The sequence below is a fragment of the Cupressus sempervirens genome, chromosome 6, assembly GCF_028749045.1.
Source record: "Cupressus sempervirens isolate cs-2001-9-10 chromosome 6, ASM2874904v1, whole genome shotgun sequence".
Taxonomy (NCBI): domain Eukaryota; kingdom Viridiplantae; phylum Streptophyta; class Pinopsida; order Cupressales; family Cupressaceae; genus Cupressus; species Cupressus sempervirens.
This window is the reverse complement of record NC_143123.1, coordinates 308,739,500-308,811,588: the sequence shown is the minus strand read 5'-3', so window position 1 is coordinate 308,811,588 and position 72,089 is coordinate 308,739,500.

The window sequence follows — 72,089 nt, the reverse complement described above, 5'->3', positions numbered from 1 at the left end:
CATCCTCCATCTTGCTCAACTATGTACTTAACTCCTCAAATTTCTCTCTCAACTCTATGTTGTCCCTTTGGTAGCTTCTTCCTAATCTTTAAACCTCTTTGCCAGTTCATCATTAGTCACAATATTTTTATCTCCAATAGATTCACTATTTGACATAAATTAAAATCCCATTAACAAAGAAAACTCAGCTCTGATACCACAAATGATGTAGAGCCTTCATCTTGGAAAAATGAGGAGGAAGAAATCACTCAACTAAGTCTTCTTTAAGGGCTTGTACATCTTGATGATTGATATTTGTAGAAATTTCATCTTAACTTTGAAACTTAATGCTTAATACCCAACTAACATGCATGAATGTGATAGGAGACTACCCAACTTCCTCCAGAAAAACTTTACAATTTCTACAAAATCCTCAATTGACCCAATAATATTCCCCCCCTATATAATTTGAAACCTTTTAACATGTTTTACAAACCTCATATGCAAACCATAGACATGAAAAATCAAGAACCGGCCCATTCATAATGTCTTAACCAGATTTCTAGTACAAACCACAACCTTATATGCACAACATGAAATGATGTTATTGGCAAATATTCTACCAAAATATTTGACACCAACACTTGAAAAATTATGACAACTAATTATCAAAGAAAATAACACTCAAACCTTGAAAGGATATTGAGCTTGGTCACAACAATAGCTCTATGATAATTTACTTCCCTTTCCATATGAGTCATGGTGAACATGTGAGGATGTTCACCTAGCACATGATATTTCCTAGCATCACTGCATATTTAAGAAAACAAAAAATAGAAATTGTGAAACGCATTATTCTACTGTACTCTACTATGTACAATTCTAGGGATTTGATTCCATAGAATCAAGTTATTCCCATTAGAAGTATCAAGGACTCTCAAAAGAGATTTAAAATGGAGAGTCAATACCCATACAAATCAAATGATGCCTTTCTTGAGTTAGAGATTATGATTTCAGAATAGTAGAGAGAGAGCATGAAATACATGAAAATATCCTTCAAGACTGATAGGAAATCACAATACAAAAAATCCAATAAAATGCATAATAAAATCAGAAAACATGTCTTTCTATTCTTACTATCCCTTCATTCACTCCTCCTTCTGAAAAAAATCTGCTTTTACATCATTTTCTCTTCTCATTCTAGGGAATGAAACATCACCACTAGTAAAGAAAGAATAACCATTTCATAATCATGAAGGGATCAGCATAAAGCTAGATTCTTCCACCAACCTGACATCTTGTGAAACATTCTTGAGGTTATCAGTTACTTAGGCAATTCTATTATTCTAAGTACATGCAAATACTAAAAGAATAAACTAACTCAAAAGTAATAAAACTAACACTATCCTAAGTGGCTAGAATTAGAGAGCCTATAGGAACACTCTACTAATTATGCCACCACACCATAGAATTTATTAAAATATAAAAAATTTAATCCTACTAGCAATAGATTGAGACATGACTTTAAGTTCCTTCATATTTGTTTCATCCTCATGTAGCATCATCTTCAATGTGTCTTCTTGTAGCACTTTTATGATTTTTATTTTTTTTATTGTTTCTTCCTTAGCACATTTCTGATGGTTTGTTCATGTGGTATTTTTTCCATTTCCTGGTCATGTAGTACTATATGGTTGAGTATTGTAGATTGGAATTCATCATTTTGGTGTCATATCACAGCTTATTTTTTATATCATTGGCCCCCTCATCATTTGTGAAAAACATGATGCTATCTAGGGATAGATATGTGTGGGAGATATGGATACATAATGAATGGAGAAGAGATAGTTTTGAGTTGGATATTGAAAATGATCAAGTGGAAATATTTTGACTTTGTGCATTGATCAGCTTTTCACTTCATATGTTAGATGATCAATGGTTAGATGATTTTGTTGAGTGTTGAATAGATGTTTGATGAGTATTAATGAAGTATTTTGGTATTTATTTTTTTCCATTGATGCCAACATTTTATTTTTCATTATGGACATTGTATTGTGTAGTGCCCAACTTTGGCGATTTGGGTGATTCAATTAGTACAATAAAATCTATAAATATTATCCTTATTGAAGACTTGGAGATTTTTTTATTTGACTATTGTAAATTACAAGGTTTGCATGATTTGAAAATGATTTTTGATTAATTTTTATATTAATGGTTTTATAGTGTTCATATGTATAAGTTGACAATTTGTTTCCATATGAATTGGATTTGATGATTCATAAGTTGTGGTGCTCGTCTAATCATTGTGTCTAGAGTTGCAATTATTCATGATTTTGAATATAGAAAGCTAAATATTGATATTATATTTTCTACTAGAGGTTTTTTATGATATTAGATTGTGTGATGATTTTTATAGTGGTCTGCATTGATTGAAGAGATCAAAATTTTTATTTTGGTAGCATGTGTGTTATTTTTATTTAGGTCCTTACTATTATAATGAAGTAACAAATTAAAAAATATTATTTTTATATTGGAAGCGGTGTAGCATATATGTGGTTAAATATCGAGGTCCAATATAAGTCCTAATTGACTATATTTGGATTGCATTGGTGATTGAGCATATTTTTTAATATCTTTTCTTATGCTAGATCATCTATTACACCTAGTGGATATTTATTCTTTGTAATCAATATAAATGAGAGATCAATTTGTAATTGTGAGTGTGAGAAAAGAGTATGAGAGAGGTGTTGATGTCTGATTATGTGAGAATTATATGAGAAAAGATAATTATAATTTATTGGAATTATATAGGTATAGAAGATGATGTTTATGAGTTCCATTCACAATGGGTTTCTTGTCCATCTTGATGTAACTATAATAAAATTGGTGAACCAACTAAGGTCTAGATTTGGGATTGTAATTGAGTAGTGTGTTCTTAGTAGTAATCATTGTTAATTTAGGTGTAAGCCTTTGGGTGTATTTGCACCTTTTTTTTTATCTATTTCTATGCTCTTAATTGGGATGTACTTTTAAAAGAGTATATCATCTTGTGGGTTATATTCCCACTGAGGTTTTCCTTAATAATTATTCTCAAGATTAAAAGTGGTGTTCTCGAGTTATGTGTAGAGGGTCTTGAATTTATTATTTTTCATTTAGATATATTTAATTTTAATAATTTTTAAGCTAATAATTGATAAAATTGATTCCCTTCCTCACAATTTTCCTTGTGTTCTTTGGGCCTAACACCTTTTGGCCTATAACAGTGATATCTAAGTGGAATAAATTAAAGCAGTTATACACAAGAAGAAATAGAAAATACATTCTCAAACCCTATTGTCTTTCCAAATATGAATGTGTTATTACATGTGAACCCTAATAGATATTTCTTGCCTAAAATGGAGAAAATTTTCCATTAGATTTTGATACACAAGGCCCCAATATTCCTTTATCTATGTTACAAAAAAAAACTATACAATCCCCCAATCTACAATAGTGATAACAACAACAACAAAAAATTCCTACTTTTAAAAATATATCACTACCATTGGATACCAACATCACTACGCAAATTAGCACCATATCCAAAGCCATGTCATTAAATCAAAATCCTAGTAGTCAAAACTTCATATCTCAAGGCATGTCACCAAAACAAAACCCTCATTAAGAATATATGTAATCTACTATCCTTATACACAAGTCCATCTTGATATATATATATATATATTTTTAAAAAAAAGGTATGAAAAGTGTTCTCAAATTCTTCGTAAACCTTGTAAACCCATTTGAATTCAATGTCCTCCTTATTCATCTCATTGACTTCTTTTATGTCAATTTTCTCTACAACAATACTTCCTAAAGATTTGGGACCCTATTGCTTATAGAATCTTCTACTATTTTTCATTATCTTTTTTCTCCTTTATAGTAATTGTATAGGTCTAAAAAATTTCCACCCACTTGATAGGTCTTTGACTTAGCTTATCATGTGCATGTACAAAAAACAAATAACATCACTATCAATATATACAATGAATTCTTTTGGAATAAAGTAGTTTTTCCACTTTTTCAATGATTTTATTATTGAATACAATTCAAGGTCATAAGAGAGTTGATTCCTCTTATCATCATTTAGTTATTAACTAAATAAATATATTAGCCTTCCATCTTGGCTTAAAATTGCTCTTGTTGCCAGATTTCTTGCATCACATCCTATGGTAAATAGTTTCTTAATATTAGGAGGAACCAATCTAGATGTATTAGCTACCTTTTGTTTCAAGTATTAAATTCCCTATTTATTCTTCTCTATCCAAATAAATTTTCACTTACCTCCTCTCTTGATTGTGTCTAAAAATGAGGCACAACTATGACTGAAGTCCTTGATGAAATTTCTATTAAATTCAGCTAATCCATGGAAACTTATGACCTTTCCACCTATCCTAAGAGTGTGCTAATTTAGAATAGCCTCTACCTTTGAGGGATCCATTTTCAATTTTCCCTTGGAGATGAAAAACTCCAAATACACCAATTCTTGCTTCATAAATTCATACATTTCTAAACTTATCATTAGTTTCTCTTCATTTATTCTTATTAACACTATTTCCAAGTGATTCAAATGTTCTTCCTTGGATTTTATTCAAACAAAATTTCATCTAGATTAACTGCAATAAATTTACCTATAAATTCATGAAACATGTCATTTATAAGCCTCATAAAGGTGCTAGGAAAATTTGAGAGACCAAAAGATATTTAAAAAAATTCATACAACCCCTTATTTTTTTAAAGTTATTTTCCACTCATTCCCTTCTCTTATATGGATCTTATGATAGCTACTTTTTAGGTCTATCTTGGATAAATATGTTGGCCCCCCTCCCCCCATCGATAGACCATTAGGTATTCTATTCTTAGAATAGGAAAACTATATCTAATTGTAATCCTATTAATTTATTTGGTTTTAGTGCATAACTTCTATCTCCCATCCTCATTTGGGGCTAAAACTATCGAGACTACACAAAGACTAAGACTCTTTCTTATTAGTCATTTGTTTAATTAATAGATCTTGTACTTACTTAGGTATTTCCTCATTTTTAGTATATCAAATTACAAGCTTCCTTATTGTGTAGGGTATCCCCTATTACTAATTCATTTTTATGAATGATGTCTCTAATTGGTGTTAAATAATTAGGTCTATATTTTGCAATTGTGCCTTGATATTTACCTAATAAATTATGCACCTTCCTAGGAACCTCCTTCTCCTCACTATCCTTCACTCCCTCTTTGGATTTTAAGACCAGAGAAAAAATCACACTAGCTTCCTCTTTTATGAATTATAGGAAGTCATTTCTGTATAATTATAATACTAGGTCTTATTCTTTTATGACTATTCTCTTCAATGTGGGAGGTTAGGTTATAGGTGACCCATCCCTTTGGAAATAATATGAAATTTTTCCCCTGTTACAGTTGGCCTTTCTATAATTTTTTTGAGTAATTTCTAATAGAATATGGCATGCATCTATTACAAGTGTTTCACATAATATTTAATCTTTATTTGTTCCTATACCAAATTCTGCCCATGTCTACTTATTAAACATGATATATTCGAACATGTGTGGGGGACCCTTTCTAATTTTTTATGGAACCTGGATAAATAGTTGCATTATAAAACTTACCTTGGATGTTAAAGTTACTCTAGAATTATGCCCTTCTTTGAGATGGTTAATCCTTAGATAGAATTTTGATAAGGGTGCTTTATATTATCAAATTTTCTCCCACTTATAAGGAAAATCATATCTCTAGTGAAATCACACTTCCCACATCTTCTTAGATTAAGGACTCTCCCCCCATAACCTTCTCAAGTAGTGGCAATGGACCAGTGACCCTTACATTGTTCATGACATGGCTTAACTGCCTTTTATGTGTTATATAAGTCAAGTGATTCTATTAAGAATTAATATGTTGATGTTTTTGTGTAATGGTAAACCTAGTTTGTAGTGAGTGATATTAGATCTTGGTAATGGATTTGAAACTATGCGAACCATGACAAGTGACACTAGGAGTAGGATTTTGGATGTGGGCCAATATCCCTTGTAGGGTTGGTGACATTCCTTAACTACCTCCTACATCTTTAATATGTCTAGTGATTTTATCAAACATTAATAGGTTGATCTTTTGGTGCAATAAAAACTATATCTTGTAACATGAAGTATAATCCTTCTCTAGAAACCTATATATATGATGCCCAATCTAGTCACATTTGTAACATCTACTACTAAATGTAGATGACCCTCCACCTAGTCCACTAAACCTACCACTTGTATTAGGCCTCATTTTTATGTAGCATCTTCTACTACCAAAGTCCCCACTCTTCTCCACTTGGTTGGACTCTCCTTGAAACCTTCAATTCTAGTCCCTCCCTCCAAAAATGCATCCCCCTTTAAAGGATCTTCCTTCTCTAGATACCTCTTTTACTCTTATATCTCTTCACTCTAAATTTTTCTTTATCCCTTAGGGTTATTTGGAAGAATTCATCTACTATTCTAGGGGTCATCAAACTAAACTCATCCTATATTAAAAACTTCAACCTATTTAGATATCTTGCTACTTTTTTTTTTCATATTCATAGTGTCATGACCTCAGACTTAGCTTGTGAAATTTCACAGTTTATATGGTCACATCCATGTCCTTTTGTTTGATATTTTTTATTCTCTTATATACATGTGCCTCATAGTCTATAGGCATGAATTGGGATTATATTTTGTCCACCAACTTATCCTAGGATATAATCATACTTCTTCCAAATTCATCCTCGATGCTTGTGTATAGTTGTAATAGCTCTCCAACTCTAACTCGTTGAGGAGAAAGATTAGTGAGTAACTTGATGGGAAGTGATGTGGGTAAGTAAACCCTCCATATATTCTAACACTTATGATACACATCTATGTAGAATTTAAGAGAGTTAAATATTTTATACATGACACTAATATTTTTGTGGTGGATAAATATATGCATAATTTTGAGAACCATAATATTTTTTAAATCATAAATAATAATATATATAAATATCTATTTTAAATTATTTTGTCACAGGTCTTAATTTATTAACAAATAAATGACAATATCACAAGTAGTCTTATAATAGTAATAATGCTTAAATTATTGTTTTATTCTACATTAAAATGATATATTTTAACTAATCTAAATATTTCATAAGTAAAGTACTTGTTCTTAACATTTCTTTTAAAATATTTGAAAATAAGATATGGAAATCTTCCCATTTTTATGAAAAAGAATTTATGTTATAGTGAAGTACATGTTTCTTTTAGAAAATGAAAGCATTCAAATTAAGAATATAATAAATAAATTTTTTAAGTTTAGAAAGTAAATAATATAAAATATAGATGGTTTCCATGTACAAGGTTAAGCTCCACCTAATAATTGTGTCAGGAGGCATTCTATACAATGGAAGTACAAATTAAATCCAAGCATGTGAATATGCCAAAAAAGAATCATCATCAATAAAAAAGAAAATCAAGTAGTTAAAAACTATTTTAGTTAAAAAGGTATTTATAAATTCATTTTATTTTAGACTTGCCTTGTAGCAATTTATATTTAAATAATAAAATCAAATTTTATTCCTAAAATAATATGCCTCGAAATAATAGGGTGACACATGACCATTTTGAAATAATAGGGTGGCACGTGACCATATTGAAATAAAAGGGTCAAAATAATAGGACCCCCAACTAATTAAAAAAGTTAAAAATAATAAAGAATTAAAAATTAAATCAAAATAAACTATTCTTAATTGTTATAAACACTACATAAAAATAGTCAGTATAAAATAATATATCATTCAGTGATAGTATGTATAATAATATTTAATATGGAAATAAAACATAGTTTTACTATAATATTTAGAGAGTGATATTTTTATTTTTTTAATTATAAAATTTTAGAATGTTTTGTATGTAAAATATAAAACAGAATAGAAATATTCATAAAATACTTATCAAATATTTTTATTTTTTTAATTTTGTTTAATGAGGAAATGTTAATTAATTTACATCTAGTAGAAATGTGTAAATGATTAAAATAAAAAGATGTTATAAATATAAATTCTACTTTTAAATGAAGTACCAATTAATTTTAGAATAAGTTTAAAACTACTTCTACTAACCACTACAAAATATAAATTTATCTTAAATTAATAATTTATTAATAATACACTTTACATAAATAAGTTTAGTGTTTAAGCTAGGTAATTAATTATTAATGGTTAAGATCAAAGTTTATACGATTAGAATTAGGATTTGGTTATGATAATGATTATGTATAGAGTTATGTTAAATAATATTTGGTTAGAATTAAATTATGGTTATGGTTTGAATTAGTTAAGCATCAACTAAAGTTGGGGCTAAGATGCAACTGAGAAGTTTATAGTAAGAGTTAAATTAAAGTTATATTTACAAATATAAAGTTAGGATTATATTTAACATTAGGGCTTAATTTGGTATACAATTCTCATAGTTAATATTAAAATCTTTCTAAATTTAAAATAAGGGTTTAATTAGGGTTAGAATTATACACCATCATCCTCTAAACTTTAGAATGACTTTTATTACAAAAATAAATTTAGATTAATATTATGTAAATAATAAGATAAGGAGAATACTATTTTTAATTAAGTTATATATATATATATATATATATATATATATATATATACAAATATTCATTAATCAATTTTCAATGGATAGTTTTTTCATTTTTAATTTGAAAAAAACATAAAGTATAAATGTCTAGAATCTAGATATAAGTAGTTGTTGAGAATGATAAATAGATAAGTATTTAAAAATAAATAAGATATTTGTCTTAGGAAAGGGTGATATTTAAATTGATTAGTCTTTAAGTAACCTCAATATTAGGGTTTCCTAAGGAATAACTCTAAGGTTAGTGTTAAAATTAGGTAATGGTCTACTAAAAGTCAATATTAGAGTTCCAATAAATTAAAAGTAAGGTTTGAATATGATAATTACTATGGATAAAGTTTATTTATTATTAGGTTTAGGGTTTAATTATATTGATAAGAGATGTCTATAGTTAGAATTGAATCAATCGTCAGGGTTCAAATTAGTCTAGCTTCAAATTAAATTAAAGTTAGGATATGATTAGGGTAGGGTTTGATTAGGGATTTCATTAGGGTTTTATTTTGATTAAGGCCATAGGAAAATCTTTGAACTATGGGTAGCCTAGACCCTAGGTTGACATAAAGTGTAACCTACACCTAGAATCTTAATCATAATACTCACATTAGCAACACTCCAAAATATAACCCTGATAATTATTATATTTTAGTAGTAATAATAATATCAATCCTAATCCCAAACCCTAACCATAATCCCAACCATTATTCTATCTATAATCTTGACCCAGACTCCAATCAAACCCCTAAGATTGACCCTAAAGATTAGGGGGTGTATCTAGAGAGAAGAAAGGGAGAGAGATAGTGAGATATTTGGGGTGTATCTAGAGACCATTTATTAGGGGGTGTGACTAGAGGGGGGGGGGGGCGGAGAGAGAGAGAGAGAGAGAGAGAGAGAGAGAGAGATTAGGGGTGTATCTAGAGGTCAAGGAGGGTGGGAGGGAGATTATGGGACATATCTTGAGAGAGAGAAAGGTATCTAGAGAGTAGGTAGGAGGGATATAAATTATAGGGCATATCTAGAGATTCGAGAGAGATAGAGAGGGAGGGGGTGATTACAAGGAATCTTTAGAGAGATTGGAAAGTGATGGGAGAGGGAGGGATGGAGTGCATTATGAAAAAATTAATCATAGCTTTCACAATAGCACTAATTATAGGTGTTATAATAGAGTTACTTCATATAAAAATTAACCTAAAAATTACCCTAACACTAAATTTAAGTGTAATAATAACACTAATGTTATCCATAATAGGATTAATAACCCTAAAGATAATATTAACCATAATAATAACATAAACCCTAGAAAACTTCTTAAATAAAACCTAGTAGTTCCCCTAATAACACTGGTAGGCATAACAATAGAACTAACACTAACCATATGGGTCCTAATATCAGTATCCCACATAAAAGAGCTAATGTCAATCATAATTGGACAAATCACTCTAACAATAACTTTAACTATAACAATAACATGGATCCTAACAAACTTATTGAATGTAGCATAACACTTCCCCTAACACTAACCTTGGTTGTACAAATAACACTAACATCAACTATAGGTGTCACAATAACACTAACCCACATTAAAAAAAAAAAAAAAACCTAGCAGTTATACTAAGACTAACCTTATTTTAACAGTAGCACTAACATTAACTGTAAGAGGAGCGGTAACCTAGCAATAACCTTAACCATAATAATAGAATGATTTGTAACAAACTTCTTAAATATAACCTAATAGCTCTACTAAGACTAACCTTAGGTGTAACAATAGCACTAATACTAATTGTAGGTATCATAATATCATATTAAGTTTTATTATACCCCTAATTCTAATCCTAACAACTACCCTATCGTAAGTGGTCCCCTAACCATAACTCTATATCTAGCCCTAACTCAATGTGCAATCCTAGTACTAACCCTAATTTTATGTCTAACCCTTTATTTATCCTATGTCTTACCCTAATCCTAATCATAGTTGTAGTCCTAACCCTAATGCTAACCCTAACCCTAACTTTAACCCTAATCCTAATCATAATTCTAACTCTAACCCTAACCACTACTAATTATAAAAATATTTCTAATTTTAGTTCATAAACTTTAAATCTAACCCTAGCCCTAATCCTAACCCTACTCCTAATCATAAGTCCCACTCTAACCCTAACCCTACTACTAAATGTAAATCTTTCTACAATTTTAATTCTTAAGCCTTAAGTCTGTCTCTAACTAAATCATTATTTATTGATCCTAAACCTAATCTTATGTCTAACCCTTCACTTATCCTAAGTACAAAACCCTTACCCTAAGTCTACTCCTAAGCATAACATTAACTATAATTCTAATAGTTACTCTATCAATAATGTCCCCCTAAGTATAACTCTATAGCTAACCTAAGTTAATGAAAAATCATGCTCATAACCCTAATCCTATGTCTATCCCTTCACTTATCCTATGTATGATATGAATCCTATCCCTAACCCTAATCCTAATCATAAGTCTCACCCTAAGCCTAACCATACTCCCAAATGTAACACTTTCCTCAATTGTAATTCCTAAACCTAATTGTACTATTGAGTTTAAAACTTAATCATAAGCCTAATTCTAATCCTAATACTAAAACTAATCTTGATTGTAAGCCTAACCATATTCATAGTGTTGTGTCTAATTGTAACTATTTCTATAACCCTAAAAAAAATCTAATCCTAATAGTGAGCTTACTTATCACCTTAACAATCAATGTCTTGTATTTCTTACTCATAGCATAGCTCTACCCCTATCCCTAAACCTAAGTCTAACTATAATGCTAATCATATATATAATACTATGTCTAATTGTAACCCTTTCCATAGCTCTACTCCTAAATCTTACATTTTTTGTAACAATATCCTTAAAATAATAAATTTTAAAGTTATACAAATTAAATACTACATATAGAATATTAAAAAAAATGAGGAAAAATTTTATACTGACTTTAACAAATATACAACTATAATTAAAATCAATTAATAATTTGATACTAACCTTATTAAATTAAAAAATAAAAAATATTTTTCGTGTCACGTCATGACTACCACTTTCTTATATATACCTATATAATATACTGAGAGTAATTGTTCTTGAGATGCCTATTTTCATTTAATCCCAAGGTTACTTTTCTTAGTTAGGATTAATAAAAATAGACACCTAGAGAATTGTTGTGACAATGCTCCACCCATTTCACCTAGAAATGGGGACCCCCTACTTTATTTTTTGGCTTTCTAGATCCCTTGTCCAGGGTTTGAGTCTTTTTTAGGATTTTATTTAGTATTTTTGGTCAAATTTGGGTCCCATTTTGAAAACCCAAAATTTAAAAGTTAGAATTCTAAGAGGATAACTCATTTTGCAAAGAGAATGGTGCACCAATGCACCTCCCCAAGTGTGCTAAGTTGCAAAAGATTCAAGAAAAAAAAGCATCACCTTGGTCATCTGTAACACCAAGGGGTGCACTAGATCCCAGCTCTATAAAACTCGGGGACCCCACCCCCCCTCCTCACTTCATTTCTTCCTTTGAGGTCCAATCTTCTATAGCAACACAGCTCCTTATGTATGCATCTCTACCCTTTGCCTCTACCTACATAGATAAAAATAAATTTAAAATGACAAGTTGTGCACCTTCCTAGGTGCACAGCTACGCACCTTTTTTTGCAAAACCATTAATTTTTTTTTTTAAAATAAAAAAATAGGTTTACTAAATGCACACCCTTTGTGCTCAAAAGTTTGATAGGGTGCGGACCTGGTGCACCCCATCAGGTGCACCAAATGCACACCCTTAACTCACTTTTTGCATTCAAGCTAGGCACACCTTTGAGGTGCACCAAGTGCACTCTTCTTTTGCATATATGGGTTAAAATTTAGGTTTTTCAATGTTTTTGAACACAAAATTTCTAGGTTTTTTTGCTTTAGTATTAGGGTTGGTATTAATTTATTTTTCTTTGAATCTAGACTAATAGGCATTTCTTTTTTGTAGATTCAATGGCATCTTCATCATTCTCCCTTGCTACAAATATGGTTCGCAAACCCATGGTATTCAAGCTTCAAGGTGTTCTAGCAAAATCACATTTCCAAGACAATTATTCAGAGATCTAGTACACTGAACTCAGTCACAAAGACTTGAGCACATTCCTAGCATTGTGCAAAAAACCTACCAAAAGATCTCAATGATATCTACTCTAATTCGATTAGGACTTGTAAATACAACATCACATCCAATATCAGTGCAATCTTCAAAATTGATCATGGCACTGGTAGATAACTATGTTTTTGAAGAAAGGGTCATGAAGAGTGTAACTGGAGAGATCATCCTAGATCTATAACCTAAGAACATAGAGAAGGTGTTCCATCTTCCAAGAGTAGATTGATTCATCAGATTGACCTATCACAAAGCTAAAAGATGGTACAAGGAACATGTAGAGGAAGCTTTCAAAATCATCTAGTCCTTGTACCTCATTGAGAAGACTCCTCTAGGGCATAAAGCAGGCAAAGTGGATATGATGAGAGAATACATAAAGGAAGATATTGGATATTCTATCATACTCTTGACTAGATTTATGGGTTTTCCAATGTCAAGACACCTAAATATATGGATGGTACATTTTATTGAGACTATCAAGATAACAAAGATGCTAAATGATTGGGCTTTCATTCTTAGCGATAACTTGAATGAGCAGCTGGTGATGGTTAAGAACAACCACAAGTTTTACATGACATCATATTTGGTATACTTATTAGTTGTAAGGGTGACAAAGTATCCAAGATTACAAAAAGGGTAGCATGCAAGATGTAAATGCATGGCCCTATATAGTATATCCTCAACTAGTGAAGAAGAAGCTTCCAAAGCATAGCAAGAATATAAGATAGTGAATGATACATATATCTACAATAATCTAGTTTATTGAAGGAGATTATGCAATGAGAGTATCAAAGGAGGTAGTGGCTAAGATTTTAGAAGTTGGAGCCTACTACATTTAGTATTGAACATTCACCTATTTGAGGGTAGCAAGTAGCACTATCAACCCCAAGAAGCTCCCTAGGTATCCCAATGATAGACTTATTCTACTAGAGATCACTGAGAAATTCTTTTTTGCATACGACAGAGTAAGGAAACAATATAAAATAACATGGGTGTGGCCTATTACAATAAGACCATTTAGTGTGGTCCAAAGACAAGATATTCCACCTTTTGATCCTGAAAGGGATCAACATCCCTTGGAGGAATATAACTTTCCTTGCACTTATTTTGATAACATTGGAAGGGTACAATATTTGGCTAGTAAGACATTTCAGCATGAAGATACAATTCAAGATCACTAGATGAATGCAGTAGACAACTATGATATTTGTGTAAGGGATTATTGTAGGATGACTCTCTATCTATCAAGTAGTGCCTTGAAACTAAAGATCCCTTTGAATTTTATGCAATAGGATATGGAGGATGGTCTTGATCTATTATTCAGTAGGGAGAAGATTGGTGATCAACCCATCATGAATGTTGAGGTTGACAAATAAGAAAACTCAAACATCAATCATAGGACTAGGCATGTCATCAAATTGACAAAGGATTGGATCAAAAGACCTTTCAAGTTGGATCCAATTCCTCAAGTGATGGTCTTCCACACTTATGCCCACCTAGCTAGAAGTTAAGGAGCTAAGGTCACAGTACCTACTTTCATAGCTCAGTCCCTAGTGAGGCTGAAAATAGTACACCAACTTGATAGAAAGTTGGATATTATAAGGGTCAAAAGGGTAAAGGCAAGAGGAAGAGGACTTCTCAACAAGATGAGCTAGAAGAGGAAGCAACTCAAGCACCTCCATAGCCAAGCATACAAAATGTATAAGGGTTAGAGAATGTTGAAGATATACAGACCTAGGAAAACCCTCAAGTACCACCAACTAAACAAGGGCAAGGAGGAGCTAAGATAGAAGTACAAGAGTTGTCTCCACTTCAAAAATAGGTACAAGCCTCTCCATATTCTAAGATAAGATGAAAGATTAAGATTTCAGTCAAGAGGAGATAACAGATTATTAGGAGAGTGATTCCTTTCCCATTAGTCCTAGAAGGAGAAGAAGAAGGGGATGATGACGATGAAGAGGATAACCTTCCTTTGAACTAGAGGACTCATCTTGTAAGAGTCATAGAGTTGGAATGGAGAAGAAGATCTATAGTTACACCACCATCTATTCCTAAGTAGCCTATTTAGTCCACTACATAAAAAGATGAGCTACGACAATGGATCAATGAGTAGGAGGGTGAAGGCATTGATGTCTTCCAGATGTTAGATTTTGATTTCATGCCCATTGGAATTGAATTGGTGGGAAACAAAATAAGGGACACTCCAACTAATTAGCCTCAATAGGAGGATTGGAGTTAGTTTCCACCTAAGCTACAGGGACCTAAATTAGCTCCACCATTTCCCATTCATGTTACATTTTGCATAGATAAAGGATCAACTACTCCTCTTCCTCCAAACACTGAAGAAGAACAAGTTCAAGTAGAATAGGAAGAAGAGCAAAAATAGGTATCCACTGATGAAGTGTTAGAGGAAGGGAAAATAAGTGAGCAACCTTAATAAACTTCCTAAGACACAGAGGTGAGAAAAGTGGATTCCACAGATATAGAGATTCCTAGTGTGGGTCTTTCACAGAAGGAGAAGAGTCTAGAGAGGAGTGATAAGGGGAAGAGCATAGTAGAGAAAACTCCTTCATCTTCAAAAGGAAAATCTCTAATGGAGCATATCCCAAGATGGCTAAGGAAATAGGTGATTATAAATAAGAGGCATCAACTCACTATTGGGGAAGAGGATAGGATAGAATTCATTGAACTTCTTAGGAAACCTGAGTCACCACCAGAGGATGCACAGGCATTGGCCTTTATCATGAGTGATCAAAACCAAGATTTGTTTACACATATTATTATCCCTCCTTCGCATACAAATACTGAGGAATTAACTCCAAGAAATTATTAGGTAAGGAAGGTTATGCTCAGGAAACCCATGTTGGACAATACTAAGTTGATCATGACAACTCAAATTAAATAATTATTTAGGTACTTAGAATAGAATGAGGTAGAATTGATAAAACTTTGGAGATAAAATGATATCCTAAATTGATATTTAAATGAAGTTATTGGTCCCCTAGATCCTAAAAATCCTAAGGAAACTTTGAATGTAGTATTGGAGAAAAGGGATAAGGAAACAATATAGCTTGATCTATTTTTAAGAGCTTGTCAACAATGGCAAGAGAGCTTTGAAGAAAAGGGTGTATAGATTATACAAGGAAATCTTAAGTTGTTACACCATATGCAGGATAATGCAAATAAGTTAGTAGCCATTTTGAATCAAGATTTTGGTCTAATGGATGAAATCCATACCTAGAACAAGGACTTGTAGGCACTACAGGCAATCAAAGGCCAAAGGTATTAGTTTTTGATGGAGGTATATATAGTGGAAGAGTTAGATAAGATTGATGATTGGATAGAGAAGATTGCAGATGTCAATAAAGTAATGGAAACATTACACACAAAGATTCACAAGCTCAAATAACAAACCTAAGAGCAAATTTTGGAGGCAAAGAAACATTATAGTGATGCATGTTTAGACATTTTTGAAGATGATTCAAGAGACAAATTGATAGCTATAGAGGTAGTAGTTGAGAAATTTTAGAAGACTTTTGAAGAAGCTTCTAATGATGATGACATCAGACAAGCATTCAGAATGATAGAAGCATGTTAGATTTAGATGTAAAACTTAGAGATTTTGTAGAGACTTGCATCGAGGTAGGCAACTATAGGTAGAAAGTGAAGGACAAGTATGAAGCCTTAGATTTTCTAGATGTAGCTCAAGTCACTAAAATTATTGAGAAATTCAAGGGAAAATACCTAGACATAGCTCTAGTATAAAGAGGAACAAAACCCAGAAGCCAGAATTTCAGCTTTGACACTTGGTGAAATTTTGCATTTTTTGAACTTGCTTCTAAGGTGTGTAGGTGTGCCAAGTGTGCAAGTGTGTCAAGTGTGCAAATGCACTAGGTATGTAGGTGCACTCCTTCTAAGGTGCACTTTTTTATAGTTATGCCAGAAGTTTTTGAAGAAGTCAAAGGTGCACTGAAAGTTAATTGCCAATTCTAAATTTAGAGCTTTCCGTGCATTAGAAATGCATTCTAATAGTACTTTAACTCCTATATACACCTCATAAAAATGGAGCTTCTATTTTTTGCACTTCTAGACACTCCTACATAATCCAAAGGATTTCTTCTTATTTTCTCAAGCTTTCTTTGTTTTAAGACATGCAAAGTCTCATGCAACCATTTCATAATATAAATATGGATGGAGTCCTACTTAGAACTAGTTAGATAGTTAGTTTGTACATAAATAGATTTGTTTTATTAGTTTAGAAGTATATGATTGCATAAAGATATCTCTCACTTTCAACACAAATTGAGGAGAAGATTTCTTATAAATTCAAGAATGTATTATGTATTCCTAGCTGCCATTATTTTGATGCAATAATATATGCTATTGGTGCTCACATTTGGAGTGTAGTGATTCTTGCCTAAGTGTGTAATATTTTGTGAATGTATGTTCAGGAAGTGTAATTGATCCAATAGTCTTATTGCATTGTCCTAGTTGTGTGATCTTTTAATTATAGTGTTTGCTATGGGCCTACAAATTATGTTTCCATACTTAATTTGAGAAGAGATCACCATATTGTTTCTACATAGCTTTTTGTCTCGCATGAGTGCACTTTCCATACCCTTGTGCTTTGATGAAAAGTGAAACATCTTATAATTATAATTATTGAACTCCCATCAACAGTTGCATTAGTAAAATTAAGGAAGTTTTGCTTCTATTTTCATTGGTTACCTAATGATCTTTTTCAAAGGCTTAACTCATAGATGCATTGTTTCCATGGTTTATGTCCATTAGGATTTTACTTTCATGTTATTTGCTTAAACTTCTTGTTACCCTATCTTTGTTATTTTATTTTACAAAAACTTGGTTAATTTAGGAATTCATATGATTTCTTTGTTAGATTACATTCATCATAAAAATTTAAAAATACAAAAATATTTTATTTTTTATGTGTTTTATTCTTTTGAAATAGCAAGCAGATTCTACATCTTATCTGAATTGTTCAAACTAGAAAAGGCCTCCCTCTGAAAAATTACATTTATCTCCAACTGAGTGGACTCTAATAGGTCAAAAGATTGCCTATAACCTTGGAGTTGATCCTAGATTAACTTTTCAAGTGAGGAGTTCAATAGGATTCCTGCCATTAAGCATTGTGGAAGATGACAACTAAACAAGAATGATTAATCTCAGTGTATATATATATATATATATATATATATATATATATATATATATATATATATATATATATATATATATATATATATATATATATATATATATATATATATATATATATATATATATATATATATATATATATATATATATATATATATATATATATATATATATAATACACTAAGATTATATATACATATACCTATATATAGGTATATATAAGCTAGTTTATTAACAATTGGAAAGTTTTCACTTTTATGAAGAGTTGACTCTTTCTATCAAATGACACTCATAGGCATTTTTTTTTAATGTTGAAAGGGGAGTGGGGGTAACAGAATGTAGGGAGAAGTGTGATTAAGGAAGGAGTTACAAGACCTAACAGATAACAACTTCTTTGGACTATTTGGGAGTATATTTTAGGTGAATGGAGTGATGAGAGGTAATTATTCCCTCATATTTATAAAAGTTGGAGGATCGAAATGAAATTGGAGACAAGTTTTGGACTGCATGATATTACTTGTGTACAAATAAAATAAAATATTCATCCTTCATTTCTCTAGAAAATGATAGTACTAGCACTTTGGATTCTCTAATATAATAAGTAGAAATGGTTATTATTAGATCATATAAGCAGTATAAAGTAATAAGGTAACAAGTTGGATAATAGACAAGTATTCCAATTATTGCCATGTGAAAACCTCTGGAATGACATTGAAATCATAGTCATAATGAATTAGCTATAGCTAAGAATGTGTCCATTCTAAATTATTTAATAATGAACGTAAACTAGTATGATCTTGATATTGTGCTAATTTTCTTTTCATTTATTAACAACTCTAGATCTAGTATTATATTTGCATATTTAACACCTAGAATCATATTTGTTTTAGCCACCTCTTATTGTGATTGTGAAAAAATAGGGTAACTTATGATAGCCATTAGAATTCTTTTGTTCCATCTTGAACCATCAGTATATGGTTCAATTTCTATTAAACACAATATAGTCTCACTATATAATTTGATTCTAAGCTAGTTTGAATTACATTTTAATGATTTTTAATTTAATACCAATAGAAATACATGACTATTATTATAATAAGATTATCCAAGTGTAAAAATTCTCCACTACATGTTATATCAATCTATCACCCACTATTTTTAATATTATCATTCTCATGCCTATTAGCATTGTTATTTATTTGACAATAGTTTTTTTTTTTTAATCATTACGAATCATAATATAGGTTTAATAGCCATTGAAGTGAAGTGGGCTACGCATAGATGCATATTCCAAACATTGTGAAACCATTTAGCCTTGCATCATTAATTAGGGATTTTTTGTTGATGTTGATAAGTAGGAGGTATTTTCCATAGTAAGTCAAATTGTGATATTGCTATTACAATTTAACTGTGTATTTTTTGAATCATATTTCATGCGTAGTTATTTACATGAATCCATCTCTCATGAGAATAAGTGGAACACTTAGCACTCATTGGATCTAGGTGATGCTCATAAAGGTGAAGTACTAGGACTTCATGGGAGGTCACCCATCCCAGTACTACTCTAGAAAAAGTTTCCTCCTTGTTTAAAACCACTCTACTTGCAACCCCATTTTCTAAAAATTTACTAAGTTTTTTTGCCTTATTAACCATTCATTAGACTACCCCTTAAGCTCAACAATTGATAAGTCAGAGGTATTTTCTAGAGAAAGTCAAGTTGTGATTTTGTTATCAAGATTTAATTGTGTATTTTTTGAATCAAACTCATTTCATGAGTAGTGATTGACATGAATCCATCTCTCATGAGAATAAATGGAATATTTAGTACTCATTGGATCTAGGTGATACTCACAGAGGTGAAGCACTAGGACTTCCCAAGATGTCACCCATCCCAATTCTTCTCTAGCTTGAGCACACTTAACTATGAAGTTTCCTCCCTAGCTAAACCCACTTTTCTTGCAACCCCATTAGTACAACCTTAACCAAGTGTTGCAAGAAGAGTGGGTTTATCGAGGGAGGAAACTTCATAGTTAAGTGCACTCAAGCTTGAGTAGTTCTACGATGGGTGACCTCTTGATAAGTCTTGGTGCTTCACCTCTATGAACATCAACTAGATCCGGTGACTGCTAAGTGTTCCATTTATTCTAATGAGAGATGGATTAGTGTGAATCACTATTGATAAAATATGGGTCATTGAGCTTGACTAAAAAACTTTGTAGTTAAATCCTAATAGCAATATCACAATTTGACTTGTTCTAGAAAACACCTCCTACTTACCAATTGATGAGCTTAAGGGGATTTCTAATGACTAGTTATTAAGGTACAACACTTGGTGAATTTTTTGCAAATGGGGTTGCAAGAAGAGTGGGTTTAACTAGGGAGGAAACTCTATAGTTAATAATGCTCAAGCTAGAGTAGTATTGGGATGGGTGACATCCAAGAAGTCTTGTTCCTCCACCTTTTTGAGCATCATCTAGGTCGAATGAGTTCTAAGTGTTCCATTTATTGTCATGAGAGATGGATTTGTATGAATCACTACTCATGAAATATGGTTCATTGAGCTTGTCTCAAAAACTACACAATTAAATCCTAATATAAATATCACAATTTGATTTGCTATGGAAAATATCTCCTACTTATCAATTGATGAGATTAAAGGGCTTTGTAATGAATGGTTTGTAAGAATTTTCCTTAGGGCAAAATGACACCAAGATCAGGAAGCTTAAGAACTTAGCACAATATGGACCAACAATGTATGATCATAATAAAAACATGAAAAATGAATAATTTATGAATACACACTAGAAGTGCCTATATATAAAGGCCTCTAGAATGACTAGGAGTTAGTAAAGTGATAAGCCTCATAGCTAAGAACATGTCCACCAAGAGTGGATTATCCTCCATTGAGCATAGGAGTTTTTGTGATGATGAGAGGATCAGATTACATACTTTTATCTCATAAAAAGATGTTGTATACACCATGTGCTCAATTAGAGTACAAACAACTATGTTGTCTACGTGACAACTCAACTGAATATGCAAACACCTGTGTTGTCAGCAAGACAACTCATATGACTATGCATATTCCTAGGTGTCTTTATGACAACCAATATAATAATGCATTAACCTAATAAACTTAAGTAAAGTGTAATAATAATTAATTATTTACACTAGCACCCCCCTTAAGTGCAACTTAGGGGAATGCACTTAAGCTCACAAAAGCTATGATGGGTCTTGGTCACTAGGCCATGTTAGGTATCCATGTACAAATGCAATGTAATGCAATCTCTCAAAAAATGAAGAAAGAGGGAAAACCTTATGGGAAAACCCCTCCCCCAAAAAGAGATATATGTACAATAAAGAAGATAAGAGTCATGTGAACCCCCTGGTGAAAAATCCCACACCACCAAGAGATCTCACAAATGAAGATACTTGACCCCTACGAAGGGCTTGGTGAAGATGTCAGAAATTTGTTGCTCTATAGGACAATACTACAATGCAATGACCTTCTCATCAATCAACTCTCTAATTTAGTCCATATGAACCTCAATGTGTGTGGTGCATTGATATTGCACTGGATGTTTTGAGATTTCAATGGCACTCTAATAATCACAATGCATCTAAGTATGTCAAAACCAAACTCCTTCAAAACTTGTTGTAACCAAATAGCCTCTATAGCTGCATTGACAGCTCCATGATACTCAGCCTCAATTGATGAAAGATCGATAGTGTTCTTCTTTTCAATCTACTAACTAGGTTTGGAACCAAGATGAAACATATATCCTCAAGTGCTTTTGTGAGAATCAAGATCCCCTACATAGTTTGAGTCTGTATAACCCACTAACTATAGTCTAGTACTAGCTACATAACATATCCCATATGTATCTATACCCTAAATATAGTGGAGGATGTGTTTGGCTTCCTTCCAGTGATATTCATGTGGCTCTTGCATGAAGCAAGAAACCATGCAAACTAGAAAGGATATGTCAGGGTGCATATGTGTCAAGTAAATGAGGCTTCCAACCAACTATCTATACAAAGTAGCATCAAAAAGTGGAGTGGAACACTTTGTTTCTAACTTAACACCTGAAAGAAATGGAGTAGATATAGCCTTGTAGTCTCTCATGTGAAATTGAGCAAGTAGATCAAGAGCATACTTGGGTTGTGATAATGTGGTCCCTGATGAAGATTGATGTATCTTGATACCAAAAAAATAATAAAGTAGACCTAAGTCTATCATCAAAAATCTATCTTACAAAGTAGCCTTGACACTATTAATGATGGATGTTGTACTCCCTATAATGATCAAATCATCAACATAAAGCACAAGTAGCAAATGAGTATCATCCTACTAAAGAATGTAGACATTTGGATTGGAATGACATCTGGTGAACCCTGTGGAGAGAAGAAAATAATCCATCTTGACATACCAAGCTCTTGAAGCATGTTTGAGTCCATAGATAGACTTTTTAAACTTGCAAACCAAGGTAGAATCCTGAATGAACCCCTATGGCTGCTCTATATAAATCTCCTCATAAAGATCACCATTCAAGAATGTGATCTTCACATCCATCCGATGAACAACCCATTTCTAAGCTACTACTATAGCTAGTGTCAAATGAATGGAGTTCATTTTTGGAACTAGTGCAAAGGTCTCAGTGTAGTCAATGTCAGGTACCTAAGAGAAACCTTTTGCAACAAGTCTAGTCTTATGCTTATCAAAAATTCCATCCATTGCAAACTTGGTCTGATATATTCACTTACATCGAACCAATTTCCTTCACTTAAGAAGAGAGATTAAGTACCATATGACATTTTCTCATAAGAGAATTATATTTTTCTTGCATTGTTCTCCCATTTTGGGAGGCTTCTTTAAATGATTGAGGATCAGAAGCAACTACTCTATAAGCATGAGGGAATGAGTTGTGTTGTGATCTTGTCCTCCTAGTATTTGAAGGATTCCCTACCAATGGTTCTATCGCATCCAATGTCTACTAAGACTATTTAGATCTAGTGGAAGAAGATGTAGAAGGGATATCCTCAACCTCATCTAGCTTATACCTCTATTTGGGTCATGGATGAACATCTTCCAATTCGCTATCATCACTATCACTCTCTTCAATGAATGAGGAAGAAGGAGGAATTGAAGAAGTAAAGCTGAGAAAATTTTCTTCAAAGTGAATACTCCTCTCATAAAAAAAAGTCATGTGTCTCTAGATCCATTGACTTGTAAGCTTTATGAGAGTCTTCATATCAAATAAAGATGCAAGGTTTACTTTGAGGTTCTAATGCCTTGCATTTCTATGGAGGTATTCATGCCCATGCTAGATAGCCAAAGACTTTAAAGTGCTTTATAGAAGGTTTCCTTCCTACCCAATCTTCAAAAGGAGTTACACCATCCAAAGCTTTATGAGGACTTCTATACTAGATGTAGTTAGCACAATTCATTGATTTAGCCCAAAAGACTTGATCAAGAGACTTAGGTAGTAGCATGCAAGTGGTGATCTCCTTAAGAGTTTTGTTCTTCCTTTTGGAAACACCATTTTTCTATGGTGTGTATGGTACTAAATGTTGAAGGTCAATTCTCTCTTGAGTACAAAAGTCTATAAGTCTTAAGTTCATATACTCCCCTCCATTATCTATTCAAAGGACTTTGATGGCTTTCTCTGACTACTTTTCCACTTGAGTCTTGAAGCTAAGAAATCATTCAAACAATTCACTCTTATGAGCCATGAACAATACCCAAGTATAGCAAGAGTAGTCATCAATAAAGCTGAGTGTATAGTTAGACTTTCTAAATGATGGAACTAGAAATAGGCCCACCACATCACTATGAACTAGTTCAAGAACACAGTGTAATCTCTGAGACTTCTCCTTGTAAAATATTTTTTTTAGATGCTTCCCAAGTGTGAAACTAGAACAAACACCATCTAAAAAATAGACTTGAGGTAGACCATGAACCATGTTCTTGTAGCTAAGTTGTTGAAGATATTTGTAGTTGAGATGTCCAAATCCCTCATGCCAAAGTTTTCTCTCGATATTTGAATGCATTAACAAGGCTTGTGCATTAGATTTAGGCACAAAGGAAGAGAAAGTGTAAATCTTAGAATCATTATTAGCTTCAACTATTGCAACCATAGAGTCATCTTTGATGCTTTTCACTACCACTAAATCTGGAAGAAATTCAACCTTATTTCCACCTCCATAGTGAGTGATTTGGTAGATTGAAAGAAGGTTGGATATAATATTAGGAATATAGAGAACATCCTTGAATGCTCTACTTTCCATCTCAACTTCACCTTTTCCTTTAACTTCCACTTTAGTATCATCTCCTAGAAAGATGTGAGATACCTCTAAAGGTGTCAATGAAGAAAAATCTCTCTTTGAAGCACCCATGTGATGTGTAGCACTTGAGTCAATAATCCATTCTCCCTCACTAATAGTGTTTGTGACTAAAGCTTTCCCTTTGGTCTTAGAATTAGAAGATGAAGACCCTTTTTCCTTATAAGCATTAGGCAATGGAACATTGTGTTTCTTCATGATGTTTTTCAATTCATCAATCTACTTGTGATAACACCGATGTTTGTCATGACTAACTCTTTTGCAATAGGCACACTTCTTATTTTCTTGATTATTGTCCCCATTTTTATTGGTATTAGGAGAAGACTTGCCTTATTGTTTATCTGATTGTGGTGGTGAATTTTATGTGTCCCCTTGTTTGTTATCTTTCCACTTCTTCTTTTTGCCCTTGCCTTTTTTTGAACTTTCACCAGTTGAATTTTTAGAGCTCTCATTGTTAGCCACCAATGCCTTAGACTTTGAAGACTTGAGAATCCCCATTGTTATCAACTAAGCTTGTTCATCCTCTAACAACTGAGCATAGTCATAAAGAGTGATTTTCTTATAAGAAGCCCTTAAGGTAGTCTTTGTGGTGTTGAAAGAATAGGAAAATGTGGAGTATTTAGATGGCAACTTATTGTGAATTCGATAAATCAACCTATTATCTTTAATGGGACTACCACAATCATTAAGTTTTGTTCTTAACTCATTCACCTTAATGATAAAATCCTAGATAGAATCAAGCTCTTAGGATCTAGGGAGATAAGCTCATTTTCAATCTTTAGACATCATCCTTAGTCACTTTCCTATATAGGTTTTTGTGGGCATCTCATGTTTCCATGGATGGATTATATTTAATAATCTGATAGAGGATCTTGTCATCAACCCCTAATCTAGTGAGTCTTAGGGATTTTTTATCTATTTCCCAAGCACAAATTTTAATTTGAGATACTTGTTCACCTGTTGGTTTAGAAAAAGAGCCATCTACATATTAAGAAACTTCATTCATCAATTCATACCAGTTTTTAACTAACCATGTGGCATAGTTATGTGGTGTTAATTTTGGAACCTTAAGATTTTGCATAATGCATAGAAAGAAAGATAACAATAGGAAAAGAGGAATACAACACAAAGAGACACCCCCCCTCCCCCTTTCACTCAATCAAAAAACCCCCCAAAATGAATGATTTTGGAACTTTATACTTAGTGCATTTACAATAGCCATTTACCAATTTAGGCCTCAGTGGACTTCTAATTTTTCTATTTACAACCTCTTCTTGGAGCCCAAATCTTGTACTCAGCAATATAGCTTAGATATACAATAGTTTTGAAGTTTTCTCAAAGCAATATAATGCAAAAAATGACCTATTTCTAAAAGTGGCATTTCTATCCACAAAAGCCTATAATCTAATTATAGATCTAGAAAGTAGATGAAAAATTTATACACTTTCAAAAAAATGGAACCTCAAAATGTGTCCAGATGAGCCTATACAGAACATTTTAAGTTGCAAAATATAGGATTAGATAGATATAATCACCAAAAACTAAATTTTCTAACAGATCCATGCACCAAAACCAAAAAATAATAGCACAACTAAAAAATTTGGGAAATTCTAGCCAAAATCAAAAAATATTACACCTAATTTGGAGTCTAGATGACTGAGATATGGCCTCCTGAATTTAGACTATCAAATCAAAACTACATATGATGAGGGGTCTACCCTAATGACATCATAAAACTATGAGGTTAAATTTGACATCGAAATGGCCATCACAGTAGTGCAATTTGGCCTACTTATGAGAGTCAAATGATCATCAATTTTAAGCTTGTGAAATGGTGACATCAGCAAAAAATCACCTCTAGCTTATGTGGTACTATAGATGGTGTTGATTGTGTAGGATGATATGTCAAATTGCTAAAATGGATGCTAACATTGGTAGTAGACATGGCATTGTTGATGTGTCAGTACGAGTAGATGTCTTGTCTCCATGGGTGGGTGATGTAGCTCTAACTAGGATCAAACTTGTTATGGTGTGGTGTTGCCAACCCTGTAGAGGTTGCTAGATAATCATTGCTAGTAGATGGTTGTTAGTGGTTGTAATGGCAAAGGTGCTACTGGAAAAAGTGGCTATGATGGTGGAGGAAGTCAATAATGGTCAAAGGTATTCAAGGGTTGGGAAATGTTGAAGTTTGTCAGTGCAAGGTTGGCATTGTCGCTAGTGAGAGAAAAAACATCAAGAAGTGTAGTAGGGTGGGTGTGGGACTTTAGTCCCACATTCACCACATGGTGAAAATTTTATATGTTTAAAAAAAAAAAAGCCCTTCACAATTGAAGTGGCTAAGAAGCCATTGGTATTTTGAATGTCATCTAGATTTGGATGATGCCAGTTATTGTTTGAATGTCAATCTGCTAGTATATTCTGCTAATTTAGTGGAAGATATTGGATCTATAGAGGAATCTTCTAGTGATGGGTTGTCAAGATTTGACTACTCAATTTTCCTATGATAAATGCTCCTCTATAGGCCTAACGGCCTAAAATTTTTGGAAAAAAATAATTGCAAATCCAAAAAAATGCAAAGATGAAAATAAAAATTACAGATCTAAAAACTAAATGCACAAATCATAAAAGATCATACCAATTCTACAAATTGAGCCTTCGAGTTCCGGTTTGCAAAAAACATTTGCCTCAAATTTGATTATGCCCTAGGGTAGGAAAATTCATAGTCAAAATTTATCTAATTGATGCTTCAGATGTAAAGGTGAGGTCTACTTTGTCTCTAGATGCTCCCAATAGCTATAGATACTATGGATCTAAATTATGGTCCTCCGAGAGGTGAACCAAAAATGGTCTCCAATGGCTATGAAATAAAGCTCTTTCAGCTCTGATACCATGTAAGAATTTTTCTAGGGCAAAATGACACCAAGATCAAGAAGCTCAAGAAATTAGCACAATATGGACCAACAATGTATGATCATAATAACAATATGAAAAATGAATAATTGATGAATACACACTATAAGTGCATGTATATGAAGGCCTCTAGAATGATTAGGAGTTAGCAAAGTGATAAGCCTCACAACTAAGCACATGCCCACCAAGAGTGGATTATCCTCCATTGAGCATAGGAGTTTGTGCGATGATGAGAGGATAAGCTTACATAGGTGTATCTCATAAAAAGATGTTATAGACACCATGTGCTCAATTAGAGTGTGAAAAATTGTGTTGTCTACATGACAACTTAGTTGAATATGTAAACTCTTGTGCTATCAACAAGACAACTCATATGACTATGCATACTCTTAGGTGTCTACATGAAAAATAATATAATAATGCATTAACCTAAGTAAACTTAAGTAAAGTGTAATAATAATTAATTATTTACACTAACATGGTTTTTAAGGCACAACACTTGGTGAAGGTTTTTTAAATGGGGTTGCAAATAGGGTGGGTTTAACTAGGGAGGAAATTTCATGGTGAAGCACACTCAAGATGGAATATTACTGGGATGGTGACCTCCCAAGAAGTCTTGATGCTTCACATTTGTTGGTTGAACCAACTCCTCTTGCAACACTTACCATGTAAAATACCTCCTAATTATCAATTGATGAACTTAAGTATAATTCTAATGAATGGCTTATAAGGCACAACACTTGGTGAAGGTCTTTTAAATGGGGTTGCAAGAAGAGTGGGTTTAACCAGGGAGCAAGGAAACTTTGTAGTGAAGTGTGCTCAAGTAGGACTAGTAATGGGATGTGTGGCATCTCGAGAAGTCCCAGTGATTTACCTCTATGATCATCACCTAGATCCAATGAGTTATAGTGTTTCATTTATTATCATTAGAGAAGGATTATTGTAAATCACTACTCATGAAATAAGGGTCATTGAGTTTGACTCAAAAACTACACAATTAAATCATGATAGCAATATCACAATTTGAATTTTTGTGGAAAATACCTCTACTTATTAATTGATGAGCTTAAGGGTCTTTATAATTAATTGTTCATAAGGCATAGCACTAGGTGAAGGTTTGGGAAATGGGATTGCAAGAAGAGTGGGTTTAACTAGGGAGGAAACTCCATAGTTAAGTGGGCACAAGTTGGAGTAGTACTCAGATGGGTGACCTCCTATGAAGTCCCAGTGCTTTACCTCTATGAGAAACACCTAGATCCAATGAGTGTCGAGTGTTCCATTTATTCTCATGAGAGATGGACTCATGTGAATCACTACTCATGAAATATGGGTCATTATTTTTTACTCAAATATTACACAATTAGATCTTGATAGAGATATCACAATTTTTTGTTCTTATTATGATGAACTCACTTATAGCCATGTACACTTCAGCCACCAAAATGTTAAGAGAAAATATAAAGCCTTATTGATCATGCAAATGTTTCAATCTTAAATACCTCACATGAAAGTGGGGATAAAATCCATTCCTTATAAGCATAGAATTAAAAGTAGTTATTTCTTTTTGGCTGAAATTTAGTAGACAAAAGTGAACCAAATGGTAGGAAGAAGGATTTCTCTACAAATATATATTGTAGAAATAAACTATGTGCTCTTTTTTAATTATTAATTTTAAATTCATATGAAAGAATGAATTCTATTAGAGAATCTTAGAGGGTGTCAAATTCATAGGAATGTATTTTTATATTGAGAATTTTTTTGAAAAAATTATATGAAGTTTTTTGGGTTTTTTTATAGTTATTATAGTATTTTAATAACTAGAAAAGAATGATAACTTGTTTTATCTCTAATATTAAATTAAATTAAATTGTAAGATTATTTTTTCTTATCTTTATTACTATATGTTTCTTTTTATTTGTTGCATTCAAATCGAAATATTATCATTACAAAAATCAAATTAGTATAACAAGGATTTTTATATATAATAACTATCCTATTTAATTTTTGTCATGTTGATGAAAAGGGATAGTAATAGCTAAAGTGTGTTGAAAATAGATTGAAGAAGACTATTAAAGAGGGAATTTTTTGAGAACAGATTGATACAAGTATGCTCAATATGCTTCAATTATTGTTTTGTCACTAATGTCAAACCTATTATATGCTGGTAAGATAACTACTTATATGATTTAAGTACTATCACTTATTTGATTGATGAAGAGGATTTGATCAAAAGATATAATAATAGCAACTAGAGGAAAGGTTGAGTTATGATTATTTAAAGGAGTACAAGAATCAATTAAAATAGTGATAACATGATACATTGATAATCTACTTAAGGTTACAAAGGTTGATTACACTAAGAAAGTTTAGAAGAACAAGTTACACAAAGTTTGTCTACCAAGCTTGACCGAGTGGATAGTAGGTATTGAGCAAAGTCAGTACAAGCCAAGAAGAAAATTAGTTGGAACTGAGTAAAAGTTTATTCTAGTGTATGCCAAGAAAAATAGTAGATGTCAAGTAGATTTTAGTTGATGTTGAGCACTAGTAAAGTTTAGTTCATGCCCAGTGATTTTATAGAGGATGTCGAGCAACACAGTATGTATCAAGCATCAAAAGCTAGATAATGTTGAGTGGCTGAATTATTTAAAAGATTGTGAATTTGATGGATCTAAGCTGAAAACTTTGTTTTCTTGGAATGTGTGAACCAAGTGGAAGATAAGGTTGATGATCTAGTGGTACAAAATTCAAGGTAAATCATTTTTAGGTGAATTCAAAGAGAATTCAAGGAGAAGTTTTGAGAATAGATACGAAATGAGAGGTAGATTCATTGTATCCTACCTAACTTGTCCTAATCCTAAATTGGATTATGGAGAATGAGCAAAAAAAAATCTTAATTTCCTATTTATAGGAATGGCTAGTTAGAAGCAAAGGTTGTTATGTGTGAAAATCTAAGAAAGAAAAGGAGTCAAGGGTTTTGCTTCATGAAGTGACCTAAGATAAGAGTTAGCATTGGCATGTTAAGAAAGAAGGCTTAAGGGTATGAATGCTTGAAGGGTGAACAAGATATCAGAGCTGAAATGTGTGAAGGCCAAGTAGAATGGAAGACTAGAATAGAAATCTATAATCTACAAATGGAGTTGTAAGTTGTTATCATATCAAGACTAATTGTTACTCTCTAATAATTATATCAGCCTAGGGTAAATCCTTTGGATTAAGGTTGACCTAATAGTCATTTGTAAATCCTTTAACCAAGTGACATTCCAAGTGAATGGTCTAAAGTCCTCTAAAATGGCTCACTCCTAATAGTGTGATTGAAATCCTTGGTCACATTTAACAGTGTGTATTGTAACCTTTAGTAGGGTTGGCCTCTCACAGGGCATCACTTCAGAAGAGTGAAAAAGAGTAGCATGTTACTGGTGGTTTTTTCCAAATTGGATTTTCACATAAATCATTGTGTCAAGTGTGTTGATGAATCTGTTATGTTTCATGTTTATATTTTTGCAAGTTGATTTAACAGTAACCTACAACTTTTAACTGATTGCATAATCTTATGGATGCATGCATGAAGATAAATGATTTATGGGTTCACTAAGCTATGAAAAGTTTTATTTATACATCTAGACCTTCAATAACTCATTCACCCTCTCTCTCAATTATTATAAAAGTATATCAATAGTTGGTATCAAAGCCATCTTCTTAAGATGACTAGTTTGAAGGTACTAGAAGCACAAAGATCAAGATGTTAAAAAGAGAAGTACACAAGCTTAATAGAGATAATTTTATTGCATAATAAAGTTTAATGAAGCTACACCTTGGAGAACTTGGAGCTCATGGAAAATCTACCATTTTCACTAAGCATGTTGATCTTATTGGAGCCCCAATAGTTGAGGATATGAAAAAGAAGAAAGAAAATGATCGGGCAATGTTGGAGATTACCTCTACCCTAAGTTATGCCCATTTTGATGATATCAAAGGTCTTGAAAATACAAAGAAAATGGGAGATTCCTTTGCTGCCATCTATGGAGGAGACACCAAGGTTCTAAGATCCAATGCTAAAGGTCTCAGAGGTAAGTTTGATGATATTAGAATGGAAGAAGGTGAAACTATTGCTCAATATTTTGCAAGGATTAAAGAAGTTGTCAATGCAATAAGAGGAGCTAATGGTAAAAAAAATGATGATACTGAACTGCCTCACAATAGGTGTTCCATAGTCATGTGCTAGGCCTAGCTTAGGAATAATCTATTCAAGCTAAGGACTTACTTTCCCCTACCATGAGGTGCATTTAGATTGTCAACCCAAGGATGTATACTTGAAATAGTCGGCACAATATGTGCACTAGGTACCTTGATGAGTCATTATTCTTATGCTGCACGAAAGTAAAAATGCAAAGGAAGGAAACTACACTACTATTGTGGAAAGGAAACTAATGAATCTATGAATGTTGAAAACACAATGACAAGATAATAGAGATTCCATCTTGACTCATCCACTAGACTGTTCTCGCAGATGCTGCAGGAATGTTCATGAAGTGTGATGCTACAGGAAGGAATTAACTAGCTACGTCTTACTTAAAATACTGCTAATGCTAGTAAAATAAATCTATTCTATCCTAATCTAATCCACCTTCCAAGTGGGCCCCCTTGGTTGGCTTCTCTAATCTACCAACATAGGATAGAAGCTAAAGAGAACTAATTCATTTCATTAATCAGTCATTACATGATTCAGAATTGTACAACACAACTGCAATAAACTGTGAATCAGTGTTCTTTCTTACTCGATAAAACTTATCAAAAACCAAAAACTAAAAACTTCACACACAGGAGTCGATCCTGACATATATAGGGAATCTACTCTTTATTACATAACAGAAAAGTAACTATCCTAAGTTAAGTCCGCAGGAGAGAATATAGGAGAACAACTGAAAGAAGAAAGGAAGGATAATAGAATTGAGGAGGGAGCAATGAAGTCTCAGCATCTGCTTGTTGCAACGTAAATGCAGAGAAGGTAATGGCTCATAAAATCTCCTCCTTATTCGCTATCATGTTTCCTAGAGTGGTTATAACTTCCTTTTTGTGGTTGTTCCTTGATGCTCGTTTCTCCTTGAATGCTGTCGAAAACCAACTTTTGGATTCTTTTGCTCATCCTTTAATCCTTATCATTAGGTTAGTTATGATATAAGACATATTTGCAAATAAACATCCATCAAACTAAATTCAAGCATAAGAATGCACATTTGGATATTTATATGAAATATTGCATATTAGATATAATTTAGGCAAAAGATGACATAGTTTTTCTACCCCATAAATCATCAAAGGTTTATCAAACATAGGCTTATAAGTGTTAAAACAAAGATAAATGGAGTATCACAAAGTATCTTAAACATAAAAAAAATAAAGGAATTTTCTAGACTCATCATCTGACCCCTACTAAACTAATGCTTGTCCTCAAGCATTACACTTCTTTGTCAAAGATCTGAGCTCCCCAACTTCTATCTTTCCCTTTTTGTTGCTCTTGAAGGTGTAATAGAATCCTCTAGTCCTTTCCCATACTTCTCACCTATGGTCTTCTTGTAACTTATCAATTTTGTCAACATCAATATCATATAGGGGCCATAAAAGCATTGGAGGTTGCATGGTTAAAGGACACCATAGCTCTGGCCTTAGTTTCTTTCCCAATTCTAAATATTTTGGACCTCTTTATAGTGCTGCTTCCAAATTAATAGGACTGTGCAGCTCTGATTTCTTGAGAGAATCAAGTAATCGTTCCCATCTACCTCTTACTCTGGTCATAGATCTCTGGAATGCAAAGTAGGGAAAGTTTTCATATTCAGCATACACTTTGGCTCTAGCAGCAAATACCTTCTTTCTAAATTTTGGATTACTCTTCCCATAGGTTAATGTAAACCTGTCTCAAAGCATTTCTTCTAGTTGTTTGCTTTCTGCCCTCAAGGGTAAAGGTTTTGTTCTCTCCTCATCTCTGTAATTAACTAGTTGTCTGTCATAATTTGCCTCATTAGACATCCATGACATTAAAGCTTTCAAATGCACATCTCCTATATAGAGAAAAGGATTCCACTCAATTTCTGGAGGAATGAAAAAATTATGAATATACAACTCACACGATAGATTTTTTTGCCATGGTGGTAAGGTTTGATATAGCCCATAAGAATCTTGTGCGGTTTTGAATTATGTATTTACATTTTTGAGGTTTAACATCAACTGAAACAAAAGATATTATTCTTCCAAACAAAAAGCATATACTCGAGGAGGTGGTCTGCAAGCAAGAGCTTGATCAGCTAATTTAAGTGCATATTTCATGCATTGTTTCTATCTTTCTAGTTGTTCTTTCAATTCTTCAATCTCCTCATTTTGTGATGTTATAATCTTGCTCATTCTTTTCTTCTCCTCTTTCCATAATGCTTCAGCAAATAAATGCTGTCCATATAATAGGAAAAGGAGTTTTTGCAAGGTTATGACACTATTATCCTCTTCATAATCCTTTTTCTTTTTCCGTTCCTGCCATAGATGTTCCACCAAACTATTGATCCATGTTGACTTATATGGGACTAAGGCAATATTTGAATCATGACATTCAGGAACTACTTCATTCTCATGGCTTGAAACACCTGGTAAATCCATTAAGGTTTCATTAATTTCTTGCTCACATGCTGCAAGAGGATTACCAGAAGCTTCTGTCATCTTAGTGTGAAGGGGAGAATGGTTAGAAATTATCTGCATAGGAGACTCTGGAGTAGGTTTTTTAGACAATATAGAATTTTTAAAAATTTTCCCTCTCATTCTAAGGCTTCTCTGCAAAGGAGTCTCTTCTTGTACTACTATCTTTTGCCTACTTTTCTGTTTTGGTATCACTGTTGTAGGATTAGTTGCTGCAGGAACCTTCTTTGTTTTCTTCTGTTGCTTAATTACAGGACTAGGTTTTTGTTGAGCAGTGGTTTCTACTGCTGACTTAAGGATGTCCTGTTCAGGTGGAGGCACATTCTCTTGAGTGGAAGCAAATTTTGGTTCAATCCCTTGTTCATTTTCTATTTCAACTCCCTCAATATTTTGTTGTGCAGGCTCACTACTAGGAACTACGTTTTCCTCACCCTGTCATTCACTAGGGTCAACTTGGGGTTGTAGGGTTTTAAATTTCACAAAGTCATCCCATGTCAAAGGGGATACATCCCTAAGAGACCTTTCTATTAACAACTTAATCAAGGCATGGTGAATGACAGAATTATCTTTCCCTTTTTGAGTCTCTTTCGCACTAATACAAAGCATATTATACATAAAATTTGGAAGATTCATGGCAATATTGTGCCTTATACAACTAAGAAACTTAAAATGGTGTGCATGTAAGTGAGAAAATCTTCCTTCACAAGTAAAATACCTGATGACATGCATTTCTAGGTTAGGGTATGGAGGCGGCAAAGACAATCTCTTGCACCCCTGCTTTGTAACATCCAATGGAGGGTCATGTGGGGTAGTGAACTGGGCCCTTGCTGACCTAGCATCATGTGAGCTCAGATAATGCTCTCCAACAAGAGGTAACCCTATTACTTCTACAATTCATTCTTTTGTTGCAGTTACTGTCAAACCCCACACAGAAGCTTCACCTTCATCAAATGTCCTGGTGAATTCTACAACTACTTCTTCATCATATGCTGTTAAATTCAAACAATAACCTAACCACCCACATGCATTGAATCTTCTTACTACTTCTACATTAGAGAGCAATAAAATATGCTCAATCAGCTCTTTTCTCTGTAAACCTCCTCCAATTTCTTGGTACTTCTTCTGCTACTCTGTTTCCCTCTCCCATTCTAAATGCAAACTTTAAAACTCTACGTTATTTCTCAGACACTTCACCGCTTCTTTTTGGGAACATTAATTTCCATAACCAATTGTTATGTGCCATAATTAAACTTTAGGTAAAAGTAAATCATGAATTTGCATGGAAATTGTCTGGAAACATGGTTCAAATGCCAATTTTTTTTTAAATAGGTCACATCATGGCTTAGCGCAAAAAATATGGCATGAACAAGGAAAAATTCATTCAGAAAGTGGGAGTACAAAACTTGACATGGCATACTTATGGAAAAATTTTCTCATTAATAAAGAGTAATGCCAAGATTTTAGAAAATCATCACAGTTAATCAGGCATTTCATTGGATAGTACAACACTCCCTTGCCCCCTGCTAATTTTATGACAAGTGTCCTCACTTATCAGACTAGTATGGGTGAGGGACTGGAATATGCCGTAATTATAGAGACTATGCAGTATTATATATAATTAACAAAATCTACAAACTTATAAATGAATAATAGTTTGAAAATGTTTATACCTGCCAAGTGGATTGTCACATGCTCTAAAAAAAAGGTGGCAGAAATAATGTAAATGACAGCATCCATCAGCATGTGCAAATTTGATTGAAAACACAAAAACTTAAGTATGTAGAAAGTGAGTGGATGGAAGATTAAAAAATGGAGTGAGGTGGGTGGATGAAAGATTAAGATATGAATGGAAAGAAATATCAAGAAAAGAAAATGGACTTTACGCAAACATAAAGTTATTATTATGGACATGCAAATTAGAATTAATGTTGAAGAGGAGCAGGTGAAAAGTTTTCACCTTCTGCTACAGGAAGAGATGCTTGAGTTGTTGTTGGATCTGGTTGTTCAAACTATTGCATGAATTCAGCTTTTGTTTGAGGCTATTTGTAAAGCTTAGGTCAATGATCGTTGATCAACATTTTTAAAGGCACATCATCAATTGTGGTTAGTTGAACTATTCCATTGTCAAAGACATAGATGATTTGATATGGTCCTAACCATTGCATCTGCAGCTTCTCTGGCATATCCTTAAAGCGAGAATCATAAAATAATGCCCAGTCACCAGCTTTGAACTATTTGTTGAGGATATGAGAATCATGCCAATGTTTTCTCTATTTTTGCACTAGTTTAGTGTGTTCTAAAGTGGTCTTGCACATTTCATCCAAAGAATTAGAATGCAGGAGGCATTCTCTTTGTGCTGCAGGAAGATCAATATCTAATGTCAAGTCTATTCTTAAAGTCTTGTGCTCAAATTCAATTGGAAGCATTGCCACTTTCCCATACAAAAGCTCAAATGGTGTGAATCTGGTAGTGGTTTTTCAAGTTATTCTATAAGCCCAAACAACTTCTTGTAACTGGCTAGTCCAATCCCAACAATGCAAATGGACTATTTTAGTTAGAATATTTTCCAGCTCATGGTTGGTAACTTCTGCTTGTCCATTGGCTCGTGGATGATAAAGACTGGATTTGTGATGCCTGATGTTATACTATTTCATCAATTCTGAAATCAGGTTGGAAGTAAACTATGTGCCTTGATCAGTAACCAATTCTTTGGGAACTCCATAGCATGTAAAAATCTCTTCATATAGGAATTTGGCAACTTTTTCATCATGGGCATGCTTCATAGCCTTAACCTCAACCCATTTGGTTAAGTAGTCAGTACAAACTAGAATATAAGACTTCCCATTAGATGGAGGATCAATAGGATTGATAAAGTCCATTCCCCATTTGTCAAATGGTGTTAACACCACTTGAGGATTCAGAGGCATTTCATCTGTTTTGGTTGGGCGACCCATTCTTTAGCATTGGTCACACTTCCTTGTATAATTGATTGCATCTTTATGAAGGGTAGGCCAATAGTAACCAATGGCTAAGATTTTGAAAGCTATTCTTTTGGCTGCAAAATGTCTTCTATAGGGCTCATTATGACATGCATGCAAAATATCATATGTCTCATCTTCTCTTACACATCTGCGCATAATTTGATCAGGTCCAGTATAGAACAGAAAATTATCTATCCATGAGAAATGGAAGCTTTTTTGTATGAGCAGCTTTCTCTCCTTAGAAGAAAAATGTGCTAGTGTCTTATTAGCTGCAATGTAGTTAGCAGTATCTGCATACCATGGAACTTTAACAACAATATGAAACAAATGTTCATCTAGAAAAAAATCATCATCTTCTAGAGTAGTGTCAGTATCATGATGATTGATTCTTGACAAATAATCACCTATGACATTTGTTTTTCCAAGCTTATCCACTATGGTTATGTCAAATTTTTGTAGCAATAGTAACCATCTTGCTAACCTACCAGTTATAGCAGGTTTGTTCATGAGATATTTGATTGCTGCATGATCAGTATGAACATAGATAGGATAACTTGTGATGTAATGTCAAAATTTATTTAGAGCATAGACTACTGCTAAAAATTCTTTTTTAGTCACTATGTAATTTAGTTCTAGACCATGAAGACTCTTACTGATATAATAAATGGCATTCTCAAGATTTGAGTGTTTCTATGCTAAAACTACACCTATGGCATAATTAGAAGCATATGTATATATGTGAAAAGGTAGGTTCCAATCAGGGCCTTGTAAAATTGGGGCTGTGGTTAAAAGTTACTTAAGTTGCAGGAAAGCTTTATCACACTCAGGTGTCCAATTGAATTCAGCTTCTTTTGTGAGCAACTTGTACAAGGGACTGGCTATTTTATTGAAGTCTTTTATAAAATGCCTGTAATATCTAGCATGTCCCAGAAAAGATCTGATATCTTTTAATTTAGTGGGTATGGGTAATGTTTGAATTACCTCAATTTTAGCTGGGTCTACTTGTATACCTGTAGTAGATATGAAATGACTGAGTACCACACCCTTTTGCATGAGCATGAAACACTTTTCACTATTTAGTGCCAAATTATGTTCTTGACATCTTACCAAAACTTTTTCAAGATTTATCATTGCTTCTTCAAAAGTAACTCCAAATGCTGTAAAGTCATCCATATAGATTTCCATACAATCATGTGATATATCAGCAAAAATACTAATTGCAGCCTATTGAAACATTACAGGAGCGTTACAAAGATCAAATGGTAAAACAGAGTATGTAAAAGTACCCCATGGATAGGTAAATGTAGTTTTGTCTTGGTTTTCAGGAGCAATACTAATTTGATTATAGCTACTATATCCATCTAAAAAGGAGAAGGACTTCTTTCCAGCTAGTGTATCCAAAACTTGATCTATGAAGGGTAAAGGAAAATGATCCTTTTTAGTAGCCTTATTCAACTCCCTATAATCTACACAAATTCTCCATTTTCCTCCTTTCTTAGGTACTATAACCAGTGGTGATGCCCATTTACTATCAGATATCAGATAGATAAAGCCAACATCAAGCAATTTCTACAATTCTATTTTGACTATTTCTCTAAGGCTTGGATTTATCCTCCTCTGAGGTTGACGAAGTGGTAGACAACCTTCATTAATGTATATCCTATGGGTATACAGTGTAGGGCTTAATCCTTTCATATCACCATAATCCCAAGCAAAAGCCTTCTCATGCTTCTAAACCAATTCTTTTAATTGTTCCATCTGTACAGATGTCAATTGGGGGTTAACATGCAGTTTATGGCCTTTACTCAGTTCAACGGGAATAGTGGATTCTATCATAGCAATTTTAGAGATTGGGCTTCCTTTTAATTCACAAGAAAGTAGTGAACAAAGATTTTTAGGTTCCTTAAGTAAAGTACAACTTGTATCACACTCCTCATATGTAATCAATTCTAATACAGAGCTTTCAGGAACATCTTTTGCTACCACACAAGTGTTGGTAAGGATGCTCTGGATTACTGAATCTTCTTTTTGCAACTTTAGAAAAGATTGCCTATGTAATATCATAAGTTGTACTATGGAATTTATCTCTTCTTCTTCATCTCCTAAATCTAGCCAAAAAGATGTACTCAAATCTGGTAATGGTTGTTCAGGAGGATATAGATCAAATTGCTTGGTTGCTTGGCCATTTGATATGGTCATATTCCCTTATCTACAATTTATGTTTGCATCATTTGTGGCCAACCATGGTCTACCTAGAATGATAGGATAGCCAGATAGGTTTACTTTAGGGGACAAAATCATGAAGTCCGCAGGATATTCTAGGGAATCTAAGGTCACAACAATATTTTCTATCATTCCATCAAGAATGATAGTGGAACTATCTGCAAGCTGTATAATAGTTGGTGTGGGCCTTAATCCTTCTATTTGTAACTTCTTCATGGTTTCTTTAGTCATCACATTTATAGCAGCTCCCAAATCTATTAAGGCATTTTTAACAAATTGACCATTTATGCTGACACTTACTATTGGACTTCCTAGGTCAGAATATTTTGGTGAAATCACTCTTCCTAACATGATATCAGCTAAGTGTCCAACAACATGAACTGTGGTAGGATCCTTCTTCTTCCTTCCAGGTTTCTTTAGACAAGCTTCCCTTATAGCTTTTCCATAAGTAGGAATGTCCTTAATAGCTTGAAACAAAGGTACTTGGACATGCATATTCTTCAACTGATTAACAATGTCAAAGGGTTGTTCCTTGCTTTGTTTAGGTTCCTTTTGTATTAGTTGGTCTAAAAAAGGAGGTTATACTACTGGTTGAACTGATATTGGTATGGTAACATTAGTTGGGTCAACAGGTTCATCAACCAAAGGTTCTGATGCTGCAGGAGAGTCTAATACTTTAGTTATAAGAGGTGGCTTTGGTGTTGGTAAGGTCCTTCCAAATCTCAAATGTATATCTGCGATATCTACGGCATAAGCAGGGTACTGCTGGGTATCAACACTATACATGGGCTACTGTGGTTTGCTATTTGGATTTGGCTAAGGCTATGCAGGTAGCTGCGGTTGCTTTTGAGATCCACTACTTGCAGGTGGTGGCATTAAAGCAGGTTGTTAAGTTGGAGGCGGTAATTGTGGAGCACTATTATTTTGGTTAGGCCATTGTTAAGATCCCTTCCATTGGTTTGGAGATTGCCAATTCCATTTTTTTGGAGATTGCCAATTCCCTTGGGGTGGTTGCCATTGGTTTTGCTAGTTCTAGGACCATTGGTTATTCAGCTGGTTAGGCCAAGGTTGTTGGAAATTTTGAGACCATTGAGACTATTGTAGGTTATTTTGCCTAGCATTATTCAAATTGGGTTGGTTTTGTGCAGGACCTTGGGTATTACAGTTTTGCCATTGATTACCATATGAATTTGAATTTTGCAAGGGGTCTTGAGGCATACCTTGATGTTGAGCCCATGGTCGGCATTGAGAAACAAAGAATACTTGCTCATCATCCCCATCTATCTTTACATATTTAGTTGGAAGATGCTGCTTCTCCATGCTTGCAACCAATTTATAGTGGCAATCCTTCTTTTGCTTTGGCAAGGAGGATAGTACTCAGCTAGTTGTAGCTCAGCCTCTTCTTGCTTCTTCTTTGCAGTCATTGTATCGAACTATGTAGCGACAACATTACTGATGTCTTGTTTGAAATCTAACAACAAATTGGATATTTCAAGTTTTGAAATGCCTTGACTAATTCCTTTTGTAACCATAGAATGAGGTCCTCGACCTTTCTTCATGGTTGACCTTGAGTAGTTCTGACATATCTTTTTAAGGTCATCCCATCGAGCTTGATATACATCTCCACCGCCCATCAGGTCCAATGCTTCCAAACAGTCTTCATTGACTCCTCTTAGAAAGACTAGTTTTTGGAATCTTCAGACAATGTGTGCTAAGGATTCTTTTGTAGTGTATATAAAAATTGAGAAACATAGTCTTCTAATGTCTCTTCCTCCTTCTGTGATATCCTAAAGATATCATCTCCTCTTGTACCATATGCTTTGCAATATTCTTTATATTTTTCCAAAAACAAGGCTTGCATTTCATCCCAATTCACAGCTGCATTGGCTCCTAAGCCCATGAACCATCATAAAGCTAATTCTTTTAATGTGGCTAGAAATAATTTAAGCTTATGGGCATCAGTTTTGTATTCAAAACTATGATAAAGGATGTCAAACTCAAACAAAAAGGTATCAGGGTCTTTAGTTGCATGGTCATAGAACTTCAGAAGAGTAGTGGGAGGTATATTCTTGAGATTGGCATTGGTTATGAGACTTGGAAGTGGAAATGAAAAAGTGGGTTGTGCCATGACTGGTGGGACTAGATTATGAGGTTGCTACTGAAAAGGAATGTTAGGCACTGGATGATTAACAACTGGTGGATTCGGGGTAGTGTTATCAAGAAGACTGGTCAATATTTCAGTGAAAGGTCGGAGACCAGATATATCTAGGGATTCAGCTCTTGATGATGATACTATGGGGAAAATAGGACTTGTGTCTTCAAAGGGAAACTCAACTTCTTCATTCAAATTAACAGATCCTTGTGGAAGAAATCTGCCATATTCATCTCATCATCTTCCTCTTTGATGCATGCAACTAAAATTTTCACACTGGTAAAAAGAACTTAATCTAAAAACTATGACTCAAAAATGCTCCTAGCTTGACGCCATCCTCGGCAATGGCGCCAAAAATGAACCGCCTCACAATAGGTGTTCCATAGTCATGCGCTAGGCTTGGCTTAGGAATAATCTATTCAAGCTAAGGACTACTTTTTCCCTACCATGAGGTGCATTTGGATTGTCAACCCAAGGACGTATACTTGAAATGGTCGACACAGTATGTGCACTAGGTACCTTAATGAGTCATTATGCTTATGCTGTAGGAAAGTAAAAATGCAAAGGAAGGAAACTACACTACTATTGTAGAAAGGAAACTACTGAATCTATGAATGTTGAAAACATAATGACAAGATAATAGAGATTCCATCTTGACTCATCCACTAGACTGTTCTCGCAGATTCTGCAGGAACGTTCATGAAGTGTGATGCTACAGGAAGGAATTAACTAGCTACGTCTTACTTAAAATACTACTAATTCTAGTAAAATAAATCTATTCTATCCTAATCTAATCCACCTTCCAAGTGGGCCCCCTTGGTTGGCTTCTAATCTACCAACGCAGTATAGAAGCTAAAGAGAACTAATTCATTTCATTAATCAGTCATTACATGATTCAGAATTGTACAACACAACTGCAACAAATTGTGAATCAGTGTTCTTTCTTACTCGATAAAACTTATCAAAAAACAAAAACTAAAAACTTCACACATAGGAGTCAATCCCGACATATATAGGGAATCTACTCTTTATTACATAATAGAAAAGTAACTATCATAAGTTAAGTCCGCAGGAGAGAATATAGGAGAACAACTAAAAGCAGAAAGGAAGGATAATGGAATTGACAAGGGAGCAATGAAGTCTCAGCATCTACTTGTTACAACATAAATGTAGAGAAGGTAATGGCTTGTAAAAGCTCCTCCTTATTCGCTACCATGTTTCCTGGAGTGGCTATAACTTCATTTTCGTGGTTGTTCCTTGATGCTCGTTTCTCCTTGAATGTTGTCGGCAACCACCTTATCATTAGGTTAGTTATGATATAATAAATATTTGCAAATAAACATCCATCAAACTAAATTCAAGCATAAGAATGCACATTTGGATATTTATATGAAATACTACATATTAGATATAATTTAGGCAAAAGATGACATAGTTTTTCTACCCCATAAATCATCAAAGGTTTATCAAACATAGGCTTATAAGTGTTAAAACAAAGATAAACGGAGTATCACAAAGTATCTTAAACATAAAAAAATAAAGGTATTTTCTAGACTCAATAGATACTATACTAAGAAAATTTTTAAGAACACTATTTCCCATATATGTTATTAGAGTTTCTGCAATTCAAGAACTAAGATGTATACTAGGGAATGATCTACCACTTAAAGGTTTAGTAGGTAGACTTGCTACTTTTGAGCTATCTAAATTTGATAATTAAAAACTTGAGAATATGGAATCTACTTTCAAAGCTAAGGTGTCACTGAAGGAACCTGATGAGAAGAAGAAGAAGAAGAAGAAAAAGATAAAATATGTGTCCAGTGATAGTGATACAAATGAGGAGGATGTAGAATAGTTTGAAGCATTACTGGCAAGAAGATTCACAAAGGTAAAGTCAAGTTCAAAGGTAAATTACCTATCATTTTTTTTCAATTGCAATGAGGTTGGTCATATTGCTGCTAGATGTCAAGAGAAGAAGAAGTATAAAGATGGTGACAAATACAAAAGTAGGAGAGATGAACACAACAAGGATTACAATGACAAAGGTAGAAATTCATGCTAATTGCTAAAGAGGAAACAAAAAATGAAGTGGTGTATGTTGTAATGAAGGGAAAATCTGATGAAGATGAGGAAACTGCACTTGTGACTTAGGATAATTGATAGTGGGTGTTCACATCACATGATTGGAGATAAAAGTAAGTTCATTACCCTAAATTGTTATGATGGAAATAGTGTAATATTTGGTAATGATGCACCATGTTTGATAAAAGAAAAAGGTTCTATCACACTCATAGATAAGATTTTATGTGAAAATGCTTACTATATTGAAGGTTTTAACTATAATCTTTCCATTGTGTCACAACTAAATAATTTGGGATGTAAGGTTGAGTTTGAAAACAAGGATGCTAAGATTTATGACACATATGGAAAATGTTAAAATATTCAAGATAAGATAGGTTACTAAGAGGGGAGGGGTGAATCAGTAACCTTAAAACTTTAGAACATTTCAGTACTTTAACCATATATACTATTCACCATTCATTCATCTAATCTACTACATAAATGAGAGATCAAACATTCATAACACATGTACATGGTGATTTGGTGACCTAGAAACCTTCCAAATAGAAAGTAAAACTAGGGTGGGGATGATACCCACAAAACTTCATTATTGCAGTATGAAGTTGGCCTGTTAAGGCTTACATTGACCACTTCTGGTGATCTACCCTATTAGGAGCATAAAAGACTGCTAGGTCCACCTTGTTAGAGGATTTACAAACATACACTAAAGTATGCACTCTATTAGGAGATTTATACAAAAGATTGTTTAGTCTACCCTATTAAAGGATTTACAAAATTGATTCACCTGTTAGGATGAAATAGTGGATCTACTTAAAAACTTGATTTTTTGATTAGATCCTTGAAGTATATATCACCTCTTGTGATTGATGAATAATTATTGCTCCTTGTAGACCTTGCTGAATATTTTGCTCTTCTGCTGATTCACATTTACACTTCTCAAAACATTACATGTCTCTTTTTATACTTTCATGCATATATCATACATCTTTCAAATGATATAATACATTACATATATACCATTCCAATAATTACAATTGCAAGGTCAGCTAAAACATAAGTGAACAAAATATTACTGAGTCGGCCAAATAGTAAATAACTCAGGTTCATTGAATTGACTCGGTGACCTTCTCATACTCAGTGTCCACTACATTACTCGGCATCGTCATGCACTCCATAGAAGTGAAGGATTGGTCCATACTAATCACCTAACGTAGTTCTAAACTCAGTAACCATTGGAGACTCAGTAGATATAGTATCACTTGGTAAAAATAGAATCCTTCGTTTACCTTGCTTTCACTCGGTAAACATTATACTTTCATTACTCGGTAAATACTACGCTTCCATCACTTGGTAAACACTACACTTCCATCACTCGGTAAACAATATGCTTCCATCACTCGGTAAACACTGTGCTTCCATCACTCGGTAGCTATACCCAGCTCGGTTAACACTAGAATGCTCAGTGTGAACTACTAAGCTTGGTGTAAACTACTTAAGTGATGAATGTACAAGGTAATTACTGACTGCTTAGTATACATTGTAGACTAAGTGATGAGCTTAGTAGCTATATTGATACAGATAAGTGTTGTCACTAATGGCAATAATAACTTAATGCCAACAAAAAATTGATTGAAAAGGGTGATCAAACTGTTAACATCATAATGTTTTTGACACTTGAGTGCCAACACACTTAATTATATTCCACATTGGATGTTGAGTACATCATGCATGCCGAGTAACTTCAAGTGTCGAGTAACTTCAAGTGCCGAGTGAAGTTTAGATGCCGAGTGAAGTTGAGATGCTGAGTGAAGTTCAAGTGCTGAGTAAGTTCAAGTGTCGAGCTAGTATAGGTGTCGAGAAACATAGAGGTGTCGAGCACCAGTAACTCAATAATGCTGAGTTGCCACATTATTTTGGAAATTGAAGATTCACTAGATCTAAGTCGACAAGGTTGTTATCTAGAAATCTATGAATTAAAAGGAAGATAAGAATGATGAGTTGATGGCACAAAACACCATGTAGAAAATTTTTAAGATACAACTGGAAAACTTTCAAGAAGAAAACAAGATAAGGGGTAGATACACTATATCCTACCTAATCAATTTTGAAACCCTAAAATTGAAGAGGGAGAATTGAGCGGTAAAGGCAAAATAGACTTCTATATAAGAAGACAAAACTTCATTGTAAAAAAAAAAAGAGATAAGAGGTATGAGAAGATATACAAGGGTTTGCAAGGAAGTCTATTTTCAGAAGTGAGGATTATCAGATCACAAAAGGATCCAAATCGAAGAAAGCAGAACAAGTGCCTACAATCAGCAATCAAGGATTGTAATCAGTTAGGTTTATTGTACCTAATACTTTCTAGAAATTGTATTAGAATAAAAATCCTATGATGATAGGTTAGCTTAACAGCTATTTCGATAAATCCTTTAACTAGGTGATAAAATCCTTTAACAGGGTAACACTTCATGTTAAGTGTTTGAAAGCCTCTAACTAGGTCACTATTGACACAGTGTAAAGCCTTTAACAGGGCAAACCATCAGAAGTGGTTGAACAATATTGCTGCAGTAATTTTTGTGGGTATCATCCCCACCCCAATTTTACCTTCTTATTTCTAGAGGGTTTCTGGGTTACCAAATTCCAGTGTTAAGTGTTATTGATGCATGTGTCTAGTTTCATGATTATTTGATATATTTACATGCATGCAATTTACTTTCAATTAAAAGTTTTATTGGCTAAAGTATGATACTTATGATTCACCCCCCCTCTCATAAGTACTCTTTTCATATTTGAATATTCCAAAAATTGGTATCAGAGCTTAATCCAGGTTCTCTTAAGAAAAAGCCTAACAGCTTGGAAGAAAAGATCTAAAGATGGAAGCCTTCAAACTTGGAAAGATCATTGAAAATTAGGTGGTAGATGTGCAACTTGCTTTGCATAGCTTGGAGGAATTCAGAAAAAAGTTGAAAAACTCATTAAAAAAGAGGAAGGATCTAGCCATAGCTGAAAATGATATACACTACAAGGAGATTGATACCACCAACATATTTTTCTAGTGGAGACACTAAAGAGTTTGATGCAGCAATAGCAGAACTGATGGAGAAAAACAAAATCCAAGCAGATGAGATAAGAACTCTCAAGATGAAACATGAATCATAGGCTATAATGATATGTGAAATTATTGAACAAAAGAAAAGAGCAGTTGATGATAAGGTCATGATGGAAAATGACAAAAGGAATCTTGCAAACAGACTTGAAGAAAAATGTATTGAACTGACAAGGATCTCAAACATGCAGATGGATACACTTGCCCAAATGATGAATCTTCATCATGAACTCAATGTAAAGGATATTGAGATCTCTACCTTGAAGATGCAAAATGAAAAAATGTAGAATGAATTGAACAGAGAAAAAGAGGTAGTAGAGAATCTCAACAAATCAAGTGAAGCAATCAAGTATTTTGAATAGCTGCTGAAATCTCCAAAATCTGCCCATGATACATTAGGATTAGGATACAATAGCACTGAAGTTGGAGAATCATCAAAGAGTGCTGAACAAAGAAGTGATAAAGGTAAGAATTCAAAACCCACTTGTAATTTCTATAATAAGAAGGGACATACAGCTAATGTGTGCAGGAGTAGAAGATTTAATCAATCAAACATACCCAAAAGTTTCTGTCACAAGTGCAACATGCAAGGACATATGACACAAAATTGCAGATCCAATGTCACAAGGACTCAAAGATTTGATGGACATTGTTATAATTACAACAAGTATGGACATAGGGCATTTGAATGCAGATCAAAACCTATGTGGACATTAAATCAGCTAGCAAAAATAGAAGGAAATGAAAGTCATTATCATTGGGATTACAACACCAGGTACATTTGTCACTATTGTCAAGAATATGGACATATACCACAAAACTATATAAGAACACATTTCAAAGGAAACTACAAAAGATGGTTGAATCAAACCACATGTTTCAGTTGCTTAAAAACTGGTCATATCAGCAAGAATTGCCCAACAAAATCAAAGGCACCCAAGACTGAAGATTGCAAAGGGAAACAAATAATTGATGTTGAAAAAATAAGAGGACAAATGAATAAGACTTGGAAAAAGAAGGAAGGGTGCAACACATCAAGTGGAGGGATCACCTCACCCAATGGGTTAAGTGATCATACTTCATCAAACTAAGCACAAGAAGTACATAGGATTAATATACAAAGCTATATCATACATCAGTCCCAAGAAAAGGAAGTTAAGCAAAGTATAAATCCACATGAAACAAGATGCTAAGATAAAACTAAATGTTGATGCTAAACTGCTTTTGGATGCCAAGCTCCCAATAGTGACTGAGCTAAAAATTGATACCGAGTTGGATAACTCCAATAGAAGCTGAGTAAAATGGAAATAATGGAAGCCGAGTTAGGTCAAACTTTTTTTAGAAGCCGAGTTGGCACTTGAGCATTCAATGTGATAAAATTAGGGTATATTATCGCGATTTCAATCAATTTTTTGCATCGTGATCAAGAGGCAAAGGAGAAGAAAGAGAGTTGGGAAACTTCATAGAAAGAATCTAGTATTTCAAGCATATTGCAAACTCATTCAACACATTTTTCATCGATCTAAAGGTATTTTCATTTGTGCCGAGCTACGCAGTTTTATACCCATTTGTTGTATAAACCCTAGTTCGCAATAATGGTGCCAAGTTCAAAGAAAACCCAAGAAAAAGAGTCATTTGAAGTCCAGTTAGTTTCAAATGAAGTGAAGCAACCTAATTTTTTCCCTATTCCTGAAGTTGCCTACAAAAATGACCCAGCCGGAGCTCTCTCCCACATTCTCCCAAAATTTGTAATGGTTCAAGATGTGAGGAAATGCTACAATTGCAAAATTAGTGCCATAGGAGACTTAGAAATTCAGAATGCATATGATAAACTGTGTGAAAACAAAGTACTAAAAAATGAGTTTTCAATAGTAGAAAGAAAAGGATTGACCAAAACCCTAGCATTTTTTATTTTTTTCAAAACAAAATGGGTACGGATAATTTTGAGCCAAATACATGATGAATTTTTTTGGTTAGAGTCAGGGCCAGTAAAATTTACCAAGAAAACTGTTCATAGGGTTACTGGTATTCCAACCCTAGATCGGCCAAAGACCCTGCGAAGTGATAAAAGGGAAATAATAGAGAAAAATACAGGTGCCAAATGGAATAATAGAGGAATGACTATCGACACAGTCACAGATCCCCTACTAGATTTTGCTGTGATAATTATTTCACACAAATTCTATCAATCAAGCAGGTTGAACAATGTACCTTGTATAGCAGTTGATGTTGCATACAAGATAATCAAAAGAGATCACACTTATGATCTGGCAGAGCTCATGTTTCAACAGATTAATGAAAGTCTAGGAGCCATAAGGAAAAGCAAAAGAGCTCAATGCAAATTTGGATCAATTTTGATGTGTATGTTCTTCTATCTGATGAAAGAATTTCCTTCTATAGGGAAAGTAAAATGGAATCCAGATAAAACAATTGTTGAACAAATTAATGGATACATTGAGCAAATGGGTGAAAATTTTGACACCCAAATGACAGGTTATTTTGAGGATTTCAAGAAATCTAGGAAGAAAAGGTCAAGGATACCAACTTCATTAGTAGAAAAGCATACAAATGACATATGTTTCTTAGTTGACAAAGATTATACTTACATACAAGTAGTTATACCTAGAATAAGATGGCTTAGGCCACTAGGTTATGAACTTGATGTTGATCAAGCCTCTGTAGTAATAACAGCTCTACTTGCAGAAGAAGCTGATAAAAATGCACCACATTTTGGCACTTATGATGTGGTAAGATAAAAAATAAACATGAAATTAAAAATTGCTTCTACATTGAAGAAGAAAGATAAATTAGTCAAGAAGATCAAGAAGAAGTTTGGCAAAGAAATTGAGGCTGAGGCAGAAGAAGAAGATGATGATAGTAAGGATGAAGATGAGCAGGAACAAGGGCCAATAGAACAAACCCAAGGTCTTGGAGAAGACAAGGAGGAAGGTGCAAAGGAAGAAGAAGCCAAGGAAGCACCAACTGAAGTCAAGCCAAAGAAGAGAAAGGCAACAGAACAGACTTCAGCCAAGCCCAGAACGAAGAAAGTTGTCACTTCATACCTCAAAAGCCAACAACACAAGCATCAACAAGAGCCTCTACTCAAAAGGCTAAAGAGGAAGTTTCAAAGAAGAAAAAAGTCAAGGAATCTCAAGAAGAGCCGAGGAAAAGAAGAAAGTATGTGGCTCAACCTGACACTGATTGTGAAGAACAACCAGAAGAGGTAAGCAATTCATCAGTTAATACCCTATGTAAAAGGATTGCAAGTGATGACTTGAATAATTTAAATAAAGTTGATTTTAGTAAATTTAATAAAGAAGAACAAAATAAGATAGAAGAAATAGTGTATGGAATGATGGCACAGTTCAAGTACACCCCACTTGAACTAGATGGTCAATTGCCAAAGGAGCTGTCAAAAATTATAGAAGACAGATGGCATTTTTGCTTAAAAAGGGAGAAGGAGATGAGGGAATCAACCCTAGCCAGTATATTGCCAGATTTGACTAGAGAACAAATTAGCAAAGTAGTCAAAAGGCATAATAATAGGTTCACACCCAAATACAGGGCATTCTTTATACTTCAAAATAGAATGGAAGAGATTGTTCAAAGAACAACAAAATCGTGGAAAAATTTATCTAAAAAGATTGAAGATTTTCTTGAGGAAGAATACAAGGAAGAAGTAGCCATACCAATAGAAGAGAGGAAAAAGAGGAAAGAAGAAGAAGAAAAGAGAAGAGAAGAAGAGAAGAGAGAAGAAGAAAAGATAGATGGAAAGGAGGAAAAGACACAAAAATAGGATAGAATGGCAATAGCTAAACAAGAGGAGCAACTAGATCAGAGTGTGCAAGACACACAATTGCCACCCCTAGCTCTCCACAAGCATCCATTCCACTTGCACATACTATAACAATTATCGATGTTCCTGATACTTCTGGTCAGAATGTCAATCCATTAACTGCAGAAGATCTGAAAAGAATTCTTGACCAGTCAACACAACAAGCAATATTATGTACAGAACCAGTATTGGTCAGTATAGATGAGTTATAGAAACTAGTAGAAAGTATAGTTAAAGATAAGGTGAATACACAAGAACCACCTTCTATCACAACTACTAGTAGTCAATTTGATATACCAACTAGTATAATTGATGCTGCAAGACAAAAGCAAAGTGCATCTGTAGAACAAGGAAAAGAACAAACAGGACAGACCATTACATCTAATCCTACAACACAAATACAAGGTGGACTTCCACAAATAACAATAATTGATCATGGTAAACAGAAAGAGGAGGAAATAGTAAAAACCCCTAAAGAACAGGTGGCAATACAAACACTAATAAATTTGCCTACCTCGGGGACTCCTTCACACAAGCCATTACAAATTTCAGTACCATCATCCAGCACCACCAGAGTTGCAAGGGTACTTCACTATGGAGACTCTGAATTAGATGAAGAGATAGTCATACCAAGTTATGACTCAAAATCAATAACCATTGATCAAATCAATGAAGTGCAAGATGCACTAAATAGAAGGAAAAGATAGGAAATACTCAGGAAAGAGTATAAAAATAAGCAAACACTTTATGAGATCAAGGACATATTTATGGATGCCTTCAGTTTGCAATCACCGGATGAGTCAAAGCATATCACAGAGCAATTAATAGATATTTTTGACTAGGTGACAAATGAAGACCTAGAAACCAATGCAAAACTTATGGAATGGTCAGAAAAGAAATTTCAAGGGAGAGTGAACGAGAAAATATCAAGACAAATTGCACTTTCACAAGTAGAATTGGCAAAGCTCATAGATAAGGTGAAGAAGGTACTTGAGAATATATTCTCAGTATACAAAAAGTTGTGTGATTTTTCATATTTCACACAAGAAACAAGCCAAAAGATACTGAGCTTGGAAAGAAACTTAAACATTTCAAGCATGCAACTACCGAGTGATCCAGCTCAAAGTGAGAAGCATTTTTCCCAATCACTTCACACAAACAAAGAAATAGCTGTATTAATAGCAGATGGGGCCAATATCAAGGCCAAAGTAATACAACTCCAGTCCTCCATTACCCCACATTTAGAGATACTCCATAAAGAGTAAGTATATGCTGAAAATGTACTCAAGAAAGATCCAAATCTTTCTACATTAGATGGACTTGTTCATCTTGCTGCCAAGACTGCCATCTAGCATAAGTCACTAAAAATTGCTTTGAATAATTGGGATGCAGCTCTCAGAATGATTATGGAAGTAAATAGCACATTCTTGGCCAAATATGGTCTTAACCCTTAAACACTCTTTGACATAAGTGTCAAAAAGGGGGAGATATAGATTGTAAATAAGGAGATACGGATTAATAAGGGGAGTTAATACAAAGGAGGAGCATTGATATACAAATAATATATAGATAAGGCACAATCAACTTAGGGGGAGTTACAAAATTTTTGAGGTATATATTGTAAGATTGTAACACACAAATTTTGATCAAAGATTTCAATATGTACATACCAATCAGATTAGTAAATGTACTTATAAGGCCAGTTAAGTATTTTTTTCACTCATGTCAAAGGGGGAGATTGTTAACATCATATTTTTTTTGACACTTGAGTGCCAACACACTTAATTATATTTCACATTGGATGCCGAGTACATCATGCATGCTGAGTAACTTCAAGTGCCGAGTAACTTCAAGTGCCGAGTGAAGTTTAGATGCCGAGTGAAGTTCAGATGCCGAGTGAAGTTTAGATGCCGAGTAAGTTCAAGTACCGAGCTGGTATAGGTGCCAAGTAACATAGAGGTACCAAGCACCAGTAACTCAATAATTCTGAGTTGCCACATTATTTAGGAAATCAAAGATTCACTAGATCTAAGCCAACAAGGTTTTTATCTAGAAATTTGTGAATTAAAAAGAAGATAAGAATGATGAGTTGATGGCACAGAACACCATGTAGAACATTTTTAAGATACAACTGGAAAAGTTTCAAGAAGAAAACAAGATAAGGGGTAGATACACTGTATCCTACCTAATCAATTTTGAAACCCTAAAATTGAAGAGGGAGAATTGAGCGGTAAAGGCAAATCAGACTTCTATATAAGAAGACAAAACTTTATTATTAAAAAAAAGAGAGATAAGAGGTATGAGAAGATATACAAGGGTTTGCAAGGAAGTCTATTTTTAGAAGTGAGGATTATCAGATCACAAAAGGATCCAGATCAGAGAAAGTAGAACAAGTGCCTACAATTAGCAATCAAGGATTTAATCAGTCAAGTTTATTGTACCCATTACTTTCTAGCAATTGTATTAGAATAAAAATCCTATGATAATAGGTTAGCTTGATAGCTATTTCGATAAATCCTTTAACTAGGTGATAAAATCCTTTAATAGGGTAACACTTAATGTTAAGTGTTTAAAAGCCTCTAACCAGGTCACTATTGACATAGTGTAAAGCCTTTAACAGGGCAGGCCTTTAACAGGGAAAACCATCAAAAGTGGTTGAACAATATTGCTGCAGTAATTTTTGTGGGTATCATCCCCACCCCAGTTTTACCTTCTTATTTTTGGAGGGATTCTGGGTTACCAAATTCTAGTGCTAAGTGTTATTGATGCATGTGTCTGGTTTCATGATTATTTGATATACTTACATGCATGCAATTTACTTTTAGTTAAAAGTTTTATTGGCTAAAGTATGATACTTATGATTCACCCCCCCCCCCCCCCCCACCCCCCCACCCCCCCCCCCCCCCCCCACCCCCCCACCCCCCCCCCCCCCCCCCCTTCCCTCTCATAAGTACTCTTTCCATATTTGTATATTCCAACACAAACTAAGAGTAATCTACTCTATCTTGATATAGAGGATGCTACTTGTCTAGTTATAAAATTTGATGATGTGTAGCTATGGCACAAAAGTTTATGTCATGTTGATTTTGATAACCTGGTTAATAAAAATAACATGAGAAAAGTTAGAGGTTTACCTAAGTTGAAGAAGCCTAATTATATAATGTGCAAACATTGTCAGTTAGGAAAAATGACAAAGTCAAGTTTTAAAAGTAAAACTCATACCTCTAAAATTATACTAGAGATTGTTCATATTGACTTGTGCAGAGCAATTAAAGTGCAAAGCTACAAAGGAGATAAATACAGTATGTTTTTTGCTGATGATTATTCTAGAATGATGATAGTAATGTTTCTGAAACAAAAATTTGATGCTTTCCAAATGTTTAAGTAATACTTGGAAAGGGTTGAGAAGGAAATAGGTAAAAGTTTGAAGTGTTTTAGATCTAATAGTGGAGGAGAATTCACATCAAATGAGTTTGATATGTTCTATAATGACAAAGGAATGAAAAGATAGACATCTGCCCCCAGAACCCCTCCATAAAATTGAATTTGTAAAAGAAGGAAGAGATCTATGATGGACTATGCTAGAACACTCATGATGGAGAAAAATGTTGCTTTAAAATATTGGACAGAAGCTGTAAGTACAACTATCTATACCTTGAACTGTGTACAAGTTATGAAAGGTACTCATTCAACCTCTTTTGAACTATGGTATGGATACTTTCCCAATGTAAAATAACTTAAGGTATTTGGAAGCAAATGTTACATTCTTAAAGACCTTGAGAATGGTAAACTAGATGCAAAAAGTGAAGAAGGTATATTCCTAGGATATTCCAAAAGAAGTAAAGCTTATAAAAGTTTAAATACTAACACTAAAAAAGTTGTGGAAAGAGCCTGATAAAGGGCTCTTGCTTGCAATAAAGCCTAGTTGTTCTTTTAAACATTTATTTGATTAAGACAAAAAAGCTGCAATATACCTTTTTTTGTTATAATGAAATAGAACATGTTAATATAATTAAGGGCAACTAACATATATAATTTTGTATGAATATACAGAAGTACATGAGGATAAACCTATGAAAGAATTAGAAGAATACAAATCATTTGTATAATCTTATGAAGGTATTCCTACTAAATAAGATGTTGCAAATCAAGCTACAAGCCAACAACAAGTTTCAATGGCTACTGAGTCAGACACTATGAATGTCATGTTATATTCAAGAACTGAGTTACACTCAGATATCGAGTTATAGAATGAAGTTGAAGCACATTTAAATTCAAAGATTAGTGGAGATGTTGAGTTACCTAATAGAGATGTGCACAATGACTTTGAAACTAAGAGACAAATTGAACAAACTAGAGTTGAACCAAGATTCTCCAAATATGTCAAAAGACATCATCCTGCTATATAAATTATTGGAGATAAAGATGTTAAACCAAAGACAAGAAACAAATTTAGAAATAATACATTTTTTTTTAGCATGAAAGAACCTAAATTAGTGAGAACTACATTAGAAGAAGTGGACTGGAGTATAGTCATGGAAGAAGAGATTGCACAAATTAAGGAAAACAAAACATGGATTCTTGTTCCTAGACCAGAAGATAAAAATGTGATTGGCACCAAGTGGGTATTTAGAAATAAGCTAGATGAAAATGGTGAAGTCACAAAGAATAAGGCAAGATTAGTCTACAAATGATATGCACAAAAAGAAAGAATTGACTATGGAGAGACACTTTCCTCTATTTCTAGATTGGAAGAACTAAGAACATTACTTTCTTATTCTGCATACAAAGGTTTCAAATTTTATCAAATGGATGTTAAATCTACATTTCTGAATGGCATATTAGAGGAAGAAGTTTGCATAGAATATCTAGAAGGTTTTTTTGATGTTAACAATAAGATAATGGTATGTAGATTACATAAAGCTCTATATGGTTTGAAACAAGCACCAAGAGCATGGTATGAGAGACTTCATAAGTATCTTGTGAAGATGGGATTTGAAAGGACTGATGATATTAACAATCTATACATAAAGATAGAGAAAGGAAAATGTATTTTTTCATTTGAAATTTTTGTTGATGATATCATATTTCAAGTTCAAGATGTTTTATGTAAGTCTTTTGCAAATGAAATGAAGCAAGAATTTGAAATGTCTATGTTTGGAGAGATCAAATTCTTTGTGGTTTTACAAGTATATCAGATGAAATATGGTATATATATCACTCAGTCAAAATATGTCAGTGAAATATTAAAAACTTTTGGATTGGTGAATTCCAAACTAGTAAGTACACCTATGGTGACTAGACACAAGTTTTCAAATAATGATGATTCAGCTAAGGTGAATCAAACAATATACAGGTCTATTAATGGTAAATCAAAATGTAGTACATAGCAAACCTGAAATTAGATTATTTGTAGGGATAGTTGCAAGATTCTCTACTAATCCCAAGAAGAATCATCTTATGGCTATAAAGAGAATAATGAGATATCTAAAAGAAACAAAGGAGTATGGTCTATAGTATAAGAAAGAAAAAAAATTGAATTAAGAGCCTACACTAATGTTGATTGGGCTGGAAACATTGATGATAGAAAGAGCACCAATGGAAGAGTATTTTTCTTATGTAAAAGGCTAGTTACATAAACTAGCAAGAAACAAAATTGCAGCTCACAATATACTATTGAAATTGAATATGTTTTTTTTCTCTAAATTGTACAAACATCATATAGATCAAACAATTACTTAAAGGTATAAAAGAAGAGATCACAAAACTAGTAACGCTTTATTATGATAATACAAGTGCCATCAATATATCAAAGAAGCCTTTGATGCACTCAAATACTAAGCACGTTGCAATCAAGTATCACTACTTGAGAGAATTAATTCAAGATAAAGAGGTGAAGATGGAATATGTCAACACAAAAGAAAAAATTGGTGATACCTTCACAAAAGCATTACCTAAGGATGCTCATGAGTGTCTAAGAGGTAAACTAGGGGTGATACCCCTATCAAAGGCTATCTAAGTAATACAAAGGTTGCCCTACATCAAACAAGCTAGTTTTCATATTTTACACATTGATGTAGTGGATCTTACTTTAGGAGCTACCTAAAGTAATTAGAGAACTGACACTCCAAATTAGTCACAAGCAAGGTGACAAAGGGAGAAACTAAAGAAGTTCATATCTGCATGTTAAGATGACAAGTATTTGGCATTATTGTCAAACAGGGAGATAGCTACTGACCAAGGAAATGATCAAGGAAGTAATTGTTGATCAAAGAAAAGTACAAGTATGATGAGGGAGATAGTGAAATACAAGAAAAAGAGAGATAGATATACAAGAGATTAGAGATTTACCAAAGAGGGAGAAATCCTAACATCTACCTAGTAAGAGGGAGATATGATAAGAAGAAATTCAAAGGGAGTTATAAGGAAGAATTTTTAACCTACTTAGAAGATGGAAGTTGTTGATAAAGGGAGAGATTTCAATACAAGGAATTATTTTCTTTTTGTTATTGTCTTACTATTTTGACCTAGTCAATTTGGTTTATTAGTTTGGTTTGTCATCGATGCCAAAGAGGGAGATTGGTTAAAATAGATTGAAGAAGACTATTAAAGAGGGAGATTGTTGAGAATAGATTTATACAATTATGCTCAATATGCTTCAATCATTGTTTTATCACTGATGTCAAACCTACTATTTGCTGGTACGATAATTGCTTATATAATTTAAGTACTATCACTTATTTGATTTATGAAGAGGATTTGATAAAAAGATGTAACAATAGCAGCTAGAGGAAAGGTTGAGTTATTATTATGTAAAGGAGTACAAGAATCAGTTAAGAAAATGATAATGTTATGCATTAATAATCTACATAAGGTTATAAAGGTGGTTACACTAAGAAAGTTTAGAAAAACAAGCTACACAAAGTTTGTCTGCCAAGCTTGATTGAGTGGATAGTAGGTGCCGAGAAAAGTGAGTGCAAGATGAGAAAGAAATCAATTAGACTTGAATAAAAGTTTATTCTAGTGTATGCCTAGAAAAATAGTGGATGCCAAGTAAATTTTAGTTGATGCCAAGCACCAATAAACTTTAGCTCATGCCGAGTAATTTTATAGAGGATGTCAAGCAACACAATATGTGCTGAGCATCAGAAGCTAGATAATGTCGAGTGGCTAGATTATTTAAAAGATCATGAATTTGATGGATCTGAGCCAACAAGTTTGTTTTCTTTGAATGTGTTAACCAATGTAATGCCTCGCCAAGGGATCCAAAGAATTAACCTAGAATTTCACTAAGTTTTAGTAGCATTTTTTTTTAAACATGAAAATAAATACCTCATATAACTTAAGCATAATAACGGAAGCAATAGAAATGTCCATCTAAATGTAAATATAACATACATAATAGATTACATTCTTAAGATCCCTTAACGTTGAATAACATCTAAAAACATCTAACATACATGAATCCATCTAGTACAACATCCACATGAAATAATAATGATAAGTCCAATGTTTATACATTACATTTCAAATGCTCATTCATCCTCTGTACATGTCACAGGGTATGACAAGCTCAAAATAATATACATACATGAATTATGGTACATCATCCTATTCTAATCCATCATACATCAAAGTAAAGATAATCACATGATACACATGATACATCATCATAGAGGACATATACATCCATCATAAAGATCAAACATAATAAACTAAGTGCACGGTTCCTCCCAACCATTAATAGCATCATTAGACCATCATGGGGCCTAGCCATCCCTTCGTGTGTAACATTCCAAATCATCAAAGAGATCATCGGTATTAACATAGTAGGAATGTCACTCCTAACATATACTATATCATATGCAGAAAGTAATCTAACAAAAGATAACATCATCTAACATATGTTTAATCATCAATAAAAGGATACATATCCACCATCATGAAGGACACATTAGCCATGATGTCTCAATAAATCTCAAATGATAAGAGTGGAAAATACACTACCACATGACCGCGTGGTACTTAAGTGGTCCACTCCCACCGTGCTGAGGAGATAATCTCAAGTCCCAAACAAGCTATCCAAAATACATAGCACAAATCTCATAAGTCCAAGAATCCTAAAAGTATACTAACTCAAAGTTCCAAACATAAAATCTAACATCTAATCCCCAGAGGCACACAATGACATGTAGGAACCTACTATGCAAGTGGGAAAGTGTCATTGCATTTATCACGTACAATTTACCCTAGAAGTTAGCTAAACTCCATGGGTCTATACTGATCTCATGCGGCCACTAGTATCCTCTCATACTGATGAGGCATACTACAGAATGCAGGGTCGCAACCATGCGTTCTCACTACTCCCACCCTAGTCTGTACAAGCACTCAAGGCATGGGCGAGAACAAAACTCTTATCTTTTTAGGTTCATTTAGTTAGTATTAGGTGTGAATGTTATCACTTATTAATCCAACTTACAATGAGTTACCCTGGCAACCTCTTAGGGCCCTGCCCCCTATTGCAAGCCACTTCCTGACACTACATGCAAATATCCTACCCTAAGCTCATGGAATCATAAATCTCAAAATCACAAAAGATAATCCATAATAAAATTATCAAATATGCATAAAAGAATCAAATCTCCATGAGCAAGCATCCATAAAAAATCATGAACACAACAACTCTCTATTGGCAACTGAAGTATCACTGATAATCAAAGTATCCAATGGTTCTCAATAACCAAAATATCTCAATCATACTAATCGAAGACTCCAAAAATGGTTGAGTCAAACATGTCACAACATGACATCATCAAGAATAAATCCACATTATAGTCTCATCATGGCAACTAGAAAATAACCAAGCATAACTGATCGATGACCAAACATAATGGTTAAGTCAAGTGTCTCATACATAAGAATCTCAACTATAACAATCAGTAATCACATCAAATACATAGAGCATTCCATCACATAACCATGGTTGGGTCTATAAAGATCAAGATTAAAACATCATCATGACATCACAATCACATAACTCCCAAGCCTCTGGTAGACATCCTATAACTGGTCAACACTAGTCAACCCAAAACCCAAAACAATAGTGTAGAGAATACACAATGCAAACACATATTTTGGTTTTACTAAATTTACAAACTTGAATTTAAAAGTCTCAGTTTATGTTTCCAAGTTTGGAAAGTGAAAGGAGGAACATTTTGTACAAATTTCCTAACACATATTAATTTGAATGAATAAAAACTTTCCTTAAAATCCATCTTTCAATTAACGTCCCCCACCAAACTAACAATATACTTTATTTAATAATTTGAAACAATTAAATTATGAACCTTTAATATAAATCATTTATCAGTTACACAATTATAAACCAAATTATTATTAACATATTTACATATTATATATATACTTATATATATATATATATATATATATATATATATATATATATATATATATATATATATATATATATATATTACATTATACAAAATTGAATTAACAAATTTGATTAATACCATTTAACACATAAAATTTTAATAACAATTAAAATCGACTTCATACATATGGCAAATGTTATAAACACATATATATAACATAACTGCCGGTACACAGGACACTGCGGTCGCAGGGCCTATGACGTTAGGGGTACTGCGTACCCCTACTGTCATAGTACCTGTGATAGTAGTACACTACACCGGAGTGGTATGGGGGCATGGGTCTCGTCCCCCCCCCCCACTTATGCATAATACTCTCTTTTTTTAAAATCGCTTATGCGATTTCCATTCGGTATGTGATTTGGTTTTAACGTTTTCGACTAATGGTATATTATTCAATTTTTTAACAAATATATATTATATATACATATGTATGTATATATATATATATACATACATAATTATAAACATCATGGCATATAAACATGTATACATATATATATATATATATATATAATTGCACATATATATATATATATATATGTATATGTATATGTATATGTTTATGCAAATTGACAATATAGACATATATATACACAAGATATATATATATAAATTTCAATCTTTAGAATTTCTCTATAAACCTTTGATCTCAAAAGTTTCCAATAATTAATCCAATGGGTTTGATTATGAATCTAAACCCTAGCCTCGTGTTCTTTTCATATCTATGCATATAAAATTCTCAAATAAATTAAACTACCCATATTGAGAATGCATACAATAAAAATAGGACATATCCTCAGAGGACATATGGAAGACACAAAGAAGACAGGGAATGCAAGATGCAGAAATAGCATATGTAAAATCACAAGAATCTACCCGAATTCTGATGCTAATTTGCTCTTCCTCAAAAATCCCGCAGAGCAAGCTCCCTTCTTCAGAGTTCTCGAATCCTCCAATGCTCCAATTGCACTCCAAACGCTATGTCTAAGCTTCTAGGAATGCCTGAATATAAAGATCTCTCAGGAAACATCTAGAATGCTTCTAGAAACAGCTAGAAGGTGTCACCAACTAAGCATGGGTCTTTTCCAACCTTCTAGATGGGTCATAAGGTTGTAGACACCATATGCTTAATTGTTGCACTAACCCCTGTGTTGTTGACATAAGAGAAATAGAAAGGCGCGTTAACTCCCATGCAAGCTTATAACTCCAATTCACTTTTTATATAATTTTCTATTTAAATATTTATAACTTTCATTTTAATTTTTATAACTTTTATTATTATTATTTATTTATTACTTTATTATTATTTTATTATTATTATTAATTTTAATTTCTAATTTTCTTTTATTTAATTCTTTTTCCTCAATTAATTCTCATTTAATTAATTATAATCAAAATATCAAATAACATGATATTTTATATTAATTTTCTCAAATAATTAATTTATTAATTAAATCTATTTATTAAGACTTAATTAATAGAAAATTCACCGTAGACCTCCAAGATAAAATATGAAAACCCATCATAGAGAAAATCACACAAAATTAGTCTAAAGGGTTAAAAAATCATGAATTATGTCATCCGACACATTTGGTGGGTAAAACATCCAGATACTTGTCCTACCTCACTAGGACAATTGGCTTAAAGGTTTGGGATTTGGACTTGAGAATTTATCTCCCTTCTCTTATCATTGAGATAGTATAATAGGGTACACTCATCCTAGCAATTCAGGGAAGTCGATACTCGGTACTTGCAACCTGCGGAAAAACCATGCATGTATATACAATATATATAATGCTAAGCTAAACAGACAATGGTAGGAAGTGGTGCATCATGTAGATCCTGACTAAGCAGGTGACTACGACTCCCTTCCTTAACCACATCAAAAACACCATAAATAAGAAAACAAGCACACCATACACATGTAAGTATGGGGTAAGTATCCATAATAAAACACATGAGATAATAAACCATCCAACTAATCATCAACAATAACTAAAAACAATACAATGATCATCATGAATGCATGAAATCTAAAGTCTAAATGATCTCATCACATAACCACTGAATCCATAACATAATGTTTGATAGTGTCAAAACAATACCACTAATCCATCAACATAAAACTAGTCCATCGTAGTCTGATAATAATAGCAACAATATGTCCAAAAAAGATGTGAACGAGGGTAGGCACTACATCCACCCCCCCTTGGGTTAGGCTTACTCCTGGAAGCCTACAAACAAGTAGGGATATAACTCCCTCAATCTAGCTACATCCTCCCAAGTAGCTAAAGAATCATCAGTAGGGTCCCATTGGACCCTTACCTACTCGATGGTTCGACCCTTGAGGGTCAACTCCTACTGCTCTAGAATATGAACTGGCTCCAAAGTTAGCTTCCCGTCCTCTACCTGCAATGCATTCCAATCAAGAACATGTACAATATCAGGAATATATTGCCAAAGCACTGAAATGTGGAAAACATCATGAATACAAGCTAGGCTGGGTGATAGAGCAAGGCGATAAGCAACTAGACCAATCCTCTCCAAAATCTTGAATGGGCCCACAAAGCAAGGTGCTAGCTTAGAACTCTTTCCATATCAAATCAGACTCTTTTGTGGTTGCACTCTCAAGAAAACCTTATCACCCACAGCAAACTGCTTATCAGTCCTATGAGCATTAGCATACTTCTTCTATCTATCATGTGCCATAGTCAAGTGCTCACGGATATGCACTACCTATTGCTCCATATCATGAAGCATCTCAAGACCCAATAGGATGCGATCCTCAAGACTATCCCAACTCAAGGGTGTACGACAAGGACATCCATATAATGCCTGAAATGGTGTCATGCCAATAGAACTATGATACCCGTTGTTGTAAGAAAACTCCACCATGTAGAGATAGTCCTCCCAATGTGTCTGCCTATCCATCACATACATCCATAACATATCCTCCAAAACCTGATTCACCCTCTCTATTTGACCATTAGTCTCTGGATGATATGCTGAACTAAAGTTTAACTGCGCTCCAAACTTATGCTGCAGTGATGTCCAGAATGTAGATGTGAATACAGGATCCCTGTCAGAAATGATCTTTCTAGGAATACCATGTAATCTCACAATGTCACACATGAAGACATTATCTACAGAAGCTATTGTGTAGGAAGACCTGATCAGTGGGAAATGTGCCACCTTAGTCAACCGATCAACGATGACCATGACAGCATCATGACGATGAACAGTCATAGGTAATCCTACAATGAAATCCATGGAGATGATATCCCACTTCTAAAAAGGAATGAGATTTGGCTACAAAAGTCTAGCCGAGTGCTGATGTTTTGCCTTAACTCTCTGACACTCAAGGCACCTAGCCACAAAATCAGCAATGTCTCACTTCATCCCTGACCAAAAGAACAAACATCTCAAATCAGCATGCATCTTCTTGACACCTGGATGTGCTGAGTAAGGTGTACGAGGGGCTTTTTCTAGTATCAAGGTGCGAAGCTCTTCCAAAAATGGCACATAAATCCTCCCCAAATATCTTAAAAGACCATTTGATTCTCGAACATAACCTGCAAACCTACCTTCCAAAGATCTTCCTGAATCTATCTCTCTACACACTTCCTGATACCATGAATCCATAGGAAGTGCCTGAAGAATCTGACTCCTTAAATCCACACTAAGAGTCATCGGTGATACCACATGTCTCCTGTGACTCAAAGCATCCACCACCACATTCTTCTTACCCTGAATGTACTTAACCTCAAAATCATACTCGCATAGAAACTCCATCCATCACTTTTGGCGAGCATTCAAATTAGGCTAAGTAAAAATGTACTGAAGACTATGATGATCGCTATGTAGCTCAAATTTGTGCCCCAACAAGAAATGTCTCCATCTTGTCAAAGCATGAACTACTACTGCTAACTCAAGATCATGCATAGGATAATTTAACTCATGATCCTTGAGCTTGCATGATTCATACGAAATCACCTATCCATTCTACATCAACACTACCCCAATCCCTTCAAGAGAAGCATCTGTACACACCTTATAATCACCTTATGGATCAGGTACGGCTAGAATCAGTGCACTAGTCAAAAGCTCCTTGAGCTTCTGAAAAGCTTTCTCACATTTCTTCATCCACACGAACTTCTTTCCTTTCCTCTGAAGAGAAGTGATAGGATGTGCTATCCTAGAGAAATTCTAGACAAATCTATGATAATAATTGGCTAAACCCATGAAACTATGAATCTCTAACACATTAGTCAGTGTCAGCCAATCTATTATCACCTGAATCTCTGCAAGATCCACTAAAATACCATCACCTAAAATAACATGCCCTAAATACTGAATCTCTGATTTGAAGAATTCACACTTAGCTGCATTGGCATAAAGTTGATTGTCTCTCAAACACTGTAATACCAACTGTAGGTGTTCCTCATGCTCCTTCTGAGTCTTAGAATATATCAATATTTCATCAAGAAACATGAGTACAAACCTGTCCAGATAAGATTGAAACACACCATTCAGCAAACTCATCAAAACCGATGGAGCATTAGTCAACCCAAAAGGTACCACTGTGAACTCATAATGCCCATAGCGAGTTCGAAAAGCAGTCTTGTGAATATCTACTTCCTTAATGTGAAGCTGGTGGTATCCTGACTTAAGGTCAATCTTGGAGAATACTGTAGCTTCCTTGATCTGATCAAATAAGTCATCAATCCTAGGCAAAGATACCTGTTCTTAATAGTCACCTTATTCAACTGTCTATAGTCAATACATAGGTGCAAAGAACCATCTTTCTTCTTCACAAAGAGCACTGAAGCTCCCCATGGTGATACACTAGGTTGAATGCTCCCTTTGGCTAGAAGTCCCTCAAGCTAAAGACGTAGCTTACCCAATTCCTATGTAGTCATGTGATAAGGAGCTTTAGAGATAGACTTCGCTTCAAGAATCAGATCAATACTAAAGTCAATGTCCCTCTTTGGAGGCATGCCTGGAATCTCACTAGGAAAGGCATCTGTGTACTCCTATAAAATTGGGTGATCTAAAGTCTTCCTTATAGGATCTGCCTCATCAAGATCATTTACCATAACAGCAAATATCTGACATCCCTTATGAAAACTTTGCTTCAATTGCATAGAAAAAATCATCTGTAGAGATATAGCCCTTGGTATCCCAACTATCTGCACATCATTCCCTTGGTCATCTTGGCACAAAATAATCTTCTTCCTTCAATCTATACTGGCTCTATGAGATCCAAGCCAGTCCATGCCTAAAACCACATCATAGGAACCAAGGGGTATGACTCGAAGATCCATTGCAGTATCAAAGCTTCCTAAGCTAAGCCCACTCTTATGAACTACAGAGTCTATAGAGACCTTAAAACCTGAGGCTAGTTCAACTTGCCAACCATGATCTTGCTTCACCGCATCCAGCTTACACTTAGAAACTATAGATGGTGAAATAAATGAATCTGTAGCTCCTAAATCAAACAATACTGAAAGAGATATACCTCTAATAGCACCTGTGGTCTCAACCACTGTTCCCTGATGATCTAGTAGTTTTTTCCAAATTGCATTTCCACGTAAATCATTGTGTCAAGTATGTTGATGAATCTATTATGTTTCATGTTTACATTTATGCAATTTGATTTGACAGTAACCTACAAGTTTTAAGTGATTGCATAATCTTATGGATGCATGCATGAAGATAAATGTTTTATGGGTTCACTAAGCTATGAAAAGTTTAATCTATACATCTAGATGTTGGATAATATATTCACCCCCCTTGCCCCTTAGTTATTCTAAAAGTATTCCAAAAAAGTGACCATCATTTGCAAACTAATTGTCTTTTATAATTTACATTAAGGTTTAATAAGAATATTTGTATCATAATTATATATAAATATTATCTAGATATTGTGTTGGTTAGATCAAAGTATGTAAAGTTATATTAGTAAGTATTTCCTTTAATAATTTAAATTGGGTGGTTAAAACTCATTTATAGATATACACAACATTAATGCCCATCTACATAGTCACAAACCTGGTGACCCTCTCCATGTTAGACTAGTTTTTGCAAGGGTTTGTGTTAATATGGATATTAACAGGACCCTCCCCAAATTTTTCATTCTAAAATCTAGGTTTGGAAAATACACTTGTGTGCTAGCTTTTGAGAATGCTACTATGTACTACCAATAGTGCAAGACCAAAGGCCATGCCACTGACACTTTAAAGTTGAACATAGAGAAGGAATAAAAAGACAAGGAGAAAACATCATTCCCTAGGGTTTTTGTTATCAACGCTATTAAATTCTCTAGTGACTCTCCTCTTGGCACTAAAAGTACCCTCACCTTGACTAGGGGTAGTACTATGGTGGTTGAAGACATAGCACTAGAGGATGGAGGGATACCACAACCACTCATGGTGATGAGTTTTGAGGTGACTAGTCTAGGTACTAAGAAAAATCTAGCTCAATCTCTAGCCTTGGTAATGGTTACTGAGTTGGCTTGTCCACATTCTAATGGGGAATTAGCAAATAAACCTCTTATTATTGAGTGTTATTTGCAAAGCATAAAATCTTTTTTAAACAACACAAATGACTTGGTCTATGTTGAACCCCCAAGGTGATGGGTTGCCCATGTTATTGTAGTTTTTAATGACCACCATAGCCAAATCACAAGGTGTTTTTATGGTTGTGGCTAATGAGGGGGAATTGAAAACCCAAAAAGAAAGGGAAAAAACAAAAAAACCTAAGAAGGTAGACATGGGACTCAATAGTTGGCTGACCCAAAGAGAGATTCTGAAGATAGAAATTCATTGCAATGGAGATTGTGTTGAGAAGGAAACTAACCCTAGATATGAACAACAAAGGTAAGAAATGATTCTTCTTTAATAGAATATAAGAGGGCTCAATAGATCGAGGAAATAGTATGCTATTAGATGGTATACTTTTTATCATAAAGTGGATATCCTTTTTCTTTAAGAAGTCAAAATTTCCTACAAAAATTTTTCTACTTTAGTGAATAGCCTTTATGCTAGGGATTTGTTCACCTACTTTGAATATTTTGGGACTCTAGTGGTATAGCCTCCCTCTAGAACCTTATGTGTATAAAGGATTCCCCCTTGTCCTCTCAAAACCATCTTATGGTTTCTTTTCTTGAGGACTAGAATTCCCAAGATTTGTTTAATAACTATACTCCTAACACAAGGGCAAGTAGAAAATCTCTTTGGGAGGTCATGTAGGAGCATCTTGGATTTACTTGGTGACTACTTTGGAGTTCATGGGAGGAGACTCAGTAGTTGCTTTGGAGGGTGTTTGGACTTCTACTCAATCACAAAAGGATTGGAACTCGGCATGGTCTTGGAGCTTAGCATGGTCTTGGTTGCTTGGAATGGTCTTGGTTACTCGACATGGTCTTTGGTTGCTCGGTATGGTCTATGGGACTTGGCATGGTCTTTGGAGCTCGACATGGTCTTGGAGCTTAGCATGGTCTTCAAAGCTTGACATGGCTTAGAGCTCAACATGGTCTTTGGAGCTTGGCATGGTCTTGGAGCTCAGCATGGTCTTGAATCTTGGCATGGTCTTGGTTGTTCAACATGGTCTTGGTTACTATGCATGGTCTTTGGATGCTAGGCATGGTCTAGGAGGAGTTTGGCCTTGCTTAGGAATTTTTTGCTTATTTCAAGACAAATAAATAATTTTCTATAATGAAATAAAGGATGAAAATTTTAAGAATTGAAGAGGGCCTATATTTCTAATTATGGATTGAAGCACAAGTTCTAATTCATCCGGATCTAGGAGATATCATGATTTTACTAAGACACCAATTTTGGGAATTTAATTGTTGTAGGAGGCTAACTTTGGCATTTAATTTATGTATTTTCATTTAATTTGTGTTTTGGGCTGACTTGTGGCTTAGATTGGTATAAGTATGGGTTGTGGGGAAGTCTTTAGTCATTATTCATTCACTTAGAAGAGGAGTGGGTGTAGGAAGTAGCTGAAGAGCGAGTTTTCCTGAGTCTATGAATAGAGCACCGAATGTGAGGTAGTTTACAACAGGATTGCAATGGAATTATGAATGTGTGGATAGAGCACCAAATGTGAGGTAGTTGACACTTGGATGAAGTTAAAGTAGAGCTAGTATTTGTGGCTTGGAAAATAAGGCGATAGTTTGGTGGGCTTGCGAGCACAAGTTGAGATCTTCCTTGTGGGTTTCTACTAGAGTGTGGAACTGGACTAGCTAGGGTTTGGGTTTGGATCTTGAGGGATCTTGTAGAACTATTACTTGCTTTGTATCTAGCCATAATCGAGAAGGCCTTAAAACTCAGCACATTGCATGTAATCAGTTACATTTTATGTATATATTATTATTATTTGGTATCAGATCTTGCATTATTTCTCCTTGTTCTTGTGTTTTTGTTGTGTGGTCATATCGCACTATGTTAGGAGGAAATCAGGATCTACATGCTAACAAACCCTTTGGATATATTTTTGTTGGGTGGTGACTTAAACTCCCCCCTCTACCCCTCAAAAAAATTTGGTGGATTATCTTATTATAATGGTATGGGAGATTTGGAAAACTTTATTAATGATTCTAATGTGTTGGATATTAATCTTTTAGGTAGCCCTTTTACCTGGTCTAATAGTAGGTAAGGGGTTCACTTGATTGAATTCAACCTAGATAGATTCTTGGCTTCTTTATCTTATGAAGTGGTGAATGATACTCATCTTAAGTCCCTATCTAGGATGGCTTCCAATCAAAATGCACTTGTTTTTTGATGGTTGCATGCCCCTAAGTGTGACCCCATCCTTTCAAATAAGAAATTATGTAGACAACTCACCTACCTTTAGTGACTTAGTTAAAAAGTGGTGGGCTACTCCTATCATAGGTATTGCTATGTATAGTGTTATTGTCAAACTTGAGATTATTTGGAATGGAGCCAAGGGGTGGAGTAAAAACTATTTTGGGGATATTTTTTCTTAAAATAAGGACCTCTCCAACACTTTAGAACAACTTCAAACTTAATTGGCTATGTGGAACACATCCTTGGATATAAAAATAGGGAGAAAAAATACCATCAAAATTGGAAGCAACTCCTAGCTAGGGAGGAAATGTACTAGAAGCAAAGATCTCATGTTCAATGGCTAAAGGAGGGGGATTGTATATTTTTACTCTACATTGTGTGGGGATAATAACCTCCAGGACTCTTGCTTGTGCCACCTTCCCAATGTGGTCACTACTGGGGACAATGAAGCTCTCCTTGGCTCTATTACTAATGGGGAGGTCAAAATGGTAGTGTTTTCTATGAATGCCTACAAGACCTAAGGTCTGGATGGCTTCCCCACAACTTTTTTCCAAGAATTCTAGGACATTATTGGGTTATATGTCACTAGAGCTACAAGAGACTTCTTTAGGATGGATAAAATTATTTAACATAACAAAACTTTTGATGTTTTGGTTCCCAATCACAATAACCCAAATTCTATATCTTACTTTAGGCTCTTAAGTCTATGCTCCACCTTCTATATATATAAAAAATTGTAAATGATTTTGAACAATATTAAGCCACTGTTGAATAAAATCATCAGTCAAAATCAGAAGGGGTTTGTTCTTGGAAAATAAATTCTTGATGATGCCAACTCCACATATGAAATCATCCTTTCTATTAAGAAAAGTAAAATGGTTGGTATGGCCCTCAAACTTGATATTTGGAAAGCTTATGATAATGTTAATTGGTTCTTTCTTATATTTGGAAAGCTTATGATAATGTTAATTGGTTCTTTCTTTACAAAGTTCTTGAATGATTAGGATTCAATTATAAGTTCATTACTATAAGTAAAGAGTGTTTGGAAACTGTTAGCTTCTATGTGATTTTTAATGGTGCTCCATGAGAATTATTCTCCCTTAAAAAAGGCCTTCAATAAGGGGACCCCCTCTCTCCCTATCTCTTCATCATGATTGCATAGGTATTAGTAGGAATATGCAAAAGCTAGTTAATTACATAAGCATAAAAGTAATCAAGCCAACCTCAACCCTCCCCTCCTCTATTATTCAATATTTCATTGATGATATTTTCTTCTTTGGTGAATCTCTAGTGGTTGAGGTATGATAGTGGAAGCTATTGTTGAAAAAGTATGCCAAAGTGTCTTCATTGAGTATTAACTTTCAAAAGAGAAGGATCTTCTTCTTCAACACTAGCATGGATATTAAACCAAGGTCATGAGTATCCTAGGTTTTCATTCTACTAATCTCCATTGGTGAGATATCCATTTTTATTATGTAGTAATGATGGGATCTTTGTTGAAATATTTGTCATGTTAATATTCCTCCATGTCTCATCATTATTGTATTCATTGTACTCAAGAAATGAGAGAGGAAAGCATTTGTATATTATTATTGGGATAGAGCTTATAATGCTATGAAATTTATTGATATCTCATGGTGTAAAGAGAGAAAAGTGTATTTAATAAAGAAGGAAGTTTTGCTAGTTCTAATCATATCATATATTGTATCATTTTGAAAAATATTGTTGAATTTTGTGTAAGCATCTCCTTGTGATGTAGAAAAATCTTAGAGTGGAGTCAAACTAAGTAATATATATGTTAATATGTTCATTTATTATTAAATCTTAGTAGATCTTATTAGAGTCATTAAAACTATTTAACTAATCTTGGCACTAAGAAGTTTAGATGAATAAATCACCACATTAGAAAATTATTAAATATCCATTAGATTTAATTCAATGTTAGAAAGAAAATAGAAACAAAAGCAATGGAAGGAGAAAAAGAAAATATGCATCTATAGGATGTTGGAAAATATATGGGAAGAAATAATTCCTATTTCAAAAATAAATATAGACAATATTTTTATCAAAAAAAAAATCCCCCTTGAAGTAATAAATTATTAAAATATAATAATAAGGGTGGGGTGGGGTTGGAAAATATCACCCAGCCCACTTGTCAAAACAAAGAAATTATATATATACCTCATAATGTCATAATGTCAACTTTATAGCCTATTAAATATAAGTAGAATTATTATTGTTATGTATAAACTAGTAGAATGTCAACCTCACAACCTATTAAATGTAAGTACAAGGGAAACAAATCATCTTCCAAGATGTGTAATCAACATAGAGAAATCAATGGCACAGTTATTGATCATATGAATTGGAATAAATTTATGCAAGAATGTTCCCAATGTGACACCAAATTTCTACATTGTACAACCATGGTTCTTGTCACACTTGTCAATGATACTACCCATCCAGTACTAGTCTTGTCTCCTAGTCTCATAATGAGATTGGAATATTACTATGTAGGGGATGAAAAAGTGGTGAAGAATAAGGTTGTAGACATATATAGTTTTGGACCTTAGGCATGACATCATAGAAGATGTATTTCATATCCCTAAGGTGGACACCTTTCTAATCTCCATGGAAAGAGGAGTAAGGTAGCTTAAAGATATTATGGAAAAATCCTTCAAGTTAATAAATCTAAATTATTTGATTAAACCTCTCAAATATGATAGGTTAGAGAAAATCTATACGAGGAGAGGGTACTTGGTAGAAGATATGAGTAACATGGTTACATTTCTAAGAAAAATATATGGTCTTCCAATAGAACAAAATCTTGAGTTGTGGATGGTTTACATGATAAAGATGATTAGGAGTGGGAAGGTGAGGATAGTGTGGGCCACAATTATGACTGGTAATCTACATGATCAAATGACATAGGTTAAGAAAAACTTGAGGTTCTACATGACCTCCTATGTAGTATATTTTCTTGTAGAAAGAGTTGACTACCCAAGGCTCAAAAAGAGGGGGTTTTTGAAGAACCAAATGCATGATCATTCTTAATTACCCATAGTTGGTAAGGAGAAACCTAAGAACACAGGTTTAGAGTACTAGACTATTAATGATTATTTCCCCTTTTCCATCAACTGGTCCATTGAGCCTAATTATGCTAAGATATCATCGTAAGAGGCAATTTCAAATATGTACACTATTAGGGTATAATACATTTAGTTTTAAACTCTCACATGCATTCATGTGGTAGTATGTATACTCAATCCTAAGAAGCTTCCATGATACCCTCCTGATAGGATAGTGTTCGTGGAGATAACTAGAAAACTAGCTAATACTTATGAGCACATTAAACACAAAAAGAAACTTTATGATATTTTACCATTTCTCTATACAAGAAATTAAGGTTAACAAGTTAGTATAATAAGAGTGGGATTAATTCCCTCTAATGAAATCTAAATTAATAAAACTAATATTCAATCCCATTGTAGCCTATA